The following is a 72,089-nucleotide window of genomic DNA, read 5'->3' on the forward strand; positions in this document are numbered from 1 at the left end:
CGCGAGAAAGAAAGGATTTTCATTCGTACTTCGGTGACTCCACGTTGTCACATAGCGAGGGATTCACTTGTAGTCCAGTGAAAAGAAAGTCCATTGGACTATAAACGAAAACTAACTGGCAATATTGCTAAATCGCTGTGCCATCAATCGGCGTCATCTCAAGTGAGGTGACGGCACCAGAAGTGAAGAAGAAAAATTTATCTTTGGATCGAGTACTATTTCTTTTGGATGTTTTATTTGTTATTTCCCGGCATTCGAAAAATGGTATTGAACCAAGTATAACACTCCATCCTAAATAAACGTTAGTTTTCGCACAATAAATTAAGATCAACATTACCACCTCAGAATAAAACTTTTTCTTCCACTTCTACTTTGATTTTTCAACTTAGTTTGTCCGTTTTTATAAGAAATCGTTGAAAAGGTGAAATAATTAAAAATTTTCCTACCGATTTGAAAGCTCTTGCTGAAAGTATCATCTCTAAACAAGCAGCACTTCTGCATTAGGTTTTTTACCGTCACTGCTAACCTCAATCAGATGAACACATTTTGACAGTTCAGCAATACTGTTTGTAAACTGTTTGAGCTTTGAACCGAGGCTCGGAGGGCTGTATGTCATATACCATTCGACTCAGCTCGACGAGCTGAGCAAATGTCTGTGTGTAAGTATGTATATTCCCACTCACTTTTCATGGCTCGGAGATGGCTGAACCGATTTTCACAAACTTAGATTCAAATGAAAGATCTCATGGTCTCATACAAAGTTTCTGAATTTCATTTGGATCCGACATCCGGTTCCAGCTTTTGGTTGCGGAAGTACCAACAATAGTAATTAAATGCAATAGGCTAACAGGTATTTTGGCCACTTCACATATTTTGGCCCACCTAACAAACTTTATGAATTCAATCGATGTTAAGTAACCCATGTGGTATCAATTTGAAGCTAATCACATTAAATCATCTATTGCTGAAGGGTTTTTCGAAGATATTACAACATTTGATGGATAGTTTTACAACGTGGGCCGAAATAAAATCAATCCTAAAGTGGGCCAAAATACCTCTGTTACTTTGAAATGTAGCTCACTTCACTTTCTCACATATGATAGAATAGATTTTCACTAACCTAAATTAAAATGTAGTATATCAATGTAGCAGTATTATGCAACAGAAATCTTCAAAACTATTTTCTAAACTTTTTTAAATTGTAGCATTTCGGGGAATTTCTGCTGTAATATACAGGAGAAAATGAAAATGAGAAAGGCGTCATTGCACCACTGGGTGGATTAAAACAGGTTTTTGTCGTGAATACGACTTACTTTACTATGGGGTGCCTTTTCAAAATTTACCCTCAGAGAGAGTGATAAGTTTTTGATCGTGAATATCTCTTGTTGTATCTAACGAATCAACATAATTTTTGCTACACGCCATCGGAAATATGATCACAATTTTATGATAAAATTATCAGTTGTGTGACATTATCCCAAATAATTCAAAATTAAACTTTTCCGAAATGTTTGGTATAAACCAGGAGATAATCCATAAGGCGCGTTTGCCTTGCTCGTATTTTTAAAGCTCATAGCTCAGTGATCTGTGAAAGGATTTATATAATCTAGCTACCAATAGAATCGAAATTTTTCAACTTAAACGTGTATAGCAAAAGCATTGAAGTCTTTCAATAGTACACTATTGAAAAACCTGTCTCATTTGACCCATGTCAACACCAGCCAATCAGAACGCGTTCTGAGGAAGAGAACAAAATATCTGCTGCTGTACAACATATCGTTCGAGAAAAATGTTCCGAACAGTGCTTAATATCGTAGTGAGTTCCACAATTTGGTTCTTCTGAAAGGCAGGAATGAATCCCTACAGCATATTGATAGTTTCTTTCAATAAATTATGCAAATCCGAAATGAAATAATCGACATTAAAATTCTGTATGCGGCTATTTTTATAGCCGTTAGGACCGCCCATTAGTGAAAAAGCTACAAACGAAATCACGTAAAAAGAAAGCTCCTAACCAAAATTGGATCAGTTTGGATTCTATCGCCACTGCGAGCAGATGTATTTTGTGTCGTTTGCAAAGCTAGTTTCGCTTCCGACAAGAGCGATTACGTCACAGCTGCCAGTCATTTGCATTGATGAAAAAACAACGGTGGAGAGCATCACACAAAATCAGCCGTTGTAATGGCTCTACAAGTTTTCTAAAGAGCTATTAGGATTTCTTGCTCGCAAATCGAAGGTAAATATCCTCAGTTTAGTGCAAATCTAGAACAGCTTGGTTAGATTTGTGCACTTTTCGCTGTGTGAAATTCACAGTAATCGAGATCAAGTGAAGCCTTCGTTGTTTTTGCGAAAAATGTTCCAGAGTTTAATGTCGTAGAGAATTACGCAATTTGACCTTTCTGAATGCTAGAAACGAATCCCTATAGCATATTGATAGTTTCGTTCAATAAATTAGGCCTATTGTATCATTGATCGACCCAGCGAATTAATGTTTTCTTTATTGGAAGATTATTGCCCTTATTCTGTATAACGTCGTATCGTTTTTTCCCTCGTATTTCATTTGTATTCCCCATAACGCTAGCAAAATCAAAGGTAGCTATGATTCGATTGAACCACATTCAATCGAAAAATCAATACGTCGTTATTCAGAATAAGGGCGTATAATCGGTTGTAAACGCTACACCTACACCAACCATATCAGTATCGCACCCACGTACAACAGTTCAGCCTGGAATTAGATGACGGAAGTTAGCGGCATCCATCGGAATTCGAATTCAATTCATCACTCGCCATCACAAACGCTTTCATAAAAGGTTCTTTTCAGAGCCACCATTATTTTATTATAAAGAACTATACTGGTTATTTAATAATATTTGTGTTTCAGAATGTTAAATGTAACTAATCTGTACTTTAGTTTAGGTACATCGTTTCAAATTCTGCATACAATTTCATATAATTGATCAACTAATTGATATTCGTAAATGTTAAGAAACATGTCAGTTGTTTTCGTATTCACGACATCCAGTTATGTCGTTATGACATTACCCACCCGCCTTATTTCACGCAAGGATTGCTTATGAAGTTCATTAGTGCGTCGTATAAAATCCATAACAAAATCACAAGCATTTCATAAACAATTTACATCATACAATAAAACTCACACAACATTTTTTATAATCTTTACTATGGTTTCGTATGAAATTCGAATCACAGTTTTCTGATAGTTATATGTATAACTATCCACTATTGGTCACACTGCATTGCAGCTAAGAAGCTCCTCGAACAGATTCCTAATATCTTTATTCTCAACTTTTTCAACGCGTTCAAAACTGTTTGTGCAATTGTATTTTCTCCTAGCTAAAACAGTTAGATCGGAAGTACTCAAATGTTCACGAAGAAAATCGACTACCTTCCGAATCGTTTCTAGTGACGATCCATCGACTTTCTCACACGCCATAATCAATGCTGCTAGGACGTTTTTCGTCATCAGAAAATATTTCGTAACCCGTGGATGCCATCGTTTTTCAATGCAACCGAGTACTGTTTCCAACAGTAGATCCCTTCGGTGCTCGATCACCAACCGGAGATAGCGGAGCCACCGGCCTTCGATGTACTCCTGGATCCGATCGGATTCATCTTCTTCCACCAGGTCCTGTTCGATACGGAACAGATGCACTGTCAGCTGATGGTAATCTTTTTCGATTGCTATACTGACGAAATCAGCTTCTTCCGGGGAGTATCTTCCGAATATTTTTTGAACAAAATCGTTGTCATGTTTTTTCTGCAGAACATTTAGTAGCTGAACGAGTTGATCCTCGCTGACGGTTGACAGGTCTATCGACGGATGTTTACAGTTCGGATTGAAATCGAACTGTACGGTCTGTTCCGACGAGGAACAAAGCAAGCAGTCGTAAATTGCCTCAAAAGTGTTGAACTGCCCCTTGTCGATGGTTGTGCGAAGGTACCTGCAAATCAGTTCGGACGGACGGGGCTTGAAGAAGAGATAGAACTGTTCGAGTTTTTCCGGGTGTAATTTGTAGCTTAGGTGAGACTTTCTTTTTCGATTGAAGTCGGACGTTTTGAGTTTTTGGGGAATTCCTACAGGCTTTGGATTGGTGTTCGTTCGGCCGATGTGATGGTCCAGAAACTGATCGAATCGATGATCCGTCGGTGTACTGAAATAAGCATTTAAAATGTTGTTGAAGATGTCCTGCTCGACGTAGTGAGTCAGAATATATTGGCAAAAAAAGTACTTCTGCAGTAACGGATGGATGAAGGCTATTCCCACAGTGTCGATACGCAACAGACCGTACTGATCGAGTTCAACACATTTGTTGTAGTCGAGCGACTGTTCCATCTCGATTCGGAAGGCCAATTCCGCGTGATCGTTTTCGAAGGTTGTCCGTAAAATCGTCAGAACTACTTCGTGTGCTTTACACGATAAATCGTAAAACTTGTTCGCATACCCAGCAAATTTTTTATCGACAAAAGCTTGCATGACGTCGGCAATGGTATGACTTTTGCGGGAGATGACGAACTCTTTGTAAATGGAGGCAATGATTTCTGCTTGTAGTGGAATTCCCAGTAGGTTATCTACATTACAGCCGTCGAATAGTAACCGGCAGACTTGGGCAATCTCGTCTCCGCTCGAAAGGCTGTCGGTGCAGTTTGGGTGGAGTAAGCTCGATTGTTTCTGCTCCGTGAGCGGTTTCAACTGAAGAACCATTGCTTCGAGGAAATATTCTTTCAGAAGACTCAAACGATGTGGTCTCGACGCTAGGACAATCAATTTAAAAGGAGCTGTTCTGCACCATTCTACCATTGCCTCGGCACTGCTTTCCTTCTGGTGACTGATCTCGTCGAAACCGTCCAAGAGCAGGATCAATCGTTTCTGCAGCATCATTTTCCTGAGCACAAATGTTTGGAACTGATTAAGTTGTTTTGCATCAATCAGTTTGATTAAGGTATTCAAATGGTCTTCACTGGTTTCACTGGAAAACAGATGCACTATCGTTTTGCTGTCGTGGTGGATTATTAAATGGTCACGGAATTGTTCCTGGAAATGGAGAGCAAGTTTCGAAAGAGTGACACTTTTTCCGATACCTGTTTCACCAATCAATATATTGACTGCTGCAAAGTCTATATCTGAAACTGTTTTAAAGCTACTTTTATCATTGTAAACCGTTCGCTCGATATAACCCTTAGGTAAACTTATCAACTGGTTTGAACCAATTGATTCGCGATCGTTTGAATTCCAATCGAGGAATGCTTCTGCGCTTAGTTCGGAGAAGTAACTCTCATCTAGTATTGTATTTAATGCAATTATGCGTTCTTGTATTAAAATCTTTTTCGATAACAAACGAGACTTGATTGCACCTGTGAGATTTGTAAAATTGAAGAAATCCGAGAACACATTGACTGAATTCGCGGCATTCCTCGGAATCACCGAAATGGTGGAGCACCCCATGTCCACTATTAGTTTAAGCTTACAGCTACTGATAGTCAAGTCTTTGTCGATCAATACTATGAAAGGTTTGCTTTCCATGAGCCCCGGCATTAGGGTCAACAGCTCATCGAAGTAAGTCGCAAATTGTCGGTCATTTAGGACCAGATAGTTGCGGAGTTTCAGTCGGTGAAGTGTCCGAACTATCCTTTCAACCGTTACTAACACACTGGCACTGGCAACAACTGTTAAAGTTGCAGTATTTTTTTCACGACCAAACCCACTCAACGTCGATTCCAGTCCTTCCAACGACACGGCCTCAAACTGAATATTATCATTCAGTTCGTACGAGTAACGTTTCCTCAGTTCCATCCATCGGAAAAAACGATCCACCGTCAAATCGGTGAGTTGTCTTCCCTTGACACAGAACAGCGATAGCTCGCTTTGAGTTTCAATGTCCACTTTTGTTTGCAGCAAATTCCGGAATCTGGTCACCGTTGGTGCGTGTGTATAAAACACAAGAAGCGAAAAAAATCGATCAATATCGTTCATGGTTGCTCGGAAATCACTTGTCCACGAAGCACGTTCCGGTGCGATCCGCGTCGGGGGTTCCAAACGTAGCTTCAGGTGAGCAGAAAACGGTTCCTCGTCAATTTTGTTCAAGCGAAAGTCGCGGAGATTTCGGTGCAGAAATTTTTGTTCAAGCACCTTTTCCAGATAATTGCGAAATTCTTGAACCTCTGCCGGCAGTTCTGACTTTGCCTCCAGAAAATCCTTCCGAAAGCGATTGTCTTCGAAAACATCTCTCAACAATACATCGTAAAAGTTTTGAGGAATCGTATCCGGACCAATGAGATTCTTTTCGAATAACAGACAGGATAATCGGTTCGCTAGCTCATACAGCGGATTGACATGCCGGAGGAGCTTTTGACCCAATGATGCATAGTTTTTTATTCTGTATCGTTCCACACCTATTTCAACGGCATCTAAAAAGATTGGTTGATCGCCATCCCATTCGTATGGTTCTAAAACAAAATCCGCCTTTTTGAATCCCGTGTGAATCCATACAATCAGTTCGGTTAATGTCGTACTCCAATCATCCTTTAACCGAAGGTATTCTTTAAAATAATGCCGTATGTAAAAATCTTCACCGGATACGGATGACGTGCCAAACAAACTATCATAACTCTTATACCGACGGGACTTCATATCAAACATGTAGATCCAACGTCTCTGTTGGTGGTATAAATCCAGGAAAACATCGTCGAATCTTTTCGATCTGACGATTCTTCGTCCGACCGTATACTTTTGGAAATGCTGACGACAATACCAAGTAAGATAATAGATCAGAATCTGCTGTAAATTGTGACTGGTCCAATTGTCGGTTCCGTTTCCTCGGTTATCCATGATAGCTGTAACGTGAGAGAACAAATTTAGTTGATGGTGTCATCACAGACTAACAGACATGACAGTATGAGTAAATTGTTATTTAAATATATTTTTCGTGATGCACTAGTTCCACCTATATTGTACTGCGCGAACTATTTACTATCTGTACACCCCTTGTGTTATGTAAAAGTTTTTTTACTAGTTGGTTTCTCCTCGTTTGTCAACACCGATCAGCTGCTTGCAGGGATGCCTGATTTCATCGAAATATTTGAAAATGAATCGTTACAATAAATGATTGGATTACGTTGATAATATATTTAACTTTTTCGCGATGTTGGAAGGTAACCATTTATTTGACTCAACGTTGTTCATCTAGACTATTTTTTATTGTGTTGGTAGTTTTCACCCGAAATTAAGTGGCGGCAGACCAGAAGCAAGTAAATATTGTAACAAAACGGGTTCGATTTTGTATTGCGTTGGAGGATAAGAAGTAGGCACAATTATGTATATAGTTTTGGCAATATGTATTAAATCTGTATCCTGCATGAAATTCGCATGGACGTATACAAATCAATACATTACAGGTAATTCTATATGAATGGCAACTCTGTTGGTAAATGAAAAAAATAAAAACAGTCTAGATGACAGACAGGATGTTTTTGATAGGGTAACGTGGCGCCATCATGACACATGTGAGTACTGTCCCAAATAAAGGAATATTCGAAATGACCGTTAAAATGATTGAAGAATCTAATTTGAGTGTCCTGTCTGTTAGTCTGTGGTGTCATTTCCACAGGAATAGCAAGCCACTGGTGACAGTTACTTTCAATTCTTAATACGATTTTCATTCAGAATGCTTTATCTACAAAAGCCATTGTTATTACCGAAAGTCCAGGATGAATTGAACAATGAAGATTGTTAAATTACGCAATTGAAAAATTTTTTGATTCACCGGCGGCCCTTACACGAGACAATATTATTGTCAGTCCAAAGTATTGTCAATACCGTCAATCCAATTGGCTTGGTAACTTGCGTCCGCGTTTTTCGAAAAAATCAAGCGTTTGGAGCTTTAAATATTGCAACTGAATATTGAAACATTGAGAGAAGCGGTCATTGTACATATTAAACTGTTTCCTCTCCAATGAAGTTTCCAGTACACGATCAAAAGTATTGTCAATAAAGACTGTCCCAGAAAGTATGGACGCAACCAAAAACCGCTGTCATTTCGCAATGGTTCAGAGTCTGTCAATTTTTTGGCTGCATCCTGTTGTTTATACTCTTCTCTAACCACTTGTGCAGTTGTTTATTCGTTTTCATTAGTTTGTGCGTGGACTTTCAGCAGAACAACGTCGAAAAATTGTGTACAAATGGTGCACAGAACGCGGACTGTCACTGAGGAAGATAGCAAAAAATGGAAGGAGTAAGTGAAAAAGCCGTGCGAAATGCAATCAGGAAGTTCGGTGAGGATAACACCTTTGAGGAAAAACCGAAAACGGGTCGAAAAAAAGGGTCCTGCTAACCCTCAGTTGGATAAACGTATACTGAAGGCGTTCGAGCAAATGAAGGAGGTTTCGGTTCGGGATGTTGCCAAAAAAGTGGGCACTTCGAAGTCAAATGTTCTTCGTGCTAAAGAACGTTTGAATCTTCGAACCTATAAGAAGCAGAAACAATCAAAACGTGGTCCGAAACAAGAAGCATCGATCAGGCCGAGGGTTCGAAAGCTGTACAATACGATTCTTGCTGGAAACTTGAACTGCATAATCATGGACGACGAAACCTATGTGAAACTCGATTACAAATCCTTGCCGGGACCACAATATTATACGGTGCGAGAAGGGCAAGTGTTAAACCAGTCCGAGACATCGATTGAAGTCGAAAAATTTGATAAGAAAGCTATGGTCTGGCAAGCAATTTGTAGCTTCAGTAAGATTTCGAAACCCTTCATCACCACTGCTTCAAATGAACAGCGAAATATACATCAAGGAATGTTTACAAAAACGACTTCTACCCATGATTCGAAGCCACAAGGATCCTGTTGCTTTCTGGCCAGATCTTGCTTCTTGCCACTACTTGAAATCAACGGTAGAATGGTATACTACCAAAAATGTTACTTTCGTCCCAAAAGACTTGAATCCACCAAATTGCCCACAACTTCGACCAATTGAAGAATTTTGGGCATTAACGAAGGCATATCTTAGGAAACATGTCTCGGAAGCCGAAACCATTCAACAGTTCGAAAAAGATTGGAAAAGTGTCAAAACTTGTCGCCCTTAGAAGTCTGTGCGGAATTTAATAAGGAACGTTCGCAAGAAGGTGCACCAGCTAGTCTACAGTGGCTAAGTAGAAAATGTTGAGAATAATATTCTGTTGTTGTAGTCTAATATTATCAGTATATCGAATAAAATTTGAATATCTAACACTTGTGAATTATTTACAGCGAAATCAAAGTGCGTCCATACTTTCTGGGACAGTCTTTATTTCAAATTATTTAAAGACCGAACCTAAGAATTTGAATGAGATTTATATTTTTTTTTGCTCAGCACAAGGTGATTAAAAAATCTGTAAAAAAAATGTAATACTGGACGTAAACGTAAACCGATACGTAAACAGGCAGTTGGTATTTATTCAACAGGGCGAGGTTAATAATTAATAAACAAAAATGCATTTTTCAAAATATTTTTCACGTTTATTTCAAATTAAAGACCGAGCCTAAAATTCTAAACTAAATTAGTATTTTTTTCTCAGCATAAAAAGATAAAAAAATTGTAAATATGGCAACACTGTAGCTGATACCTAAACATGCAGGTGGTATTTATTCAACAAGGCGAAGATTATGAGAAAGAGGACTCGGAAGGCAGAATAAGAAGCCAGTTGTCAAATCTTGTTTTAGACCATTACTGGATTGATAAGGGAAAGAAGCCGTTTGTAACAATTATTAAAACGCTATTTCAGCCTCGCGGAACGTTTTTTCGTCCGTGTAAATAATGAAAGTTCTAAACCTAAGACAAGACCTGACCAGAGATGACAGGTAAAATTTTCAAATATCTTCAGACAGGGTTGCAAAAGTCTGTATACCCGAAAAATAAATCTGCAATTGTCTTGAATTTTCTTAATAAAGTATGATACGCTAAACTGACTTGACGAGCAAAGAAAAAAGGCCGCAACAATTTCAAAAGTCTGTAAATTTTGACCGAAAGTCTGCGAAAAACTCGATTTTCAAAAGTCTACACAAAAAAATGTCTGCAGCGCTATGTCCGAAATCAGCAGATTTACAGACAAATCTGCAGATCTGGAATCTCTGGACCTGACAACTGGCTTCTTATTCTTCCTCTCGAGTCATTTTTCTCGTAATCTTCGGCTTGTTGAATAAATACCACCTGCATGTTTACCCACTTGTACGCGGCGGGCAGATTTCCCCCAGACGGCTGGCTATGTCTGCCATCCACTTTTGCCGGAATTCTGCCAGAATTCCGGCAAAAGTCTGGCAACAATGCAACAACCGTATCCGGCAGAGAATTTAGCCTAGCGGTTGTTAACGGTTCTGTTTCTGTCGGATTCTTGCCATACAAGATTGGCAGAACCGTTTTGAATCGGTTCTACATTTTTAGCGTCTTGGTTTTATTTTTTCAATAAAAGATACATATGAAAGGCAATAAGTTATTGCCCTTCATATATACTAATCATGGAAAATGTTATTGTCAATAACATTGCTTTCTCACTACCAAACATACCCATATTTCAATCTCATTTACCTCGTCTCAAGATTCGTTTTTTACGTACATGCGGGATTGACGAATATCAAATAAAGTCGAATAAAAAAGAAAAAAGAAAAAGGAGGGAAATAAACAAGACACGTACGGCGAGATAAAGAACCAATTTCGCCTGGACAATTTTGACAGCAGCCGGAATGCAGCCAGCCTTCTGACGGTTGCCAGAATTCTTCACAAGCGGGTAGGTATCAGCTACAGTGTTGCCATATTTACAATTTTTTTTATCTTTTTATGCTGAGAAAAAATATTAATTTAGTTTAGAATTTTAGGCTCGGTCTTTGATTTGAAATAAACGTGAAAAATGCTTTTTTGTTTATTAATGATTAACCTTTAAAACAGTTAATTGAGCATATTTCGGCTGTTGAATTGATTTTGCGTTGATTTTTTATCCTCCCCTGCCTTCAAACGAAAAGCTACCAATCGATTTATTGAATGTTTAAATTGGAAATTTGGGTTTCGAAGGAAGATTAATTATTCGCATAAGTCTCAGGCATAGGACTTTTCTCCGTCGGGAAAATGGAACTGTAAAAAAATCTAGTGATTATATTTCATTAACATGTTGAACACAAAATCGAACCCATTGTAGACGTTTTACCGGATCTTTTGGAAACCGGTAACAAGTTAAGTTTGGATAAAAATGTTTAGTGCGACCATGCTAATTTTATTTACACAGTGCTGCACTTTAGTTGATTTTGGGTACGTTTTGACCCAAAATTAAGTAGCGGGTGCCCGCTTGTGAGGAATTCTGGCAACCGTCAGAAGGCTGGCTGCATTCTGGCAGCTGTCAACATTGTCTAGGCGAAATTACGTCATTACCTCGCCACACGTGTCTTGTTTATTTCTCTCTTCCTTCTTTTTTTTTATTCGACTTCATTTGATATTCGTAAATCGTAAATGTTCATACAAAAAACGAGTCTTGAGACGAGGTAAATGAGATTGAAATATGGGTATGTTTGGTAGTGAGAAAAAAATGTTATTTGCAATAACATTTTATATAATAAGTATATATGAAGAGCAATAACTGATTGTCATTCATGTACTTTTTATTGAAAAAATAAAACCAAGACGCTAAAAATGTAGAACCGATTCAAAACGGGTCTGCCAATCTTGTATGGCGAGAATCCGACAGAAACAGAACCGATAATAACCGCTAGGCGAAATTTTCTGTCGGAAACGGTTGTTGCATTGTTGCCAGATTTTTTCCGGAATTCTGGCAGAACTCCGGCAAAAATGGCTGGCAGACATAGCCAGCCGTCTGGGGGGAAGTCTGCCCGCCGCGTACAAGTGGGTGGTAAGAGTGTGCGATATCTATTTTTACATGTAGATGGCGCTTTTGTTAGTGGTGCCATCGGCTAGTAGATGGTGCTTTCATGAACAGCAAAAAAAATATTGGTGTGAATTTTTAGTGATTAGTTTCTCTCAAGTCAGTGATTGTTTTTTTTTTCATAATCTATAAGGCATACTTAAGCTCTCAGATGCCGATTGCCGAGGGCAATCTAGTCAGTGATGCTCCATCTTACCCTGTTAGGTTATTCTTTCGATTGCAGTGTTATTTTCGATTGCAATTTCTTTTACATTGACTTCCGATGACAGTTTCGCGGCGTCGTAACACTGATTCACTCCAGAACGAGAAAAATCTTTCTTCCACGAACAAGAAATATATTTCGTCACACTATTGCGAACCCTCTAGCTTCTTGCGATGAACAACTATTGTATAATAATAATAATATTATTTTCGTAATTCATTGTAATTAGGTTTTTTATCGTGACGACACAAATGAACAAGTATTCATCATTGACAATTCAGCGGTACTGTTTACAAACAAGCTTAAACAAAAATCGAAGAGCACATCTAAAACGATCATCTTTACACTTTGCAACTAGTCACTTATTTAATAAATATCAAAAACAAACCGTATTCAATCGTGAACAAATGTTTTAAACCTTTATTTAGGCGATACGGACCGTAAATGGTCTGATCCAATTTGTCAATAAACAAACAAAAGAAATTTCTGTTTACAAACAGTACTGCTGAACTGTCAAAATGTGTTCATCCGATTGAGGTTAGCAGTGACGGTAAAAAACCTAAAGTACGATTCAGACCGTCCGGCTTCTTCCGTCACCGTCACTGGAACGTCAACGTCCGTCACCGTCATTCTAATTCACACGATCCGGTTTCCTATCCGCGTCCGTCATGTCATTTTCTTACACGCAGAATTTTAAGAACTTAGTTTCGCACAATTTTATTCCACTAATACAAAATCTGGGAGCTTTTGAAGCCAATCAATCTGTTGTTTTCCTACCTTTTAATCGAATAAATAACTTTCAAAATTAGCTAGAAAGAGGGAAAAACAAAACAAAGAGTTCCACTCACCAACGTAACGTACTTTGCAAATCTACTGATAAATTTAATTACCTATATGTGGTATATTTTGTTTAAGAGTGGGATCTTGACACCGAATACATGCATAACAAACGTCAGCTCAATACCGTAATCATATGAATCGTGCATGTGTGCGATAATCACAGTCCGTCAAATATTCTTTCGGAGAAATGTTGACGGAGCTTGCCGTTGACGGACGTTAACGTTCCGGATCTCTGCTGGATCGTGTGAATGCGCAAAGGGAAAACTCGTTTGACTAATTTTGACGGAGGCTGACGTTCCGGTGACGGTGACGGAAGAAGCCGGATCGTCTGAATCGTACATAATTCAGATTACGTTTCAGGAAACTTTTTTCAAATCGTCGTATCTGCACGCTAAAAATAAAAGTATCAATTTTGACTAATTTTTAATAATTTTCAGCAGGCGTTGTAACGTTGTGTTTCGCAACTGGAAGCGTATGTCCAAATTATCAGTTCGGAAGGAATCCTGAATTAAATCCGAGCGGGTGAAATTTTAATTTAAAATTCCATGTGAAATTTAGTATGAAATCCGAATCAATGCGGACTCCAGTGCAACGATCGATTGCGAATGAATTTCACCTCCAGCCGAAGTCGGAATTGAGTGAAGAAAAGCGAACAGAATGGTAAATTCGTTTTTTTTCTTCTTGGGTTTCTTCAGTGGGGCTAAGAATGCGATGAAATCGTCGCAGAATTTTCAAATAATGAGCGTCGGAACCACATATGCCAGATTGTAGATTTGGATGTAAATTTGCGATCATATTGCACCAACGAAGGACATCCGTTGCACGTTTTCTTTTTTAGAGGACCTGCACACAGCTGCGTGTGCACCTTATCCAAGTCGGTCTCGGGTCGGCCTAGTACGGAGAGATTTTGAATCGTATTTTAGTCGGTAGTTCCGTCGGTCGAACTTGAAGTATACGATTTCGTCGGGAGAGTGCAAATTTGCAGAACTCTCGATGAATTTTTCAAAGGGGCGTATAAGTAAGTCACAGATTCTCTTTGCTTGATTTCAGCTGTTTTTCAAAGAAGGGCGAATCTAACATTGACAGAAAATAGAGACACACATCGATGAATGTTACGACTCTGGTTTTTTCCTGTTTAAAATTATCGTATATTATCAGATCAATTTCAGATAAATAGATTAACTGTTGGTTTATCTATAGAAGGTATTCAATTTTGTTCACTTTTCCTCTATATCCACTGAATAAAGCAATATTCTGACCTTATGTTCAACGTTTGTAATCGAACCCCGCTATATTCATACATTCATCGAGTCTTTGGTATCTCTTCTCTCTTTTGCACTAGCGATACAAAATTACCATGACTCTTCTGACAGTTTTAACGTACGACCACAAATGCACATTTATCTGTATTTCAAATAAAGAAATAATAGAACGGTAGCGTATACCAGTTTAAAAATTTGACAGTAGAACTGTTCGAATAAATAAAACTAAAACGGCTTGCTGGGGATACGCTTGTTTCAGTTTCAGTTATATTATAGTCCACTCATTATAATCGTGCAGCTGCTAAATTTGCTCTAAGTGTTAGAAACAGCTCCTTTTGGTTACCATTCTTTTCCATGCATGCATATCGGTCACCTGATAAAACATGTGAATCGTACTTTAGTCGCATAACATGTTTGTATGTGTCGCCAAATATTCCAGAGTTTTTTTTAGAGACTATTGATGTCAATGATTTGCCACTAGTTTTACTGGAGAATTTTGGAAGTGTCTAACTACCTATTTTTGATGTAGAATTTCGTCTTTCTTTACTATGCTCACCTGGGTGCATTTTCAAAACTTCACAACACGAAAGTGTCACGGAATGAGAAGCAGAAACAATCAAAACGTGGTCCGAAACAAGAAGCATCGATCAGGCCGAGGGTTCGAAAGCTGTACAATACGATTCTTGCTGGAAACTTGAACTGCATAATCATGGACGACGAAACCTATGTGAAACTCGATTACAAATCCTTGCCGGGACCACAATATTATACGGTGCGAGAAGGGCAAGTGTTAAACCAGTCCGAGACATCGATTGAAGTCGAAAAATTTGATAAGAAAGCTATGGTCTGGCAAGCAATTTGTAGCTTCAGTAAGATTTCGAAACCCTTCATCACCACTGCTTCAAATGAACAGCGAAATATACATCAAGGAATGTTTACAAAAACGACTTCTACCCATGATTCGAAGCCACAAGGATCCTGTTGCTTTCTGGCCAGATCTTGCTTCTTGCCACTACTTGAAATCAACGGTAGAATGGTATACTACCAAAAATGTTACTTTCGTCCCAAAAGACTTGAATCCACCAAATTGCCCACAACTTCGACCAATTGAAGAATTTTGGGCATTAACGAAGGCATATCTTAGGAAACATGTCTCGGAAGCCGAAACCATTCAACAGTTCGAAAAAGATTGGAAAAGTGTCAAAACTTGTCGCCCTTAGAAGTCTGTGCGGAATTTAATAAGGAACGTTCGCAAGAAGGTGCACCAGCTAGTCTACAGTGGCTAAGTAGAAAATGTTGAGAATAATATTCTGTTGTTGTAGTCTAATATTATCAGTATATCGAATAAAATTTGAATATCTAACACTTGTGAATTATTTACAGCGAAATCAAAGTGCGTCCATACTTTCTGGGACAGTCTTTATTTCAAATTATTTAAAGACCGAACCTAAGAATTTGAATGAGATTTATATTTTTTTTTGCTCAGCACAAGGTGATTAAAAAATCTGTAAAAAAAATGTAATACTGGACCCGATACGTAAACAGGCAGTTGGTATTTATTCAACAGGGCGAGGTTAATAATTAATAAACAAAAATGCATTTTTCAAAATATTTTTCACGTTTATTTCAAATTAAAGACCGAGCCTAAAATTCTAAACTAAATTAGTATTTTTTTCTCAGCATAAAAAGATAAAAAAATTGTAAATATGGCAACACTGTAGCTGATACCTAAACATGCAGGTGGTATTTATTCAACAAGGCGAAGATTACGAGAAAGATGACTCGGAAGGCAGAATAAGAAGCCAGTTGTCAAATCTTGTTTTAGACCATTACTGGATTGATAAGGGAAAGAAGCCGTTTGTAACAATTATTAAAACGCTATTTCAGCCTCGCGGAACGTTTTTTCGTCCGTGTAAATAATGAAAGTTCTAAACCTAAGACAAGACCTGACCAGAGATGCCAGGTAAAATTTTCAAATATCTTCAGACAGGGTTGCAAAAGTCTGTATACCCGAAAAATAAATCTGCAATTGTCTTGAATTTTCTTAATAAAGTATGATACGCTAAACTGACTTGACGAGCAAAGAAAAAAGGCCGCAACAATTTCAAAAGTCTGTAAATTTTGACCGAAAGTCTGCGAAAAACTCGATTTTCAAAAGTCTACACAAAAAAATGTCTGCAGCGCTATGTCCGAAATCAGCAGATTTACAGACAAATCTGCAGATCTGGAATCTCTGGACCTGACAACTGGCTTCTTATTCTTCCTCTCGAGTCATTTTTCTCGTAATCTTCGGCTTGTTGAATAAATACCACCTGCATGTTTACCCACTTGTACGCGGCGGGCAGATTTCCCCCAGACGGCTGGCTATGTCTGCCATCCACTTTTGCCGGAATTCTGCCAGAATTCCGGCAAAAGTCTGGCAACAATGCAACAACCGTATCCGGCAGAGAATTTAGCCTAGCGGTTGTTAACGGTTCTGTTTCTGTCGGATTCTTGCCATACAAGATTGGCAGAACCGTTTTGAATCGGTTCTACATTTTTAGCGTCTTGGTTTTATTTTTTCAATAAAAGATACATATGAAAGGCAATAAGTTATTGCCCTTCATATATACTAATCATGGAAAATGTTATTGTCAATAACATTGCTTTCTCACTACCAAACATACCCATATTTCAATCTCATTTACCTCGTCTCAAGATTCGTTTTTTACGTACATGCGGGATTGACGAATATCAAATAAAGTCGAATAAAAAAGAAAAAAGAAAAAGGAGGGAAATAAACAAGACACGTACGGCGAGATAAAGAACCAATTTCGCCTGGACAATTTTGACAGCAGCCGGAATGCAGCCAGCCTTCTGACGGTTGCCAGAATTCTTCACAAGCGGGTAGGTATCAGCTACAGTGTTGCCATATTTACAATTTTTTTTATCTTTTTATGCTGAGAAAAAATATTAATTTAGTTTAGAATTTTAGGCTCGGTCTTTGATTTGAAATAAACGTGAAAAATGCTTTTTTGTTTATTAATGATTAACCTTTAAAACAGTTAATTGAGCATATTTCGGCTGTTGAATTGATTTTGCGTTGATTTTTTATCCTCCCCTGCCTTCAAACGAAAAGCTACCAATCGATTTATTGAATGTTTAAATTGGAAATTTGGGTTTCGAAGGAAGATTAATTATTCGCATAAGTCTCAGGCATAGGACTTTTCTCCGTCGGGAAAATGGAACTGTAAAAAAATCTAGTGATTATATTTCATTAACATGTTGAACACAAAATCGAACCCATTGTAGACGTTTTACCGGATCTTTTGGAAACCGGTAACAAGTTAAGTTTGGATAAAAATGTTTAGTGCGACCATGCTAATTTTATTTACACAGTGCTGCACTTTAGTTGATTTTGGGTACGTTTTGACCCAAAATTAAGTAGCGGGTGCCCGCTTGTGAGGAATTCTGGCAACCGTCAGAAGGCTGGCTGCATTCTGGCAGCTGTCAACATTGTCTAGGCGAAATTACGTCATTACCTCGCCACACGTGTCTTGTTTATTTCTCTCTTCCTTCTTTTTTTTTATTCGACTTCATTTGATATTCGTAAATCGTAAATGTTCATACAAAAAACGAGTCTTGAGACGAGGTAAATGAGATTGAAATATGGGTATGTTTGGTAGTGAGAAAAAAATGTTATTTGCAATAACATTTTATATAATAAGTATATATGAAGAGCAATAACTGATTGTCATTCATGTACTTTTTATTGAAAAAATAAAACCAAGACGCTAAAAATGTAGAACCGATTCAAAACGGGTCTGCCAATCTTGTATGGCGAGAATCCGACAGAAACAGAACCGATAATAACCGCTAGGCGAAATTTTCTGTCGGAAACGGTTGTTGCATTGTTGCCAGATTTTTTCCGGAATTCTGGCAGAACTCCGGCAAAAATGGCTGGCAGACATAGCCAGCCGTCTGGGGGGAAGTCTGCCCGCCGCGTACAAGTGGGTGGTAAGAGTGTGCGATATCTATTTTTACATGTAGATGGCGCTTTTGTTAGTGGTGCCATCGGCTAGTAGATGGTGCTTTCATGAACAGCAAAAAAAATATTGGTGTGAATTTTTAGTGATTAGTTTCTCTCAAGTCAGTGATTGTTTTTTTTTCATAATCTATAAGGCATACTTAAGCTCTCAGATGCCGATTGCCGAGGGCAATCTAGTCAGTGATGCTCCATCTTACCCTGTTAGGTTATTCTTTCGATTGCAGTGTTATTTTCGATTGCAATTTCTTTTACATTGACTTCCGATGACAGTTTCGCGGCGTCGTAACACTGATTCACTCCAGAACGAGAAAAATCTTTCTTCCACGAACAAGAAATATATTTCGTCACACTATTGCGAACCCTCTAGCTTCTTGCGATGAACAACTATTGTATAATAATAATAATATTATTTTCGTAATTCATTGTAATTAGGTTTTTTATCGTGACGACACAAATGAACAAGTATTCATCATTGACAATTTAGCGGTACTGTTTACAAACAAGCTTAAACAAAAATCGAAGAGCACATCTAAAACGATCATCTTTACACTTTGCAACTAGTCACTTATATAATAAATATCAAAAACAAACCGTATTCAATCGTGAACAAATGTTTTAAACCTTTATTTAGGCGATACGGACCGTAAATGGTCTGATCCAATTTGTCAATAAACAAACAAAAGAAATTTATGTTTACAAACAGTACTGCTGAACTGTCAAAATGTGTTCATCCGATTGAGGTTAGCAGTGACGGTAAAAAACCTAAAGTACGATTCAGACCGTCCGGCTTCTTCCGTCACCGTCACTGGAACGTCAACGTCCGTCACCGTCATTCTAATTCACACGATCCGGTTTCCTATCCGCGTCCGTCATGTCATTTTCTTACACGCAGAATTTTAAGAACTTAGTTTCGCACAATTTTATTCCACTAATACAAAATCTGGGAGCTTTTGAAGCCAATCAATCTGTTGTTTTCCTACCTTTTAATCGAATAAATAACTTTCAAAATTAGCTAGAAAGAGGGAAAAACAAAACAAAGAGTTCCACTCACCAACGTAACGTACTTTGCAAATCTACTGATAAATTTAATTACCTATATGTGGTATATTTTGTTTAAGAGTGGGATCTTGACACCGAATACATGCATAACAAACGTCAGCTCAATACCGTAATCATATGAATCGTGCATGTGTGCGATAATCACAGTCCGTCAAATATTCTTTCGGAGAAATGTTGACGGAGCTTGCCGTTGACGGACGTTAACGTTCCGGATCTCTGCTGGATCGTGTGAATGCGCAAAGGGAAAACTCGTTTGACTAATTTTGACGGAGGCTGACGTTCCGGTGACGGTGACGGAAGAAGCCGGATCGTCTGAATCGTACATAATTCAGATTACGTTTCAGGAAACTTTTTTCAAATCGTCGTATCTGCACGCTAAAAATAAAAGTATCAATTTTGACTAATTTTTAATAATTTTCAGCAGGCGTTGTAACGTTGTGTTTCGCAACTGGAAGCGTATGTCCAAATTATCAGTTCGGAAGGAATCCTGAATTAAATCCGAGCGGGTGAAATTTTAATTTAAAATTCCATGTGAAATTTAGTATGAAATCCGAATCAATGCGGACTCCAGTGCAACGATCGATTGCGAATGAATTTCACCTCCAGCCGAAGTCGGAATTGAGTGAAGAAAAGCGAACAGAATGGTAAATTCGTTTTTTTTCTTCTTGGGTTTCTTCAGTGGGGCTAAGAATGCGATGAAATCGTCGCAGAATTTTCAAATAATGAGCGTCGGAACCACATATGCCAGATTGTAGATTTGGATGTAAATTTGCGATCATATTGCACCAACGAAGGACATCCGTTGCACGTTTTCTTTTTTAGAGGACCTGCACACAGCTGCGTGTGCACCTTATCCAAGTCGGTCTCGGGTCGGCCTAGTACGGAGAGATTTTGAATCGTATTTTAGTCGGTAGTTCCGTCGGTCGAACTTGAAGTATACGATTTCGTCGGGAGAGTGCAAATTTGCAGAACTCTCGATGAATTTTTCAAAGGGGCGTATAAGTAAGTCACAGATTCTCTTTGCTTGATTTCAGCTGTTTTTCAAAGAAGGGCGAATCTAACATTGACAGAAAATAGAGACACACATCGATGAATGTTACGACTCTGGTTTTTTCCTGTTTAAAATTATCGTATATTATCAGATCAATTTCAGATAAATAGATTAACTGTTGGTTTATCTATAGAAGGTATTCAATTTTGTTCACTTTTCCTCTATATCCACTGAATAAAGCAATATTCTGACCTTATGTTCAACGTTTGTAATCGAACCCCGCTATATTCATACATTCATCGAGTCTTTGGTATCTCTTCTCTCTTTTGCACTAGCGATACAAAATTACCATGACTCTTCTGACAGTTTTAACGTACGACCACAAATGCACATTTATCTGTATTTCAAATAAAGAAATAATAGAACGGTAGCGTATACCAGTTTAAAAATTTGACAGTAGAACTGTTCGAATAAATAAAACTAAAACGGCTTGCTGGGGATACGCTTGTTTCAGTTTCAGTTATATTATAGTCCACTCATTATAATCGTGCAGCTGCTAAATTTGCTCTAAGTGTTAGAAACAGCTCCTTTTGGTTACCATTCTTTTCCATGCATGCATATCGGTCACCTGATAAAACATGTGAATCGTACTTTAGTCGCATAACATGTTTGTATGTGTCGCCAAATATTCCAGAGTTTTTTTTAGAGACTATTGATGTCAATGATTTGCCACTAGTTTTACTGGAGAATTTTGGAAGTGTCTAACTACCTATTTTTGATGTAGAATTTCGTCTTTCTTTACTATGCTCACCTGGGTGCATTTTCAAAACTTCACAACACGAAAGTGTCACGGAATGACTCTAGATTTGTTTTCTTAATAACTTGTTGCGGAACATTCATCGGTGTTTTTGTCCATTTGCTGTCAATGTTAGGTTCGCCCTTTCTTGAAAAACAGCTGAAATGTCACTTGGTTATACGGCCATTTGAAAAATTAATCGAGAATTGTCAAATTTTTCATTGGGTATAGTAATAAAAAGAAATATATTTTTTTCTGAATATTCTTAGAAAAGTTGAATGTTTTTAATTTTGTTTTAGTTTTGGTAAGTAGAGTTCTACAGATTCATGGTAGTTTTCATATACATTTTTCCACTCAGTATTTCAATGCCTGGCAAAGGAGAAAATGTTCCCGATGGATACTTTTACCAGCTGTACACATTGTTGTATTTCATTTGCCGGTTCAGACGAAATGCGGAATGTACTAAATATTGCATTGGGAATGCAATTAAAAAATACGGTGCGCTAGATGATGTAGTACTCAAGGTGGGACCTGATGGGAATCAACGTATCTACGCGTTGCAAGTCAAGCAAGCACAAACTGACAAGAAAATTGATATGAATGCCCTTACAGGGAAAGGAGAAAACAAATTTTTCGTTTTTAAGTACTTTCAATCATTTTTGGATATAAAGGAACATGTTCCTTTAGAAGAACTGAAGGAAATGATTATATGGACACATATGGATTTTGCGGAGAATGTGAAGCATTTAATAGGAAAATATTCACCTGGGAATTCGGATTTGTTGACACCAGAGGATTACGTTTTCTCTTACGACCGTTACAGGATTGTAGATTTTGAACAACTATCTTCGGATTATTTGAGAAAAACACACCCTTTCGAAGCACTGGTTGGTAAATTTGTTTCAGTTTTATTCCGGAAGGAACAATGGAATTCGAATGGAGCAGCCAAAGGCTGCTATCGAATTATGGCCAAAGAGGTTATCGTTTGTAATGGGCATAACTCTAAGTTTCGAGACGAGTTCATCAGAGGAGATGAACATTTGAGCCAGGTTACCCTTTTGTTTCGAGAGTACTTTGAAGGAGCTATGAAAAGACAGTTCCTGAAGGACAAACTGGGAGATTTCTCCATGGCTCAATTGAACAGTGAACCTTATAGGAAACACTTTGAATTGAAAGTGGATGAGAATTTTAGGGAGGGATCGAATAAGCAACCGATGTGGAAAATTGGGTACATACCTACAGAGCAAGACTTGAAGGATTTTTTCTCTCGTTTCGTGTTCTACCTAAATGTTCCAAAACTCTCAACGATGAAAGAATTTCTAGCAAGGGAGTTGCATGTATCGTTTGAACAATTTTGCAATATTGTCGAGAAGTACTCAATTCATAAATTTATGAATGAGCAACAAGTTGAAAGCATTATTAAATTGCTAGAGTTACGAGAGGATATGAATAAAAACATCTATTCAGGATTGAAATTTGTTGAACGAGACCTGTTGGAACTACAGAACCAAATTAGGAACACGAAAAGGTTTTTATATATCGAAGCTCCACAGGATGTAGAATGTACTGTATCGCGAATACGTTCGATCTTGGAAGGTGATATCGAAGCTGCTAGTAAACGGTTCGTTGTAATTGATTTGAGTAACAGTATGAAGGATTTGGATGGCTTACTGCCCATTATAAATGATACCGGTTTGTGTGAGCATGCCTTAAAATTTGTAATAATAATTTCTCCCAGCTTCATTACTTCTCAAGAAGTAGTAGAAAAATTGGTGCCATCCGAAGTGAAAGTAGTATTTGTAGCCAAACAGGAATTGCCACAACAATCGGATGAAACAGTAGAGAAAGTCAAAGACAAAGAGGCAAAGCTAAATGGAAATGAAAGATTTAAAGATGAATTCGATGTCGGATTGCTTACGCAGGCTAGCAAAAATGATATAAAACTCAGGGAAATATCGCTATTTGGAATGGCAACCATTAAGGTAGATTCACTTTTTTCAACCGACTTGTTTAGGAAAGAAAATTTTTGGCTAGTGCTGGGACTGTATCGAAATAGGAACAATGTAACGGTTGGAGAGCGTTTAACTTCGACTGATTTTTTTATACGCAGAGAAATGAAAGATAATCTAAACAACGCAGTAGATTTGGTCAATGAAAATGGCCCAAATCGTGTTGTGATATCCGATCAAACTGGAATGGGCAAAACCACAGAACTAATTAATCTAACGGTCCAGCTGAGAGAAAGGTATCCGCGACGTTTAGTAGTTTTTCTGGACTGTTTGTCTGCAGTTAATAGTTTTAAAACCAACTTCGTCGAGACCATAGGTGAAGTGGTTTGCGGATCTAACCTTTTGGGACGCCATATTGTTAAAGAGATGTTTCACCAGGAAAAAGTTATGATAGTTTTGGATGCATTGGATGAAGTTAGCGACGCAGACGACGAAAAACTGAAAAAACTATTGATAGGTGCTTCGCTCGTTGATGTTAGCAAATTGTGCATTTCTTCTAAACCTTACCGGGAAAAGTTCATTATCGATGTACTGACAGACTGTAAAATTTGCAAACTGGATCACTTTAGTCCGGAGAACCAACGCGAATATTTGAGAAAATTCTGGAGAGTCGAAGAAATTCAACAGAACGAAGAACGGGCCATTATAGAGCACAATGTTGAATCTATTATTAATAAGTTTAGGAACATTTTTAGGGACAATTTCCTCCTTGGGGTGCCACTGCAAACTGCAATGATTGCAGAAATTTACCAGGAAAATATTTGCGAAAGAGAATTCGTGGTGCCACAAGCGTATGAGATTGGAGGGGTAGTCGAAAGATTCGTTGATGAAAAGCTCAGACGATTTTGTTCGAAGACCTTCAAAAGTGCTAGTAAAGCACACGACACTGTTATGCATAATTTGACAGAGCCAGTGTTACGTAGTCATCTTAAATTAGCAGTAAATTTGTTCCGCCGGAGCTACCATATTAAGAGACGTACTTCGGATGATGCCATATCGAAAGAGATTGACAAACAACAGGTATACGGATTAGTACAACTACGGCCGTCAGAAGGATTCATACATCAAATCTATTTGGATTATTTCCTCACGCTGTATATGCTGACGTACTCGGTGAATGAGAAACTATTCAAACTTTTTATGAAGCGAATTTTTTGTAAGTCTCGGAAAGACTTAGCGATTCGATTTCTAGACTATCACATTGGATGCATAGCGCCGGATAAAGCACTCGAAAGTGACGAGCATGATTCGGGTCATCCCAGCGAACGAGAACAGTTTGAAGTTCCCTCAACGGTGAGAATTCATCCAGACAAAATCTGGGAGTTAAACTTCTTTCTTCGAACGTACTGCACCGGCAGCGAGATATTTACTTTCATTCGGAATAGCTTGAATGCATCCGTATTCAACGTATTCGAAGTGATGTACGATAGCTTACCAGAAAGTATGAAAACAAAGCTGGAGTTCTGCTTCGGAGCGCAACCGGAAAACTATTTCATAAATCTAAAACCATGCGGAGAAAATCACATTTTGCAATTGTTGACGATTTTGCGGAAGAAAAATCCGGATAATTTTGTTCGTCGGTACCTGGTCAATTTTGGCGACGAGGATGAAGATTTTCTCGCGATTGCCTGTCGGAAACCATTTATGGAAGTTCTGAAGATGTTTATTGAGTTAAAAGCAAATATTAACGAAGATGAATATCATTCTTTGAAAGACTATGTTTTCCGGCGTATCATCCGGTATTTGGAACTAGTTGTTCAACACAACAATAGCCAGCTGTTGAAGTTCGTCATTGACTGGGTGATGAAAACGAAGTCCAAGGAAGGTAGCAAAAGCATTTTAAATGAAAAAGATATACTATTGGAATTTGTTAAAAATGTTCAAGTAAAGGTAGAAACTAAAGACTTTTTAGAACACAACAGAATCGAAATGATTGAAAGCTTTCACAGTCTGTACAAATGGTCCTACGATGATAGCTACGTACTCAGCGATGGATGTATTGATAAAATCAGAAATATATCAAATAGAGGAATCCTGGATGCATTTAGCAAAACTTTCCTTACAGTATAACTGCCACAAATGTGCCTTAAAACTAGTTATAAAATATACCTCTATATATAATGGTAAGACATGCCATACAAAATAATATTTATAAAACTATTGAGAGATCTTGAAATATAAGTATTGTTATATAAAAAAATTGTTATATAAAAAAAATCACCCCGATTCTGCAATCCGACGGATTTGTGATACGAACGAATCTACACTTTCGTTCGAGTTCGAATTTTGCATTCTTTATACCGTTCGACTTGTATGATTCGATCGACTCTCGAACACTTGAAATTTCGAACACTAACCATCAAAGCTGTCAACACTACTCACACGTTCTTTTTCTTTTTATATTATTCATTTCTTAGTAAACGAAACCGTCACACTTTTTAGTAAACGAAATCGTCACACGTCAAACAAATTAGAACGATTTTAAAACGAACGTAAGTAATATGTACGCAAGTCGATCGAGAAATGTTCGAAAATTTAACAACTCGAACGAATGATATTCGAGTGCATACCCAACTCGAATAGAATGCAGAACGGAAACGTGTCGATCATTCAACGTTTGTTCAATTGTATTCGATTTTCATTTGCCCCGCAGCACAGTAAAAAACTTATTTTCAAAATATTTAGCCAGCCAGCTTTCCTCATGAATTGAGGGTTTAATTATATGTTAGATATTTACAGAAGATAGTATGATAGATTAGTTTACGATAACGTGCAATATGTATCATTTCGATAAATGTAATCTGTTGGTACAAAAATAAATAAATAAATAAATACAGAATAGGGGTGTATAGGAACTTTTATTTGAGCCTAAGTATGTGAAAATCGATCATATCATCTCTGAGAAAATTGAGTGAGTACAGTTTTAGAGTTTTGACCACTATTTCCGGTACTGCTGGAATCAAGAAGTTTCCTAAGTAACTAATATAGCCTACAAATTGAATCAGTTTTGAGCCAAGCCAATAAAATTTGTATCCTTTTTTGCATCGTCGCTCTAAATCCCGGTCTGTAATTTTAAACCCCCTTTTACCCTATGAAAGCACGATGAAATTCAACCTGTTGGACTATGAGATTTTTTATATTATGAGTGACATTATTTGACACATACTCACACACGAACATTGCTCAGTTCGATGAACTGTGTCGAATGATATAAAACCACTTAGCCCCCCTGGTCGAATGATATATAATACTTAGAACTTTTTCAAGTGATTGTAGAAACTTTCTATATGAGAAAGGTAATAAGTGTACTTTTATAGAAAAGCATCGTTATCATGATTTTGTAATAACACTAACAAGTAGAAGATCTACAAATTTACATATTTTCACCAGAAAAATATAGATTTAAATGTGGCAACCCTGCACGCTTTGCTAAATTGAACCAAATACGCTGCGAACGGATCAAAGCCGGTGCTATTTTAGTACCAGCACGTACCGACGCGTACAAGGTTTGCATCTTCATTTTGAATGACGATTTTAATGTTTTGGAGCTCATTGCCCTACAATTTGAGAACCGGAAGACAGATCTGGATGAAATTGCACATTATGTTTAAAGACAACGAGAGCTTTAATTAAATAATTCGTGAAAATCGGTTAAACCGACGACACGACTAGGCATTGTGAAGAAAAATCGGAATAAAAAGTGTTCTTGAGCGATTTACCACCATTTACCACAAATCTAGTGACTCCTTGAAAATGATAAAAATAATCTTCTTGCGCAACACTGTTCAAGTTGCTACGAACTAGTAACCAAGGAGCCCCATAATCACTTCCGGTGAAACTCTCAAAGGGTGAGCACGTTGCATCGTGTTAGTCCGGAGAAAATTCGAGTATTTCGCCAGAAAGAAAGGATTTTCAGCCGTACTTTGACGATTCGACGCAGCCACACAACGAGATTTTCGCTTGTAGTCAAGTTAGAATAAAGTCCATTGGACTATAAACGAAAATTTACTGGCAATATAGCCTTAGTTGCTGTGCCATAAATTCGGCGTCATCTCAAGTGAGGTGACGCCAACCAGAAAGAAGAAGAAGAAGAGCCACATAATAAACAAATAAATAAAACTGTAACTCTTTTCCCTAGTGATTTATTTATTTATTATTTATTTATTATCATTGTTATGTCCATCGGATATAAAAATCTAAATGGACGAGGATGGGAAAAAGCCCATTTGAGTAGCCAATGAAATGGGCGCAAAAACCATCATCTTTTGAAAAAATATGAATAACAATAATTACAGTACGAGAATAATAATAATCACAAATAACATAGATATGACAAATAACATCAAAACAAAGATTGTAAAATATATAGTCAAAGCTCAACAGATCTTTTAATTTTCCTTACAAAGCTACTAGATGATTCTCCAAACTCGAAATGATTTTCCACAGAAGTAAACGTTCGAATACATGCAGCTATCGGTTCATTATATCCAAATAGAGTTCTGTGAAAACTGTTCTGAAGCAGAGTTGAATTTCGCAGCGTTCTGCTTGGAATCCGAAAATTGACTTTGGAACGTAGCTCGGGAGCATCAATTTCTCCGTTTATCAATTTTGCAATGATCAATGCCTGTTGAATTTTTCGTCGGCGTAGCAACGTATCAATCCCTATAAGCTGACATCTTTCCGTATATGGTGGTAGATTTTCAGGGTCTCGCCATGGTAAGTGTCGCAGCGCCAGACGAACAAAGTGTTTTTGAACTCTTTCAATTCGTAAATTCCACGAAATTTGATAAGGCAACCAAACCACTGATGCATTTTCAAGAATTGGCCGGACAAGTGAACAGTACAACGCCTTCAGGCAATGAGGATCCTTGAAATCCTTAGCAATTTTCGAAATGAAACCCAATTGACGTAATGCCTTAATGATTATAAGTGATCGATGCAAATCAAACGATAGTTTTTCATCAAGCTGTACTCCTAAGTCGCTCACCTGATTAACTCTAGTCAGAACTGAGCCATCAATATTGTAGTCGAATGTTACAGGACTCATTGTTCGATGAAACGTAATCACCAGACATTTTGAAACATTAATGAGTAGTTGGTTTTTACTACACCAGTCAACGAAAAGCTGAAGTTGATGTTGTAGTCGACGACAATCCTCCAGAGTTCGAACAACTACACACTTAAATTTTTTAGCTGAGTCTCGGCAAAAAAATGCCGAGATTCGCACAGCCGAGTAATCAGCAATCATCTCGGCAAAAATAAAATTACTGAGCGTCTCGGCACCCTAAAATTTGACAAACGTCAAATATTGCCGAAATCGTCAGCATAAGATTTACTGTTTGCTCAGTGAAACGTTCACTGAATATTCGGCAATCCAATAAAACGAAAAAATGAAAAAATAAATTACCGAATCATCAGTAATTAAAAATCTAGTCAATTAAATTTGTTTGTAATTTCTCAACATTATAAACACGCCATTCAGGATCAAAAATTTATTTTATTAACACTTAAAGGAGGCTTACAAATTTGTTGCCAGTAGTGCTTAAAGCCTCTACCTGAAAACATGTAGCATAACAAAAAGCGGCGTTTCCAGATGCGACCACCTTGAGTCGAGCTGGAAATATGAAAATAAAAATATATATTGATTTTTGGCTTACAAAAATGTTCAATATTTAATGATGCATTTATGGTATTGTTTAAAAAATAAACTTACTTTGATCTATTGAATTATTCCATGCATTGGGTTATTTTTTCGCTTATCCCCCAAAGTTTTGTCTCGAGGACGCTTTGAGCCCCGTGTTGGGTGTTTTTCCCTTATAATCGCGAGTGCTCTGATGAAGTCGCTTTTTATAAAGCGAAACATGTCACAATATTTATTCAATATTTTTACTTGCAAGTGGTTCCACGCTTCTTCGAAGATTATTTATTTTTTCACTCGAGAATTTCATTAGAAAATAATCGCACAATGCGAAGCAAAAATGTAACGCGGCAATAAATGACAGCTGTCGTGCTGAATCTCGGCAACAGCTAGCGCATATTCCGAAATCTCGGCAAACGTCTCTGCTGATGTCGGCATATCTGTTGTTTACTGATAAATTCAGCAAGCAATTATGCCAAATTTCGGCAAAGTGAAGCATTTTACCGAAATATCAGTGAATGCATTTAACGAAGTTCAAAAACATGCGTATTGATTACTGAGCAATCAGCAAATTTACGTGTTGCTGATCAGTTTCGGCATTTTATTATGCCGAGCTCAAGAAATGGTTTTAAGTGTGTAAATACAATTTCAAGTCGTCCGCATAAATTAGTTTCAAACCATCTTCAAGAGCAAATGAAACATCGTTGAAAAATAAAGTAAACAGCAAGGGTCCCAAATTACTACCTTGTGGAACTCCTGAATGGTTCGTGAATTACGATGATGTGTTACTATCTAGTTTCACTCGTAAAACTCTACTAGAAAGGTATGAGCTAAACCAAGATATAAGCTGTGCAGAGAAGCCAAGACGAGATAATTTACTCAGAAGTATTTTGTGATTAATTTCGTCAAATGCAGCCTTCAAATCCGTGTAGATGACATCCATTTGTGCCTTATTTTCCATGCAAGCGATACATTTAGATGTGAACGTTAATAAATTTGTTGTAACGGATCTTCCTGATATGAATCCGTGTTGATCGAATGAGATGTAATTTTTTGCTAAACAAACCATCACAGGAGTAATTACAAATGTGTTCAAGTTGACCATGTCAGCAGGAACGCCAGCCGTAGCAATTTCTACCTCTCTCACAGACGTAGAGCTATTAGAAAAAACGCTTGAAAAATGTTTGGCAAACAACTCACACGATTATGAGGCTGACGTGGCAACAGTATTATCAAGAAAAACATTTATAGGTATTGATGAACCTTTCCGTTTAGAGTTTACAAATCGCCAAAAACTACGTGGATTACGCCGAAGATTAGTCTGCATTCGGAGCACATAAGATCTGTATAATCTAGCATTAGGCAATCTATATGCATTGACAGATCGATGAAAATTAGATACGTTGAGATAGGTTCTACGATGATGAAGCTTACGTTGACATGCATTGCGTTCACGTTTCAGACGGCGTAATTGTTTAGTGCTCCATGCAGAGGAAATCTGTGGTCTTGTAAGAGGAACGTTTAATTCAAGCCATCGGTTTATCTCGCGACAGAATCCTAACTTCACCGGTGGCAAACAATGTAGTCCAATCAACGTTTTCTAAATGATCAGTAAGGGCAGAGAAATCAATCAAACGATAGTTCAATGGGCGCAACGTACTGCGATTATCATCCCTCGTCTGTACATTATCCGTTATAACCAGGCTTCCCAGCAGTACTGCTTTTCAATGACATCCGCCACGAGATAGCATGAGCTGTCGGAGCGCAAAGTCGAAAGCCCAGTCTACAATATGTGTGCAAGCATATGCCGAACTGTAATGGCAACAGCGCTCGCATGGCTAAATGAATGCTGTCACTGAGACAGTTTCTACTCACCAGTTTGATGAGAGTATTCTATCCGGAGAGTAGTCAAACCGAACGGGCTGTTTGTATCCTGTTTCTTTATGTTTACTCTTTCGCATGAACTGTTACGGCGACAGCCTTTGAAAATCGAAGACATCCTTTGATTTTTAGGGAATTACTGTTACGAAGGGCTGTCGCGAGCCGGCTGTCTCATCAATGTCTCTTGAAGTAATAAACCGGCTGTTTCTGGAGACGAGCTGTGCGCTCATAGTGCGCTCGCACTATTTCGGCTGCCTCAATGAAATGGTACTAGTACATACGATTGCGTTGTTGGGATTACCTTTGCAGGAAATTTTAGGGTTTCATTACATTACCATTGTGAAATAAAGAAATTGTTTTAGATTTATATATACTGTCGGCGAAGGCAATGAATTTTAATAACTAACGAAAATTAAAAGATAAACACAGAGTTTTGTGTAACGGCTCATATATCTGAATTACTGAAGTATTCATCCTTAGTGCTTCCTTCTTATTCCTAAAGAAACAGATACACTAGCATTCATTGATAATACTCCGAAAATATCTTATGCACCCTTATTCTGAATAACGACGTTTTGATTTTTCTGTTTCTCCTAGGATAACTAAACAAATGAATTTTTTAGGGTCGGAAATGACAGCCACAATATTATTATTATTATTATTATTATTATTATTATTATTATTATTATTATTATTATTATTTGATGAGTTGGCTAGAGCTGGTGAAACGAATGATTTCGTTGGTCCTGAACCAGCTTTACCACTTTCAATTAGTTGGATAAAGCACAAGATTCGTTCTTGGGCTGCATCCAAACATGCCAGCTACTGGCGCAGCTTGCAAACTTGCGCTCAGACAAAAGCATTTCTACCAGATTTAAATCTGAAAATGTCAAAGTGTCTACTGCATTTTTCCAAGCATCATTGCAGTATTCTGGTCAGAGCTCTGACTGGACCTAGCAAACTCAATGATCACATGGCTACTATTCAACGTGCTGAGTATTATTATTATTATTATTATTATTATTATTATAATTACTATTATTATTATTATTATTATTATTATTATTATTATTATTATTATTATTATTATTATTATTATTATTATTATTATTATTATTATTATTATTATTATTATTATTATTATTATTATTATTATTATATTTATTTATTCCCGCTTTCAAACTTAATTGTGGTCGTTCGCCGGGGAATCACACCTACATTTTTCAATATATCATTTTTCTTTTTTTTTAACATAATTTCTTTTCAGAAAGAAAACTATTAAATATATGCAATGAACTTGGCTCTCAGAATGTTTCACTATTCATTTACAATATTTAAAGTTCCAAACGTTTGATTTTTTTAAATGCGGACACAAGCTACTTAGCCAATTAGAGTAGAAAATTTTCGACATTCTTAGACTTGTAACTGCGGAAGTCGGATCCGAATTAAATTCAATAGTAACCTATGCAGCCTTTTCATATCAGCCTGATTTGGGAAAATAGGTGCAGTCATGCCTGAGAAATTGAGTGACGTTGTTTGACACATACACACACGGAGGAATTGCTTAACTTATCTTAGTCGAATGTCAACTTTCACTAGTCGAATTTTCAAGTAATTTCAAAACCTTTTTTTATGACAAAATCAAAATCTATGTATAGACACTATGAAATTTTTATAATTCCTATGGCAGATATAAGATTCTTCAAAACCAAATTGAGCTTGAATTCATGTTTGGGTAGTTTTTGTTACTTACCATTTTTGGAAATATAAGTGTACTTTATAGGTAATCGTACTTATCCCCAAATTTCCCAACCAGAACCGGCAATGAAATTCAATACGATAAATCTATAGTGCATCGAAATGTGAGGGCGTGAGAGCCGACTGAAACAGAGAACCAAAAATGTGTACGAGAATTGTAGCAAGCGCATAGAAACTGGATGTGCTGTTTGAAATTTCAAGGCACCGCATCTTCTTCTGCGTGCCGCTCGTGATTGCAACATCTACATTTCCAAAATTGGATTGAGCGTAAAAGCACATAGAGGAAATGATTAAGATACTTCTCAAAGTTTACATGAAATTGTCCTTTTAACTGCAGCTATAAATTTGGGCCTCAGTTACTTTTATATCAAGTTTTGTGGTAAACAACGACATTAAGCTAAAGAATTCAAAATATACTGAACACAAGCTTCTACTTGATGAAAGATGCGCTTTAACCGAGTTTTAAATTTTACAATGTAAAGTGACAGTTTTGACGTGTGTAAAAGTCGCAAACTTCTGGTAGCTATGACCAAAATAATATAATTTTTAATATGCCGTTTCTAGAGATAAGATAATTCAATGCATAACAGGAAGAAAATGAATTCCAGATTATCAGCACATATGTATTTTGGAATATATTCCAGGTTCATAGAAACACTACACTATTCATATATAGAAGATAACTTAATATGTCTGGAAAGCTTACGACCATATTACTCAAGAAAGACATTATTAAATAACTTGGTGAACTAAAACTTTTTTCTAAATAAAACGAAATAAACTTTCGAATCTGTTACGGGCAACCATGCTGCATTCCACGCTTGGAAACATGTTTTTTGGAAGAACCGCAATTTTTCATTCAGTTTTTGCACTCAAAGCTTTGTTGTACGGTACCTGCAAATAAGTTTCTAAATGATTTTTGCATTGCTAATTCCGACTCCAAATTTTGCACTCAAGGTTTTTATTCGATTGGTGGTTCAATGTACATATAACGAACTTAACGAGCCAGATTTTGTATGTTTCAGTTCTGACTTGGAAAGATTCTTAGTGTCCGTAGTATTGCAACACTGACCATGCAATAGTCCCGTAGACTTACAAGTCGACCGCAAAGTTGAATGCTATTCAGAATCACGCTAACTAGTATCGAATACAGAATCTTTGATTTGAATATATCTTTTGCTACAAACATTCATTCACCGTTTACATCTAAAATCTGATTCAATTGACTTATACACTCTTGTATAAGAAACGATCGCGCCTTTGATATTCTGAAGGAAGAGATAAAGAGGATGGAAATAATGCTTCACGCACATCAGTACGCGTCTACACTATGAATGTTACAGCCCACAAACCGAACGTAAACTGCCTGAAACGAGCACGCCGAACTGTCTAAGCTCTTTAATTATGAATATAATTTCTTGAAAACAAACTTTTCTTTCTATAGAATTCCATTGATCGATCGATTCATAGAAGATCGACCAAAATATAAAAATTAACTATTCATTAAAACCAAAGTCCGTTCTTCAATCCGTTTCGTATATTATTAATTATCAATTATATTGTTATCAATGCCCTACCAACGGTGATTGCTATGCGCAATGATCAACCCGTGCGCAAAGCAATCACCAAAGGCAAAACTAAAACCCACATGCTTGCCTCGAATCTTCATAGCAAACCAAGAGCAACAAATTTGAACCGCACCGGCTACTGTCGCAGACCTGGTCAAGGGAGAGTAATATTTTGCTCTCGACAGAAACAACGCAGTGACTGATACCCGAAGTTTACTGACGCAACAGCGAGAACTTCATGCTTCTTCGGCTGTCGTGGACCATGACAAAATGTCTTGTGATGGAATGAACTGTCGAACGAAGTGAATGACGGCAACGTTGGCTGTACAGAACTATTTGTCTAAGGGCTGTCGTGATGAAACCTATCACAAGGCTGTCATGGAAGGAGTAGCATGACAGCCCTAATAATAATGTCGCGCGGCGGTACATTTGGGAAGCCTGGTTATAACACGAAGATAAATGCAAAGCGGTGGATGATGGGTGTCAACAGGAAGTAGCGGCAAAGGGCAACGATCGACTCTGATATTGCAATCGTATGGACAAAATACCAGATCAAGTGTGCGACCCAACAAATTGTACACTAGATTCGCCTGACCGAGGCCCAAAAATTCCATGCCATCAAGTAGTGTGGAACTGGATGGTGGCAATTGCAAACCATTGCAAATGATACCGCTTTCGCTCCTTGTCCAATGCATGCGTGGCTGGTTGAAGTCACCACATACTAAAACAGTATCGTCAACGAGTCCATTACTTAAAAGCTCGTTCACAGTTGCGATGTGGTCATTTATCACGTTCAAATCCTTACTCCGATCTGGAGGGATATAAATAGCACATACCGTTACTTTTTTATTCTCTATCCTCAATGAAACAGAGATCTGCTCTAAATATTGTCCATTGGTCGTCCTTATTAATCTGCATGTGTATCGCCGAGCCACTGCAACCAGAACGCCACCGAATCGAGTTTTGTCACTATTGCGAATAGAACGATCGCAGCGGAACACATTGTAGGCAGTTCCAAAGAGCGGAAACGATGTGATGCAATCATCTATTCCAGTTTCGGTTAAAATAATTATGTCGAAATCACAATCTGTGGCCGCCAGAAACAAATCGTCGATTTTCGTTCTCAATCCTCTCACGTTTTGATAATATATTGAGATGTTACTTTCAAGGTCAGGCAGCTGCTGTAAACAACAGTGATTGAATACGGAAGAATCAAATAAGTCCAAATACTCGCCTCTGATGGGAGCTCCCGAGCTCCCACCGTCCTCAAAACAACGCGTTTCATTCATGCAGATATTGTCCGGAATAGTTACTCTAGCATTGTTGCTGGTTGCTCTCGGGACTAAATGTTCAGTTTTTACATTACGTTTTTTGGAACATCAACAAACGGTCTAAATACTAGACCGGTAGGCCAGCACGCAGGATCAAGAGCTTGCTGCTCAAGTGCAGGATCAAGACCTATTTTAAACGAGATATAGGTCATGTTGGCAATGTCCACACCCTTTAATACCAGTCTAATAACATCGAACGGATCAGACAAATTTAGACAACGGGCAACAATCTTTTTCACATCGTTCACATTCATTTAAGTATTAACGGTTGAAAGCCTGACAGATACAACCAAAATTTAGGCGGGGGTCAAAACATCTGCAGGACAGAATATATATTTGTAAATGATTATCTAGTGTTTTCTTAGAATTCATTGTATTGACTAAATGTTATCTTCGAAATTATCTTGAGTGCCATCTAAATCTTGCTGAATTACTCTGCGAGGGACGCTTCAAAAAGGCAATATGTATTGAATTAGTTTTACATGACATAATGCAAATTAAAGATGCAGTAAACTCAATGGATCTCCGAGATCTCGTGAGCCTTTTTGCACCTTTTACCCGGTAAAACATGTGTGTACAAAAAATTACTCTCCGAGGACTCCAACTGATCGCGGATGAGATCAAGACTTTGTTGCCTATGCGAATTCTAAAGATAATGATTTCGAAACTCCTACAATCTACTAGTAAAACAGTCCGGCCTTAGTTCAACAACCCTACAAAGAGATGCCCATGTTTGCAACGCTTGGCGATACGCTAGATCCGAGGAATTAGAATGAATTTTACAATTTTGTTTTATTTTGTGCGAAAAATTCTAATCAACGTGCATCTCCATAACGTGCTGTCTCTTGTATTTGAAAAGATAGTAATATATTATTATTTGATCTATCGTTTCAAGAAGAGTTTTGGAGTTTATGACACTGTAAGTAGTTTGAAAATGACCTTCTCGATCGTATTAAGCATTTTTATTTTTTCCGAATTACAGAATTATCCTGCACCAAGGTGTGGTTCAACAGTTCTAGGCCAAAGCATAAATTTGGAGAATGAATGTAAATTCCTTCAAGTTTGGGTCGAGGGTTGAACTATTTGGAACAAATTCAGAAGTGGCGAATATACAATGATTTGGCGATCAATTGAAAAATTTTGCTTTGGAAAATCATTGCAAAGAAACAAATATGAATTTTGTGTAGAAGTGTATTGTGTCTGCATATGAAAAAATATTAGTTATATATTTTTTCCGGTACATGTTCTTGTTAACCATTTTTTATTTGTGGTCGTTATCTTCATTTAATTATATTTCTATTACAATTAATGTTTATGTCTTTTTTCTTGCAAAAAAACTTCACATATTCTACAGTATGCTACAATTTTGGCACATAGGTCAACATGCACATTCCTGAAGTATTTTGCAGAAAAAGATTTTAGGCAGTCACAGGTATATAGACTTCAATCACAGGCAAAATTTCGAGGTAGTTTATAGTTGCATTCTCGATAACACCGATGTGTTCTGTGACTGCGATGAAACTTCTTCAGTTCTTTGAAAGAAAAGTCACAAATAAAATTCAAATTCAACATTCTCTTAAAAAATAATGTTAATACCTGGGGACCTGCTGCACTCAGTGATTCCGTTTTATATTGAACTATCAGTTCAGCGTTCAACCTTTCCATTCTTTGTTTCAGTCATGTTTCCATTTATTCGGCGCGGTAGGATATTGTCAATATTACCTGTATAGTAAATAAACCATTTATATATGTTTTTCAATACTTAATTTTTCTTTTGAAACTTACCAGATTCACGTCAGCGTTAATCTAATTGAATTAACCAATCCACTGCTGTGATACGTGATAATGCTGGAGAACTTGTAACTTACCACGAAATCAGGTCCTTCAACTAGAGGAAGTTAGTTTTTTTTACGTTGCTCAAGTCTTCAATATCCAGTAACCAAGGTAGGCTACTGTTATTCAAAATCAATAATTCATCAACAATTGTTGCCAATTTATATATTTTTTCGGGCGATTTCGTTTTGACATTACCAGTTACTGAGGGGTAGTTAGATTTACGATACAGTTTCGATACACGAGTGGCAGGTCGTGTTGTCGGTTAAACTGTTGCTGAGAAATCGAAGTGAGTTCCGTTTTGGAGTTTTTCTTTACTATTATCGGTGCTTTCGGAAGCGGAAACCATGGACTACGAGTCTCGAAGTTGTTTTATATATTCACTAACTAACAAGGTCGGTTGAGAAATTTCCGATAAAATTGTGTGCGCATTTTTTTATAAAGTTGCACATATTTCTTTGTAAATCCGGAATCAGAAGTCGGATCCGGATAAAATGTTCTACAAATGTTTAGGAAACTATAAACCTTATTAAAGACCCTCATAACTATAAACCTTATTAAAGACCCTCATAACGGCATTCCTTCTAATAGCTAGAACTTTTTTGAAGCAATTATCAGCTCAATGGCCAATTCTCTCAGAGTTTGTATCATTTGATGGATAAGTTACCATCCGCCGCAAATGATTCAATCACTGTCCTGCAGTGGAATTGTCGAAGCATCAGGCCAAAACTTGATTTATTTAAAGTTTTATTGCATAGTCAAAAATATGATGAAATTACTTTGTACGAAACGCTTACATCAAACGTAACGGGTGGCAACTAAAATGTTGGAATTTTTTTGAGTCCTGTATGCTTAGCAACAAACGAGCTCAGAGAAAAATAAGAGTGTGTATGTGTTAGCTCTCTCTCTCTCTCTCTCTCTCTCTCTCTCTCTCTCTCTCTCTCTCTCTCTCTCTCTCTCTCTCTCTCTCTCTCTCTCTCTCTCTCTCTCCTCTTTCTGCTAGTATTTTCTGTTTTGTTTATGCTTGCTCAGTTTTGTTCAAAATGCCGTCGAAACAAGAAGTATTTCGCGAGCGCGTTGTACAGTTATACAAACTGCACAGAAATCTCGGCAAAAAGTATACGGTACAACATTTTAAAAGCGAAAATGTTGCGGCTTCGACTCTTTATCATATCCTAAAATCCCCAACAACTGCTCGTAAGGAAGGTAGTGGAAGACCAGCCAAAATTATGGACGCAAAAGGACTTCGTTCTCTTTCTCGTGCCTTCAACAACAACAAAAAAATTCAACCGTTCTCACCAGTACAGTTGAAAAGAGTCGTAATAAAGTGCCGAAAGAAGACACGAGCCCCGGGAATATACTGACGCACAGATTTCAACACTGAAGTCCCAATGCCGCTGGTTGATTAAAAATTATTCCGGAAAAAGTTTTGTTTTGGACGACGAAAGCTATTTTCCTCTTTCGAAGACGCAGATTCCCGGAAACGATCGATACTATTCAACGGATAGTTGCATTGCACTTTCGAACAAAAATATAAGTTTTAACATAAGTTTGAACAGAAGGTGATGCTGTACATTGTCATTTCCGAGAAAGGCATTTCTATGCCATGGTTCAAGCCTTCTGGGTCGGCAATCAATACCAGAACGAATATTTGTAGAAAGTTTTGATCCCGTCTTTTCAAAAACATCATGCTGATGGACAATACGTGTTTTGGCCGTCATCGCATTGCGCCAAAAAACACAATCGTTTCGGAATACCCATTTGATCCCATATGTACCCAAAAACCACAACCCGATAAATCTACCTCAGTGTCGCCCAATCGAAGATTTCTTCGGGGTTTTGAGCTCCTTAGTGTACAAAAATAACTGGAGAGCCATGAATTGCTAACAGTTGATTGATAGAATTAAGAGATGCATTCGCAAAGTTGACATGAAGGCCGTACAACGCTCCTGTTCCGACATCAAACGGAAGCTTCGCCGAACATCCGATTACGGACCGTTTTCAAATGTTCACTAATTTTTTTAAACAATGGACAATGTATGTTTAATTTCAATCAATCAGATCATCTTCAAGTATGTTTGTCTTTTTTTGACAGCTTGAGAAAGAAAATCCAAAATTTTAGTTGCCACCCGTTAGCCTTAAATTTAAATGATTTTTACATTATACATCTCGATAGAGATAGAGTTATTCCGTTTAAAGATTAAACATTCCTTCGACTTCTAGTATAGAAGTTGTTGCTTGTCAAATAAACATTAAAGGAAAGGACATTTGCATTGCTTCGGTTTATATTCCTCCAAGAGCACAAGTTGGAAAACGACAGCTTAATGAAATTGTCGAAGCCCTTCCTGCTCTACGTTTGATTTTATTAGATTTCAATTCGCATGGAATGATGTGGGGTTCCATTTACAATGATAGCAGATCATCTTTAATATATAATATTTGCGACAATTTCAACATGACAGTATTGAATATGGGTAGCATGACACGAATTCCAAGACCTCCTGTACGTCCAAGTGCATTAGATTTATCTCTTTGCTCGACTTCAATTCGACTAGATTGCACCTGGAAAGTATTTCCTGATTTACACGGTAGCGATCATTTACCAATCATCATATCAATCAGGCATTAGGCATTGCGTATTCAGTTAATATTCCATATGATTTGACAAAAAATGTTGACTGGAATAAATACCAAAGTAGTATCTCAAGTATCTTGAACTCAATGGGAGATCTCCCCACACTTGAAGAATATGACTTCCTCGTTTGTTCAATTCTGGAGGCCGCAGAACAAGCCCAAGCCAAACAATTTCTTGGTCCGACGACTAACAGAAGGCCCCCAAACCCTTGGTGCTCAGATGCTAAACACGCTGAACAAAATGCTTGCAAGACGTTTTTAAAACGAGGAGAAGGAACTCACCAGAATTTTGAAAAATTTTTGGTTTTAGAATCCAAGTACAAGAACATACTTCGGGCCAAGAAATGTAGCTATTGGACACATTTTGTCGAAGGTTTGTCAAGAGAAACCTTAATGAGCACTCTTTGGAACATGGCCAGACGAATGAGGAATCGTAACGTAGGAAATGAGAATTATTCGTGAGTCTTCTCCAAATAATGGTTCTTTTGATAGCCCCTTTTCAATGATGGAATTTTCCATAGCACTCATGTCTTGTAACAATAACGCTCCTGGGTTGGACAGAATTAAATTCAACTTGGTGAAGAATCTGCCCGACCTCGCAAAAAAACGTTTGTTGGAATTATTCAACAAGTTTCTTGAGCAAAACATTGTTCTACCTGACTGGAGGCAAGTAAAGGTTATCGCCATTCAAAAGCCGGGGAAACCAGCTTCCAATCACAACTCATATAAACCCATTGCAATGTTGTCCTGCATCATAGAATTGTTCGAAAAAATTATTCTTCGACGTCTCGACACTTGGGTCGAAACGAACGGTTTGTTGTCAGATACTCAGTTTGGCTTCCGTAGAAATAAAGGGACGAATGATAGCCTTGCATTACTTTCGTCTGACATCCAAATTGCCTTCGCTCAAAAACAACAAATGGCATCTGTATTTTTAGACATTAAAGGAGAATTTATTCAGTTTCCATTGATGTTCTTTCAGACAAGCTCCATCAACATGCACTTCCAGCAATTATAAACAATTATTTGCATAACCTGTTGTAACATTCAGAATTAGCTACATGGGTCTCCCGCAAGGCTCATGCCTCAGTCCGCTCCTCTATAATTTTTACGTGAATGACATTGACAGCTGTCTAGTAACCCCATGTACACTAAGACAATTGGCAGATGATGGCGTGGTTTCAGTTACTGGTGCAACAGCCCTAATAGCTATCGATCTGCAAAAACCATTGCAAGATACCTTAGATATCTTGTCCGTGTGGGCTGTTCATCTGGGTATCGAATTCTCTGCGGAGAAAACAGAGCTGGTCGTCTTTTCAAGAAAGCATGATCCTGCGAAACTCCAGCTCCATATGATGGGAAGAATGATCCAACAGGTTTTGACTTTCAAATACCTTGGGGTGTGGTTTGATTCCAAATGCCCGTGGGGAGGACACATTAGGTTTCTGATAACAAAATGCCAACAACAGTAAATTTTCTTCGAACAATAACAGGATCTTGGTGGGGTGCTCATACGATACTTACAGTGATGGAATATGCATGCGTTTGCTTTCGTTCAGCTGCAAATTTTCATATTATCAAATTAGAGCGAATTCAATATCGTTGTTTACGAATTGCTTTAGGCTGCATGCACTAGAGACATACAATGAGTCTTGAAGTTCTGGTGCAGGGGTGCGAAAATTTGACATTTTTTTTTAACTGTTGCCAAGCATAAGACAGTCACTGCCAACGATATGCGCAGCAGCTACGTTCAACAGTAGCCAACTCGCAATGACACGAGAGCTTGGCGCAATCATGAGAGCCACGACACACGACAGCAATATTGAGAGCAGTTAATTTTGTCGCACTCTCTCACAGCAGTCAAAGCCACAGCGTTCGCTTTGTGGTAGTGTAGGTACATACTGGATAAGTAGCTACTTTGTTCATTTTTGGTCACGGGTTTCGAGAATGTCACGAGCTCAAAATGTCATGACATTTTCATAACGGGACTGTTATATCCGCTGTGATTGATCTGTGGCGATAAATTTAATGCGAACGGCGGTGTTTTTATTACCGGTTCAATTTCAGTTTTGAAAAAATTCAATTACAAAGCTTGTTTATGCAGATGTTTCAAAAATATTACAATTATTTACACAAATTTCATACACGAAGTATCAGGAGCGCCAAATGCCCGTGGCAGCAGAGACAATAAGTTTTGCGCTCCTATTACTTCTACAATTCTGGTTCTTGCTAAACGGGCATCAATTGTTTGATCAAAAAAGTGCATCCAAATTCTGGAAGTCAAAGCATTTACTTTGCTTTTCTCACTGAACCGCTTCCTTCCAACGGGAGTACAGAGAAACAAAACACGTAAGGATACACAAAAAACCGTCTGCATTGAGAAGCAAGACTTTCTTGTGCATGTCCCCCTACACCTCATTAGAATCGACATAATACGAATTTCAACAGTTAAGTCTTGTTGGCGACTTTCTGTCGAAAGTTGTTGAATTTGGAAGGAGCAACTGTGTGTTGTGGCTAGCCATTCTCAGATTGAAAAGAGAAGAACAGCTATCGATGAGAGCAAACGGCGACATTCACGAGAAAAAATGTCATGAGACCTATGACATTTTTCATCTCCTGCAGTCGTGGCGAAGTACAATCGGCGACTGCTGTCATTTGCGTAGTTTGAATGTCTGCTGTTTCGTGTCATTCTCCAGTACCGTTTGCAACCCTATTCTGGTGGGAGTTCTTCCCTTGAAAGAACGTTTTTGGGAGCTTTCAACGCGTCTGCTAATAAGATGTAAGATACTGAATCCCCTGGTTATTATAACTTCGAAAAGCTAGTTGAGATTCAATCTCAAACAAGATTCATGACAGTATATTTCAACCATATGTCACAGGAAATCGTCCCTTCAAAATATATTCCTATCCGTGACAGCCTCCTAAATGTCCCTGACTCAACTCTATTTTTCGACACATCCATGCAGCGCGAAGTGCGTGGAATCCCGGAACACCTACGCTCGATGAAAATTCCAAAAAATATTTACAAGTAAGTTCAGGCATATTGACTCTGATAAAATATTTTACACGGACCGCTACTGGGTTTGGTATATTCAACAATAATGTTTCGGTCTCATTTAAGCTTCAAGAACCTGCATCTGTTTATATAGCAGAGTTAGCAGCAGTTCATTATAGTTTGAGTGTAATCGTCACATTATCTTCAAACCATTATTTTCTTTTCACAGATAGTCTGAGTGCAATTGAAGCCATTCGCTCAAATGCTTTCCTTGGGCAAAATAAAACAATACCTGAACGACATATTGAATAATAATTATCAAATCACAATAGTTTCTGTCCCGGCTCATTGCTCCATTCCAGGCAATAAAAGAGCCGATATTTTAGCCAAACGTGGTGCTATTGAGGGTGAAATTTATGAGAGACCGATTGCTTTCAACGAATTCTATAGCGCGTCCCGCCAAAGAACACTTGCCAGCTGGCATGCTTCTTGGGATAAAGATGAACTGGAACTGGTGGATCAATTATTTCTAAAATATCGACAAATGCATGGTTCAGGGGGCTCGATGTGAGTAGGGATTTCATTCGTGTGATGTCTAGACTCATGTCCAATCACTACACGTTAGATGCACATCTCCTTCGAATTGGACTTTCCGAGAATACTCATTGTGTTTGTGGCGAAGATAATCGCGATCATGTCGTTTGGACATGCGTAGAGTATCGTGATGTCAGATCTCAACTAATAAATTCTTTGCGTACCCAAGGTAGACTATCCAATGTCCCAGTTCGCGACATTCTTGCTTGTCGTGACCTTCCTTACATGAAACTTCATTATCATTTTATTAGGTCCATTGAACTTACAATTTAAGTATTATTTTATGTTAGACTGTTTTCTCTTCCATGAGTTCAACCAATAGCCAACTATATGATATTGAATAAAAGTGATGAACTGATACAAACAAACCTGAAATAGTTATAAGATCATGTACAAAATAAATGTATTTTATTTAATGTAATTTATAATAGCAACTCGCTTGATAAAAACAGTGTTTAGATTAACTAATGAATACCAGCATACTAATATGATTTTCGAAATGTATTAGAAACGAAGAAAAACTTATGTTATATTGCCTATGAAATAAACGTATTTATGGAAAAAAAAGTTGACGATTGCTGAGATTCTCAGTAATCAGAAAATTTTGCCGAGACGACTCTCGATGGTGAAAATGAAGTGATTTGATTTGAAAGTGTGGGTCTCACGTGAGGCTCATGCTATAATCTTTTCATTACATGATTTTTACGTGAATGACATTGAGTTCGGTATGAACTGCTATGTATTGATCGGTCGAAGATGAATCGAAACTGTTGATTGCAATAAACACAAAACGGTTATTTTATACTAAGAAATCTCCAAATTTTCAAACCCAATAAAGAGTAGTATTTAAAGATGGATCCATAACATTTGAATAAATAGTATTCAAACCAACCTCAGCTGTTGATAATGAACCTTGTTTCCATCGTATCGGATATAAACGGCCGTGTGATAAAATGGTCCTGATTGTATATATAAAGTCAGGCTATCTATGCTTTCGTAATTTCGGTCTCCACAAGAGGTGAAAGGGTGTCCTGATGTCGGTTTATGGTTGGACTCTGTGGGTGATCCATCAACCTAAGTGGATATACCCCATTTTAGTCTGCAGTACCGAGCGTGGTCCATCTTTTTCTTTCGTGTCCTACGATGGCACCCGTAATGAGAGAGCCAGGCGATGCGATGGTAGTGGTTGAATTATTCATACCTCCATCCCGCAGATTTCCATTTGAGATTAAATTGTGATGAAGATAAAATATTTAAATTCACCTAAATGTGTGCTGAATAGTATAGGTATGCGAAGCGAAAAGAAAGAAAAAAAAAAAACGATTCACTTGTCGCACACAGTTTCGGTTCTACCTCAGTGTGGCCGGCGGTAGTAATATCCCTTGGGGCTGTCAAGCAGAAGCAAGATTGTCCCAAGAATCAGTTGCAGGACTACCGGAGTCATTAAAGGAGAAAGGAGAACTTTCATCCTTCTTTCGCCCTGGTTTTACCTAGAAAGCTGGCTATCGACGGTCAATTTTTGTTTTTCCACAAAAAGTAGAAAATATCGACACAAAGTCAATTGCACAAATGCAACCAATCAAAGCTGAGCGCAGTGAAAACTGTTATCGTTGCATAATGAAAAAGCTCTCCACCCAATCGAGCAAACTTCAAAGAAAATCAAACTTACTCAGCTCATTTGCCCGTTCGGCAGTTTTTTTTTTGCAGCACGTTACACTTTCCTTGTGAACACATTTTCAGAGTGAACATTAAAAGAGTGGCTGAGGGCTTTACTCCCTTGCTTCTCCGGGTATTAATTTTTAAAAAGTGTCTCGCTTTCATCGCGAAAATCTCTTTCATTCTAGCCAGTAACGTGGTGACAGCAGCTTTTCCCGTGAAAAAAAAAAATTGTAAACCATGGAATTTTTCCGCTTTGTTGTGGGAAGGTTGATAAAAGCAATATTCGGTAACTTCACTCGGCTCTGGAAGGATGGCGATGGCGGCGAACCGAGCGGTGGCGATGATTGACTATATAAAAGAGGATAAATTGCTGAAATTGATGGAAAAAACGAGAGCAAGGCTAGCAAGAATTTTGTGAATCGATATCCAACGGAACAGTCATTAGGAATTCTGAAATAACAGGAATATGGTGCGGAGCTCAATTCGTCCGTGTCCCCTACCGCTAATTTGACATTTGACGAAACTCGCGCCAAATCGTATGATTCGAAAATTTGACTGATTTTGTGAAAATTGATTTTTTTGTAAGATTTGTCACTCCTTTCGAAAGAAAAAATTTGGTTAGAAAAAATTGGCTCTCTTCAAAAGACAGTCTAGATAAACTTTGGAAAATCAAAGTATACAAAGTGGCTTTTAGTTTCTTCAAAATCTGAAAGGGTGCAGCCAATTTCTAATACGAATTGGAGGAAAATTCGTCTAATCGATTGATTGAAAGTCGATTCAGAAAAAAAACGTCAGATTTGATTTGGATGAAATTTTGGTCGAAGATAAAAACTAATATTTCCTATTGAATTTCATCCCGATCCGACTTCCGGTTCCGGAGATATCGGATGATAATTATCAAAAAAATATAAAAAATATGCACTCACTTTTTCCAGAGATGGCTGAACCGATTTTCACAAACTAAGATTCAAATAAAAGGTATTATGGTCCCATAGCCTGCTATTGAATTTCATTTCAATCCGACTTCTGTTACGTTTGCTTTTGTACATACACTCTACTGGTGGCTGCTTTTCAGCACCGAACCACCAGTTCAGGGTCGTTTACCTTGTTGGTCTCCTGGAGAATCTTCACTTCACTATTTTTGGGCGGACTTTCTTTCCTACCTGTGGCCACTGAGTAAATCGTTTTGGCGGAAACAAGTAAAATAAAACAAAATGGACGACACATCTTGTATAAAGAAGAAGGACCGTACAATTTTTAATTCTAAACACTATATTTTATAAAATAAACACAAAAGAATATACTTTTTACTACTTGCGCAAGTTTATTTGGTGAACGTCTTAGCTTCGACGCTCCGTTGCGGTCGTGCTGATCGTTGGTCGACTTTGGTGATCTCGGCGGGCGATGACGGGCGGGACGGCGCTGACTTCGGGGCGATGGGACCGTGATGTGACCAGGGTATCCAGACGATGCAGCAACTCGGCTTATTGTAACGGAGGCCTGCGTTTCACAAACAACCCGGAGAGTGGTACACGTGCACTTAAATTATCACGAGTGTCTAACGCGAAGTCGAGTGGGATTTTTAACTTGATCGGTCTTTCCCGCCAAACCCTGCCAATACGTGGGTAGTGGCGTCGTAATTGGCGTCTTTGGTTTTGCCAACACTGACCGTCTATTGCACTCGCGGCGTACGAATCTAGGAAACGGCAACCACACTGATCCCAACTCGACTCACCGAACAGAAAATAACGTTCGTGTGGATCTTCTGAACGGTTTAAGAACCCTTTGGATCAACTTTATGGATGGCTTTTGAAACGCACTGTCACTTCTTGCCTGTGACTCGCTGCTGTGATCTTCACTCTTCCGGGTCTGAAAAATACTAGTCCTTGCTTAAGGGTTTTCCCTTAATTTCCATCCCAATCCCATCGCTGTCCATTTTCCATCCCAATCCCACCGCCGCCTTCAAAGCATGCCACCCTCCGCTCATCGTCGCCAGGCACCACCAAGTCGACCAACGATCATCACGGCCGCAACGGAGAGTTGAGCTAAGACGTTCGTCAATAAAGTGTGAGGTCTTTCTTTTATATACAAGCTGTGTCGTCCATTTTGTTTAGTTTTTTGTGTAACTTGTTTCCGCCGAAAAACGATTCGCTCAGTGACCACAGGTGGGAAGAAAGTCCGCCCAATAAAATAGTGAAGTGAAGATTCTCCAGGAGACCAACAAGGGAAACGACCCTGAACTGGTGGTCCGGTGCCGAAAAGCAGCCACCAGTAGTGTGATACAAAACAATACGTAACAATTGGCGCCCAACGCAAAATAAAAAAAAAGTGCTTTGATTCCTAGACCAGAAGCAAACCACTTTTTTATCGTGTCTCCCGGAGAAAATTCAATTCACTACGTTCATTTCATTATTCGCGTAGTCATCAGATCGATATTGTATTCGGAAATTGTACCTGGGATTAATTGTGAATGTTGTTTTTGCGAATTGTAGCGAGGGTGGAAAAATCGTCCATCGGCCACGCCGTCAAATACTATGGTTTGAGCGGGAACATTGATCGTTTGTTTCGTTTATATTTTCCTACCTGAAAGAACTCAATACATACAGACTAAATTTGACGTTTAATTTTGCAGCGGTTCCAAAATTTTAATTCGTTTTTCGTGTTCTGTGTAATTTTACGTGTTTTATTAAGATGGCCAGTACATACCTCACATTTAACAAAACAAGTGAAATGCTACTAGTTATTTGTTTTACAAAGAATGTGCAGTTTTTAGCCAAGGATGAGTTTCGACTGACTCTATATTCGGTCAGTCTCTCCTTTGGCATATATCGTACACGAAAGCGAAAATGGAAGACAGAAAAACTATGTTTGTTCCGAAGGATTACTGCATTCAAAAATTGTTGGATTCAAACATGGATATTTTACTCTATCCTAGCTGACAAAAGCTGAACAGAAATTTTGTTCACTATTATCTTTACCTTTTTTGTGATAATTCGAAATGATAGAAAATTAAAATAAAACCTTCACAATCGAATTCTGATTGCTATCTTTTGTTCAGTTTAGTAAATTTTTTGTATCTATTAGCATAAACAGCGACTCAAACCAAATCACTGAAAATATGCATATTAAAATATGTAGGAGTTTCTCAGAAGTAATTAGAAACACAATTTGCATAGAACATTTTTTTTTGTATTTATTTGTTTCCTTACATACAGAGTTAAGTCAGAAGGGCTCTAGCCGAAGTAATTCAATGGTAGCAATCAGACCAGTTTCTACCAGGGAACGGAAGAATTCTCCACTTTCTTCCGGGGCCGATGGATCTGATTCTACTAAATTGATTCCGGCTGAAGAAGTCTACAAAAAAAATAGTCAGATAGTTTACTGGATTCTACTTACCATTTTAATCATCAGTAGTATAAATATTCTTCAAAACACCGTCTTTGAAGATATTAAGTTCTTCATATCTGCTATCCATCCTTTTCCAAAAAAATAAATAAACAGGCAACACGGTCTCCAAATTCTGAAAATAAAAACAAAACAGCATAATTAAACAAAATACACATATAAAATTGCAAGTACTAAAATTCAAATATACAATTCATGACACCAACCATAATAAAACGACAAAATATTGTAACCGTCATCTGTCTACATACTGTCATCGTCGTCATCATCGTCATCATCGCAGCATAAAATGCGGGGTGGCATGCTTGGAAGGTGGCGGTGGGTATGCGATGGAAACCGGACAACCAGCCTATAAAACCCGCGGGAAAACCATTGCGGGGTCTCGAGTATATTACCAGCCCGGAAGAGTGAAGATCGTAGCAGCGGGTCACAAACCAATGTGACAGTGCGTTAAAAAAAAAAGTTAGTGGATGTCGATCTAAATGGATCAATCCGCTTCAGAATTCCTTCATCGATAAGTTCAAAGTGGATCCAAAGGGATCAATAATTAGTATCGATAAGTTTGCTGCTAGTGAATATAGTGTACGGTACCACTTTCCGGGTTGTGTACAAAATGCAGGCCTACGTTCCCCCCGCTCATCGTCCGCCAGGCACCACCAAGTCGACCAACGATCATCACGGCCGCAACGGAGAGTTGAGCTAAGACGTTCGTCAATAAACTTGCGCAAGTAACAAAAGTGACAATCTTTCTGTTTCATTGAGTCTCTTTCCTTAGAATATAGTGTTTAAAAATACATTTGTGAGGTCTTTCTTTTATATACAAGCTGTGTCGTCCATTTTGTTTAGTTTTTTGTGTAACTTGTTTCCGCCGAAAAACGATTCGCTCAGTTACTACAGTTGGGAAGAAAGTCCGCCCAATAAAATAGTGAAGTGGAATTTCTCCGGTGACCAAGAAGATAAACGACCCTGAACTGGTGGTCCGGTGCCGAAAAGCAGCCACCAGTAGTGTGTATACAAAACATTACGTAACACTTCTGGTTTGTGAAAATTTTGAGAAAAAGTTTTCACTCAATTATCTCTGAAATAGCTCTGCCGATTTTCGCAAACTAAGATTCAAATGAAAGCTCTTATAGTTTCCTAAAAAATTGTGAAACATTTTATCCGGAGCCGACTTCCGGTTGCGGAAAATTACCAATTTCATCAGTATTTTTTCACGAACGATGGTCAAAAACAGGTAAAAATCCCATAAAACTGTCTGATATTTTTTTTCTAGTTTGCAGAGCTTGTTAGTTTGTGGGCAAAAAACTTAATTTGGCACTACTGGTCCCCCCCTTTTCCAGTTCCGGAGGCAGCAAAAGTGGTGATGAAAAACTCCAAAAATAAAATTCACTTCGATTTGTCAGCGATGCTTGAACCGATTTTCACAAATCTTAATTTGAATTAAAGCTCATATTATCTTTGAAGCTACTGTGAAATTTCATCTGGATCCAACTTCCGGTTCCGTAGTTACAGGGCTATGAGTGTCGAAGCTTTCAAATTGGCATATAGAATGACAATACAATACCGTGTAACGTGGAAGAAGAAAACACAAAACGAACGATGCGTGCTTTGTTCTATTTCGTTTCTAGTTCGCTATAGAGAAAACGAAACGGTTACGGATGTCTGCTACTAGTGTGTGATATTAGTTAAAGACGGTGTCAATGAATTGAAGTTTATTTGAAAAAAAAATGCTATTTTCACAGCCAGTAGTAGTTATGATGTAATGAGTAATATGAAAAAGGCATCATTACACCACTAGGTGGATTAAAACAGGTTTTTATAGCTAATGGGCTAGTGGGTAATATCAGAGTCACAACCGGATTGACGTGAATATCAACACCGGCGAACGACAAATACAGGTTATATTTGGACTGAATGAAATAAATTACTGCATTCGGTTGTGTCTTGTACAACCCTGTAATTGCATACTTGAAGGCTAAACTAGTTATGAAATTTATTGAACATATTTGTTAATAGCTTCGAACCTACGTATTTTGAAGTGAAAGTCGGTACCTTCAACGCAAGGCCATGGCATCCGATTGATAGTGTGTGGAAATACAGCCATTATATTACACCAAAACCTCCATTTACAAACTAAACAGAGGTTCATAAAAAGAGGTAGTGACATTCCATGAAAACTTTTACAATATGGGTATTTTCGGAAAAGATTTGACGAGTAGGTACCATAAAACGATGTTTGTGATCGTTCCGAATCCAAGATAGCCACTTCCGCTCTATTGATATTCCTTGAAAATACTCACAAATTGAATATTTTCGGAGCAGATTTGGTGTGTAGGTCCAAAAAAAAGGTATTTGTGGTCGCCCTGAAATCCTATTCTTTCTGAAAATACTCATATTGTAAAAGTTTTCAAGGAATATCAAGAAACCAGTAGTCGCCAGCTTGAATTTCAGAATCACCTCGAACATCGTTTTCCGGCATCTACTCATAAATCCCGTTCTGAAAATACCCATATTGTTAGGGGTTTTAAGCAATATAAATAAACCGGAAGCCGCCATCTTGGATTTTGAAACGAACTCAAACATCAATTTCTTGCACTTACTCTTCACATCCGTTCCGAAAATAGCCATAGTTCGTAAACGTAGGATTGAGTGTATAAGCCCTACACCACACTGATATGAGAACGCTTTCATCGCTGTTTCGAACTGTTTAATATATTGTCTCTTTCTTGCCGGATAGATGTTTGTTTTTTTGTTCAACGTTTCGCTTTTCATGGTAATGAATAATTGAATTGCAAAATGTGGTCTGCGTTTCTAGAAACTAAAACTCTAGAAACAAAATCAATCATTTCTCGACAGATATTAAATTTACTTCGACAAGTAAATTTCTAATCCTTCGTGGAATTTCAATGGGATGGTTCTTTTTTTTCTATGGAAATTCAATGTTTGCTTACAATAACATATTATTTGGTAGAGTTGCTCTTGGGTACTGAAAATTATTACGGCTTTTGAAAAGAAATTAGTTTAATTTTTTTAGCAGAAAAATATGCAATTTTTATGGTAAGTGGAAATTACAAACCGTGGTTCGACAATATAATTAGAGAAGATATCTCAAATATTCATGGATCTAACATGGAGTAAGATCCGTTCCCAAAATAAAACACATTTTGTAAAGACTCAACAGAATATCTGCTAACCAGATTCCTTTTTCGTCTAACCCATTTCGAAAGAGGCCTTTGCGTGAATGTTTTTAAATCTCAATTTACTTAAATTTACAACTTACTTAAATTTAAAACTCCTCTGTCTAGCGAGCGTCTCGGTCACACCCAGAGCCAGTGAAGGGATTGATGTATCGGGACATCGTAGGTGATATGAGACAAAAAAGCAAATCATCAGTGAGCAGCGAAGAAAACGTGTGAAGATTGCTAGTTTCTTAAAATGTACCTTATTCTTATATTAAAAATTAAACTTATTGTTTCAACCTGAACTGAATTCTTAGGATTGGTAAATAATGTGCTTGAAGTGATATTAAAAATATTTAATAAGCGAATTATTGTATTTAATATTTAGGATCGATTGATTGGTATTGTTGAGGTGGATTTGGATTTTCGAATGGCAAGCCAAACTCCTGATAGCAGACGAAATTTATTTGTGGGCAGCTTCAAGCTGGAATTCAGTTTAACTTTATTTTAATTCATATTTATATTTTACATGCGACCTACAAATTTTGGTGCACAAACGGGAATTCGGAAGTGGGTCGGCCAGTGTGCTAAATGTTGATCGTAGCCTAATATACAATGCTATAATTAGCCTTGCTGGGTTCAAATGAATATTTTGTTACTTACAGTATTTAAACCGTTTCAAATAATGGTTTGAATAAACTACTCGGCTTCAAATTAAATGCATATTGCTCTCAATGAAAAATTTTGTAAACGAACTGCACTTTTCCTCCTGATGACATTTGACGACGGTTGAGGATCTATAGTTGACAGTTGACGCGCCACCTACGATGAACGATGAGGCGCCGCGTAGCGTTATGTTGAATCGACGAGGGACCTAGTCGTAACAGGTATTGTGTTGAGGTTAGCAACAATTGTCGAAATATTGTTGATACCGTGACAGGAAATATTCTATACTTTACTATACTATGGTTTAAACTTTTAATATAATTCCAACGTTCAATAGTTTACACAGCGGATATAACGAAATGCTGTAAATGACATTTAACGTAAGTTGAAATATTATATGAACTGAGCTCTTAAAATTATACGTTACACAATGGCAGGAAAAATTAAACAATATACCAGAAAATAAATCCGTTAAATTTTTGGAAATCCTTATTCCGAATTATCGTAACAACAACCAAAAGCATGTACAAATTTATCATGTCATTGAATTAACTTACAACTTTTAATATGTGAATATCGGATGAATTCAATTAAATTTAGAAGAGCGTTTTAAGTATGTATGTTTGAATGAAGAAATCGAACAAGGACTTAACATTACTAAACTCGTTTATGAAACATGTATCTTGCGAGAATCCAACAAACAGTTGTATCGAAAAATCGAGTTTAGTTTTGAGTGAATTTCGCTGTGAACGACGAACGATTTGTTTATTTGTTACGGGGTTTGATCTACACTGAGTTCCTGAACGACAGTCGGCCCAAAAGTAATTTCATGAATTCAGGTCGAAATGAAAGGTATCACAATTTTATATGATACTCGTGTACTTCATGCGGATACCAACTTCACAAGGTGATATAGGCTTTTATGATTTCATTCAAGACTCAATTTTTTTTAAATGCATTAGTAATACTTATTAAAATCTGAGTAACAAGAGAAACGATTTATCACACCTCTAGGTGGGTTTTCGTCAATTCCGATCATTTTTAGCCTAGACCTCCTTGTTAAAAACATCAGAACTTTTAACTAAAATATACTAAGAAGTGACAGAAAATGCTTACAGCGGCATTTTCATACATTCATACATTTCTCACTGTCTGAATATCATTCTAAATTTATTAATTATTTTACTATTTCCAGGAATCCTAACAACATTTCACAATCCATTATGATAGCTAAATAAGCAATGATAACTGATTAAACTATTGTGATTATACTAGTTTGCTCTTACCTTATGATCGGAAAATCCTTCTAAAGGCATGGCTTCGACAAGCTAGAGAAGCGTTGGAATGACTATATTACTATTGATGAATAAAATCAATGTTTGGCCAAAAGAAAAGTGTTTTTATTGGTCACAAAACTTATTGAGTGATGTGTTATGTTCAATTTTGCATAGATTGAGCCATTGACTGTGTACAAATTTCCGCAAATCGTATTCTTGTCAAAATACAGCCGTGAATGGATCAAGATTAATGTACGTTCCGGCCGTCAAGACGGTGACGTTGTTTGTGAATGCCTCCATCAGAATGCATTCAACTAATTTTGACGGTGACGGAAGTTGACTGTGATGGAAGGTGACGGAACGTCTGAATCGTACTTAATTGTTATTATTGTACGCAGGCTACGTCATTTTGTCACAGTTTTGGTTTTCATGAGCTTATTTTTTTGGCCTGCATACAACTAACGGCAGTTTAAGAATCAATAAGTTTAGTCTTGGTAAAACAATTAGAAAATTTTCATCGAAAAATTATTTTAAAATCAATTATAACTTGTTATGTCGCGATCCCCATTGTCATTTTATTTTTATAGCCTGGAACAGAATCGGAATAGGTAAATTACACCCTAAATTTAATTGTCACAACATGGAGTGATATTCGTCGACCGAGAGGTCGTAAGAAAATTGGCCCAATCAAGTTAGCTCTCCGATTGTCTGCAATCTAGTGAACAACTTCATAGTAATGATTTGTATATGAAGAAAAAGTTTAACATAGTAATGATGTAGGAAATCAATTACAATTCGGTGCCACCAGTCAATCATAATTACTGAAACGTCATCTAACAGTGAGTTGTTGGTTTTCATAATTTTTAGAATCTTTCCAACAGATTTTTCATCCTGTTGCTAGCTTGTGTTGTTGCATTGGTTCCGGAGCTTGGCTAAGTTCCCACTGCAGTTTGTCGAGTCGTAATCTGTTTGATTGTATTATACCAGGTTCATTTATCGTCCGGTTTGCTCCAGTTGTACAGCGAAAATATCTCGGAAGTGATATACTATCCAACATTCCCGGTTAAGCTTGATATGTTCGCTGCCATACAGCGTGCGAATCACTTCGCTACAATTGCTCGTGGAGGAGACCAACGGAGCATAGTCATAAATCAATGCCCCACATCTCTGCACTTTTATGGTGTGTAGTTTTCCGCCACCTCCCCCCCCCCCTGTGCGCGGGCTAACGGACTCGGATAGCGTGGGTGTGTTTTTGTATGTACCTCCATACACTACACTGCCTTTGTTATTATGTCATTACACTTGTATGCATCTTCCCCGATAAAAGAATGTGTGAAGAATGGCACCATAAATCATAGCGCTAAGCTCGCGTTGGATAAAAAAAAATTGGAACCGTCGTCACTGCGACCGGATGGTGATGGCAGTGAGGTCAACTCTGCCAGAATTTCGGTTGAAAGAAGAAGAAAGGATTTTTAACTCACCTTCACAGGATTGTTCAAATCTATCTTTGTTCTGTTTATCTATAGGGTTTCAATTGTAAATTCCCGAAATAAAAAAAATGTCTCCAAAATTTGAAGGATGCTTTGTCGAAAGATATATACGGCGTTGCATCGAAAGCGTTCATTTAAAGTAGATTATTTAACAGTTTTTTTACAAGAATGTAACCACATGGATTAAAGTGTATAGGTAGGTAGAAGGTATTTCAATACAGGTTTTTTACAAGCTATTTTCCCAAAGAGCATACTGATCTTGGTATTGGCTTTTAAGTTCCAACAGAGAAGTTTTGTCAATCATAGAAACCATAGCAATAATTTGGCCAAACAAGTAAACCTAGACAGGATTTTTATTTGATTTCAACGAAATTTCATATACCCCTCCATTACTTTTAGTTTTGCGATGCCAGATCCGCCCAAAACATAGTGCTTCTGGAGGCATTTTTCTTTATATATTTGGCCGTTGATGGTGCCGGTCGTCATGTACAGTTTGCTGAATTTGCCGCACCTACAGATCGCCTGCTTTACCAAGTATTCATCGGTAAATTTGTAGAACTTCTTATTTCGAAACTGACAACAAAAACATTCATTAGAATTATCCGGAGTTTATTTATTTTTGAAATATTTCTTTCCGTGTGTATCATTTGAAGGCAAAAATTGTCCTGATTTAATGGCACTATTCCAAAAATATCAAACCCGACGACAATTTCTAGGCTACCAAATGAAAATTGTATTCAATTTTACATTGCGATATATTTCGAAGAGCACCGTCATTTACCAATATTACACACTAGTAGCAGACATCCGTAACCGTTTCGATTTCTTCATAGCGTGTACGAAATTGAACAAAGCACGCATTGCTTGTTTTGTGTTTCTTTTTCTTTCGGTGATGTACATATTGTCTTTCTTTAAAGCGATTTGAAAAATTTTGACATTCATCGCCCTGTAACTGCGGAACCGGAAGTCGGATCCGGATGAAATGTCACAGTAGTTTTGAACACAAAGCTCTAATTCGAATCCAGATTTGTAAAAATCGGTTCAAGCATCGCTGAAAAAACGAAGAAAGTTTTATTTTTGGAATTTTCCTACACTACTGTCGGTGCTTCCGGAACAGGAAAAAGGCGAACCAGTAGTTCCGAATTAAGTTTTTATGCCCACAAACTAACACAAGCAAACTGTACCAAGCGGAAATGGTTGAATAATATACAACCCAAATATGAAAATACAGTCTTTTTTGTCGACCAAAAGAGATAATTCTGCGATAATTTTCGTGCGAAGTTTCTTACAATTCTTTAACCACATTGTTAGATTATTTTACGTTTGTAATTTTGTAATTTTTTGAAGCTTAAATATGCATGGCTTTCGCATTCATTTCATGGGATGAAAAACAGTTCGTGCTCTCATTGTATCCGACACAATCGAAAATTTCTTATGGTCGAGACGACATAAACAAAGACAATACAGTGTATAAAACAATAGAGTATACGAAATGGCAAATACGATGTAACAAAGCCTGAAATTTGGCTAACAAAACCAAATTCAATTTGTATTGATTTTAAGCGCTGCAAAATTAGATCAACAGCAAATGAAATTCAAGTATTACTTAAAGAACGAATGCATCTAGACGCTAATAATGTAACTGAGATTCAATTCAACAAGGCGTCTAACTGTGTGCACATTATGTTTCAACATGGAAGTGATGCAATTGCATTCGCTTTAATTAACAACAAGCTGCTTAGCGTTGAGTGTGACAATATTAAATTCAAATCCCTGTGTACATCGTAGACAATGCCATAGAAGTACGCGTGTATGACCTTCCCCCTCAGGCCAGCGATTAGTTAGTTCGGGAAAATATGTCGCAGTACGGTGAAATTCTTTCCATCGAATGGAAAGTATGGCGGATTTTTTTCCCCGGTATCCGGAATGGCATGCGAGTGGAACGTATGCAACTACGCAAGGCGATTCCATCTCTCATCATTTGTGGTCGATCCGTGTAAAACGCTGATTACATATGAAAATCAGCTGGTTTCATGTCAGTTATGTGAACAATTTGCACACTACGGCAATCCTTGCCCTGAAACTGCGAAAATGACATCTTTAATGAAAAACAACGACAACCCTGTTTAGCAATGGTAACTAGTGAACCCGGTACCTTTGTTTCAAAAATGCTTTCAGCTTCAAGTCAACCATCAACTGCAATCAAAATACAACAAGGCGCTATTACCTACGAGCCCAAGGCTACAATCTACAAGGAAAACGAAAAGAAAACTGAAACCACGCACAACACCGACGATAAAGCAATGAATGATGAGATGAGCCACCTACTAAATGAAAATGGAAGCTCCTGTCTTCCTAGAAAAAAAAGGTAACAACGAGATCCAATAGCAAAAAAATAATTGTACGCGAAAAGTCCTGAATAAATGAGGAAAAGACCTTTAACTGACAGTTGGGTAAAATAATATCAATTTCCGTGTTGGTCTCTATTTCTCAAATATCAAACGATGTTTGAAATAATAAATATTCTATATTATTGAGATTGTTATGTTCGATTCAGACGGTCCGCTTTCTTCCGTCACCGACACCGGAACGTCAACGCCCGTCAAAATTAGTTTAGTACTTTCACAGTTGTTCCGACCGTTACGACGTTCCGTGACGGTGATGGTATGTGTGAATGTCTCCATAAGAATACATGTAACAAATTTTGACGGTGACGGAACATCTGAATCGTACATTAATCTATAAACATTACAAACGGACTTTGGCTTCAACAAAGTGTTTAAATTGGCAGCACTGTCCAGCAGTAATTTTTGCTCCTAGTTTGCACTTACGAGCAGAAGATTCAATCAAATGAACGAAGGTTACTGTAATTTCAGAACACTGATTTCTCTCTGTTGCAAATCAATAAATGAATCTTTCCTATTAGGAACTTTCCCAACCTATTTGTGTTCAATATTTCAACATTAAAACGAATATTTGGCTCGAACAGCATATTTTTCGAATAGCCAACGAATTGCAATTACGTCAACAGCAGCTGACACGAACAAAAAAATGACCATATTTCAAGTTACTTCTCCCGTCTCGTCGGCCAAACCCGACCGACAAACCGACGGAAAGGACGAGATTCTAGAGATAAAAATTACATTCCATTTTTCTTACCGATCCCATCCAGTAGAAGCGGTAATTATGCAATATGCAGGCCGAGGCGCGAGTGCAACATCTTGTAGGAAAGGAACGATCGTTCAAAGCAGGACAGTTCCCATTTGTAAGAAAAAGTCGTCAGCCATTCAATTAACAGCCTTTTTTTCCTCGTTCTGGAGCCGGCTGTTATCAAAGAACCGTTCGCTGGCAAGTGCCTGAGAATACTCACCATTCTTCACCGTAGTGTGGAGACTCTTCAACAATTTTTCCGTAATTAAAGTATGATTGTTCAAGTGGTGACTCTCAGCAGTATTTGTGTGTAAATTTAGAAAAAAAACTGCAATTCAGATGCAACCTATGTTATTAGTACGAAATGAAATATTTATGATTATCAGCATGAGTATCTCCGTGAAGGCTTGCAATTACGCACTCCTGCATAAATGCACCCTAACGGAATAGTCAGAAATTCTCCGCATCCTGGGAAATTCTCATCCCATAGGGTGACCAAGCGAAACTTTTTCTTTTCTCATGTTACAAGAAAGGTTTTACACCGATTTGTGGTTTTCATTGTATGTTGTTCGAGAGGAGATGGATAGATGGTGTTTATCACCATACACAAATCGCTTGCCAAATAAAGAACTACAATTATGACGAACCCTGGCATTATCTTTTGTCGTGAATACGACTTACTTTACTATGGGGCGCCTTTTCAAAATTTACCCTTTGAGAGAGTGATAAGTTTTTGATCGTGAATATCTCCTGTTGTATCTAATGAATCAACATAATTCTTGCTACATGCCATCGGAAATATAATCGCAATTTTATGATAAAATTTTCAGTTGTGTGACATAATCTCAAATAGTTAAAAATTAAACCGTACACCGCTGCCAGTAGCAGGTATAAAATGAAATGTGATGTGAGAATTGCAGCTACTCTGAACGTGCGAGACACCGTCATCACGATGGCACCGAAAACCAGTGGAAAGGCAGCCAAAAAGTCCAGCAAGGCCCATTCAAAGCACTTTTCAGACAATTCAAAGTACTTTTCAGTGCTAAAGATCATCATAAAGAACTAGTTGAATTTTGTCGCTTTCCTACCATTTTCTGAATAACTGTTGCCGAAACACGAAACACACGAGAACCATCCCAGATCTAAATGCAGATCTTGTTGATTGTGACAATTCAAGGCACTTTTTAGTGCTCCAGATTATCATTAAGAGTTAATTAAACCTTCAACAGTTCATACCAAAAGATTCATCAAGATGGAAATTAAAATAATTTGTACCGTCACTAACACATTCAATTACGCACGGCAATGCGAAAGCGAAAGTGATGATGCTGAACACATCTTTATACTAGTATGGGGTTGTGTGAAAATATGCCATGCGAAACAGGGTTGCCATATATACAGATTAATTTGTATTATTATTATTATTATTATTATTATTATTATTATTATTATTATTATTATTATTATTATTATTATTATTATTATTATTATTATTGTTATTATTATTATCATTATTATTATTATTAAAATTACTCTTACATACCGAAGATCGTCGATACATTTTAGACTAGACCATTGCAATTGTCTCGTACTGAAATTTCGAGAAGAACCAGATATCTTCGAACTTCATAGCTTCAATAAAAATAAACTACAAACTTGTCGTACCTAGCCCTATATTAGCAAATTAAAAAGGAATTGTTTTAATATTCAATTGGAATATATAGTTGTAGAATAGTAGCTGTTTAATGTAACTAATCTGTACTTTAATGTAGGTGCATCGTTTCAAACTCTATTAGTGAAAAGGGGGAAAGCTTGCCCAATTCATACAATCAATCAACTAACTGATGTTCGGAAAGTGATAGGAGCGTGTCAGGTTTTTCGTATTCACGACACCCAGTTATATCTCTGATATTACCCACCCGCCTTTTTTCCGAGTTTTGTCTATTTTTTTTGCTATTTCCAATGTAAAAAACTCTAACAAATCAATTGCATATAGTTTTTATGATCAGTGCCGTAGTGAGCGTTTCTGGCACCCGAGGCGAACTCAAAATTATTCGCCCCCACCATTTTTTTAACCAACACTATGAAGGCGAGCTGACCAATCCCAAGCCATTTTAAATTTTGTTGAATTCTTGTTTCAGTCTTGAGTGTTACATCATAAATCTCGCGTTGAAATTTTAAACTCCAAAAAAGGCTACTGAAAAGTATTCTAAGACCATATTCTAGCCAATTATTCGGTTTATAAAGCATACAGAATCAGTATAAACCTGTGTTAAATCTATTTCGAAATGGTTTAAAAATTCAAGAAAGTTCAGAAACCTACTCTACGAACAACATTAAATTTTTTCGGGTGGATTTCATAGTAAAAATTTTATTTACGACTCTGAGCATTTTTTTGAATTTATAAAAAATATGCGATTTCATTTTTCTCGTAAATGTATAGATAAAACTAGGAATTATAACTAATCGCTGAAACTGAAGTAAAGGCTTATTTTTACAAAAGTATGAATGATTTCTTAAAAAAAGTACCGTTAGTCTGCTTATGTTACGCGTAAACCATGTCGGAACAAAAGACTTTTTGTACGTGCGCTTGTACGGACAAGTTGATTCCAGTTGAATGTATAATGTCACCCTCGATCAAAATCATCCTTCACTTGATTATTGAGATGGTTCAGTACCTCGAATACAAAGAATCAGCAGAACGTCGCAGATTATTGCCTCTCGAACGGCGCATAAAAATTCACTGGAGGCCCATTTGATGATGAGCACATAATCAATTTTCACGGCGTTAGCGAGCTGCACAAAGTGTAAGTCAGTTCAATACTAATTTTAATTGTGTGAAGAGGCTGCTTAAATAGTCACTATACGAAATGCAAAGTGATCTTATGTACACGAAATTGCCTTCTGTGTTAGGGTAAGTTATTAGAACAGCTTGGTAAACAGGGAAATTGTTCGTTATTAATTGAAATTTCGATAACCCATAATCACAAATATATAGTTTTATCTACTCGAAGCGATGCGACTGCCGTAGACTAGTATCGATCATTTTTGACGTAGTCCTACGTCAAAAATGGGCGATACTAGTTCAGTGAATAGTAGTACGGAAATTTACGCACATACACGTTTTAATAAATTTGAAGTTTCGGAAATGGCAATTCCACTCAAAGAGCACATTTTCGATGGAAGGGAACCATTCTAAATGAGCAAATCAATCACAAAAGTTTTTTTATTTAAAAAAAATCTAATTGTTAAAATGCTCTTTTAGTGGTTTACTCTCTTAGTATTTCTGAGTTCTGTATTATAAATGTCTGTAAACTAATTGTACAAAAAAATCACCGATTCGATCATGGTTTCAGAATTAAGAATCAGAACTTATTGGCTTAAGTGGCACGTTTCCCTAGTTATTTGGATATTCGTGCCTTGCCGTGCCTACCCGTCATTTTCCTGATGGAAAGGTAAAGATAAAGGGAACAAGGAAAAGAAATGTGAAGTGGGTGAGGTGGAAAACAGTACAAAACAAAAAGAAATAATTTGTTTTGCTTTCCCGAAAGGATTTGCAGGTGCCAAAATGCACATTTAATGTAATCTCCAACTCCCAAGAGTATTTAGAAATTTTACAAAAACGACCCTATTCTGCATTCCCGCAAGATTGCAGAACAATTCTCAATGTGTATGAACAGAAATAGATTCGGCACACAAAAATATCATTTGGAGTCAATGCAGAAAGGATTCAGTCACTCCAACGATGAACCCCTCTGACTACAGCTCCTTACCACATTGGGTGTGAAACGATACAATATCCATCAAGTTAACATCTCCCTACACAGATTGAACCATGCATGGAACTCAAAAAACCTGGGCACGTAGTTACGTCAATGTGGACCAGTTACATATCAGATGCTATGAAGTACCGCAATCGCATTCATACAAATCTCTACCTTCAAAGCTGTATTAACAAAGTGCTTTAAAACTGTAGTAACAAAAATAAATTCGCTTACCACAGATTCTCTGCTGAAATGTCGATTGTACTTCACACAGAATCACGTAGATTTCTGCTTGGAACACGATACAGTATCTACCAAGTGAATGAGACTGCTATAGTCTCATTTAACGACAGTAGACACCAGCAGAAGCACGATAATCCAATAGAGAACTGTCACGAAAGATAATTGTTACGGTCGTCGGCGGTTCTGTTTTCTAAATGGCTGTAGTAATCTTAAACTTAATCTTTTTTAAAAAGTTTTCCCAGAGCAATTCGTGAAAAATTAATTTTCAATAAACCAATCGTGCTACAATTCCATCAACGTGTCTGTACGTGTGTATGTAACATTCCTGTGCACTCACATTTCTCGGATATTGTTTTTCATGAACTTAGATCGAAATGGAAGGTCTTGTGGTACTATGTAAAATAACTTGTTATTTAGATCCTTTAAGTTGAAATTTCGATTTTATATGCATTTTTTTTCACAAAAATGACCATCTTTGAAAATTAATCTTAAATTTCATTAGTTTTCACATCAGTTGTACTAGTCTCCAGTTTCCGGTTGCGGAAGTTCCGGAAAACAGTGGTCAAAGACCTCAAATTTCTCAGAGACTAGTAGACCGATTTACACAAAATTAAATTTAAATGAAAGATCTTACAGTGTTTTAAGAGCGATCTAAACTTTATCTGGATGCAAAACCCGTAAAACTCTTCGGGACTGCGCTAAAATCTAATTTGTTATTTATTGACCAATCGAATAGATTTTTGCTACATCGGCTCCCAATGCCCCGTTCGGGAAATACCGAAAATAGTGGTCCTCACGAAGATTTCTCAGAGATGGCTTAGCCAATTTTCATGAACTTTATGGTATAATGGCCTGGAACAAAACTTCCGAATTTCATTTGTATCCTACTCAATGTTCCGAAATCATAACGTGCTAGTTGATATCTAAATAAGTTTTTTGTTTTTCTTTCAAGAGCCAAAGAGATGTATTTTGAAAAATACTGCAGTATTACGTGTGTATGAGTGACATGAGAAAAGTATCATTACACCTCTAGGGAGATTTAATCAGATTTTTCGTAGTGCAGTTCGCAAAGTACTGATTTTAAAGATGTGTTTGTGTAGCATCATAAATACTGTGTGACGTTTCCCAATAGATGTGTAAATGCTCGTGTATTGAGAAAATCCAAGTTTTACGCGCTCCAAGTTGGCGGAATTACTAAATGTGTTCAAATCAACGGTCACCTATGTAATAAAAGTGCTTGAAAATCGTTTGTCGACAGCCAGTAACTCCAATCCGTGAAGATAACCGTAAAAAAAACGTTTTAAGATAAAGACTATCCCACAAAATATGGACGCAACCGAAAACCGCTGCCATTTCGCAATGCTTCAGAATCTGTCAATTTTTATGGTTGCGTCCTGTTGTTTACACTTTTCTCTAACCACTTGTGCAGTTGTTTATTCGTTTTCATTAGTTTGTTTCGAAATACGTGGACTTTCAGCAGAACAACGTCGAAAAATTGTTTACAAATGGTGCACAAAACGCGGACAGTCACTGAGCAAGATAGCAAAAATGGAAGGAGTAAGTGAGGAGTAAGCCGTGCGTAATGCAATCAGGAAGCTCGGAAGTTCTTTGAGGAAAAACCGAAAACGGGTCGAAAAAAAGATCCTGCTAACCCTTAGTTGGATAAACGTATACTGAAGGCGTTCGAGTAAACGAAGGAGGCTTCAGTTCGGGATGTGGCCAATTAAGTGGACACTTCGAAGTCAAATGTTCTTCGTGCTAAAGAACGTTTGAATCTTCGAACCTGTAAGAAGCAGAAACAGCCAAAACATAGTCCGAAACAAAAAGCATCGATCAGGTCGAGGGTTCGAAAGCTTACAATGCGGTTCTTGCTGGAAATTTGAACTGCATAATCATGGACGACGAAACCTACGTAAAACTCGATTACAAATCCTTGCCGAAACCACAATATAATACGGTGCGAGAAGGGCAAGTGTTAAACCAGTCCGAGACATCGATTGAAGTCGAAAAATTTGGTAAGAAGGCTATGGTCTAACAAGCAATATGTAGCTGCGGTAAGATTTCGAAACCCTTCATCACCACTGCTTCAATGAACAGCGAAATATACATCAAGGAATGTTTACAAAAACGACTTCTACCCATAATTCGAAGCCACCTGTTGTCTTCTGGCCAGATCTTGCTTCTTGCCACTACTCGAAATCAACGGTAGAATGGTATACTACCAAAAATGTCAGCTTCGTCCCAAAACACATGAATCCACCAAATTGCCCACAACTTCGACCAATTGAGGAATTTTGGGCATTAACGAAGGCACATCTTAGGAAACATGTCTCGGCAGCCGGAACCATTCAACAGTTCGAAAAAGATTGGAAAAAGTGTCAAAACTTGTCGCCAAGAAGTCTGTACAGAATTTAATGAGGAACGTTCGCAAGTAGCAAATGTTGAGAATAATGTTCTGTTGCTATAGTCTAATATTATCAGTATATCGAATAAAAGTTGAATATCTAACACTTGTGAATTATTTACAGTGAAATCAAAGTGCGTCCATAATTTCTGGGACAGTCTTTATCTATTGAGCAGTCTAAAACAATAAATACTTAAAAAAACAGTCGAACACTTTTTACACTAAAAAAATTAAACCCTATACACCGAAAAAAAAGTCAAACAAAATTGGAAAATTTACCGAAAATAGCAATTTGAGAGTAAAAGCGTGCTTTCAAAAATTTTCTAAATAATTTTATTTTTATCCTGTTATTGAAACCTACACATTGACGTTAATGTAATTTGTGTCTTAAAAAGACGTAACTAATATATGAAACAATTACAATTCAATTACATTCAAGAATTCAAGTGCTTGAAGAAAAATAGTTAGCTAATCTCTAGAAAATCATTTTTCGTACCAAACATCTCTTCTGGTGTTCGGTAGTTATGTTTGCGATTACAATCTGTAAAACACTATTTTTAATAAACGATACCCAAATTTTTCCCAGCTATTTATTAACGATTTATTATCGGCAAATCCTTTCTGTTGAAACAGTAAGGCCAAATTCCACAGAATTAGTGTAATGTCAAGACTTTGTCTTAAATCCTATGAAAAAGTGGGTAGTAAAGATGGGAAAATTTTGATATTTATAGAGAAAACAATTGATTGACTGTGCAAAAGTTAAATAATACTGATTTCTCGCGGTAAGTTTCTTTGGGTGCATATTTTCAAAAAGCCTTTTACAGCTTTTTATTTCAGCTCTCCAATAAAATGATTGATGATTTCTTATTCTACTGAAATTGAAACGCTAACGACGACAACCGACAACAAGTTTATCAATGACACAAGACATGTCAAAAACAGTGTTGCCAAAAAATACCAGCAAAAAAGTCACCCTTTATATGAGAATTATTTTGTAAATTCCGCCGAACGTCGGTATTAAATGATGAACAAGTTAGTAGAATTATGACAGATCGAAGTTCAGCTCAGCTCTATCGATCACTCAACAAATGAAACTTCTCCGAAACTGATAACTGAAGGTTCAGCTGTTTAGAAGTCAGTAAAACTTTACCGACATACGTAAAAATAATTTAATGTGTACAAGCCTGACCATTTCGAATTTTCGAAATGGGTTCACAAAGTTAAATTTTGTACATTATGCGTCGAAAGTTTCACTAATTGTTTCTTTGACTTGTGAAAAATTCATTCTATTTCATTACTTTTATTCGGCATAGTTGGAAGTGCTATTATGGAACTGGGATTTATGTTTCATGCCTTCAAAAATAAATTACGACATCGAACCTTTATTGACTGTTCCACTTGCGTGTCTTCGCAGTTGAATTTACGGGAACGAGTCATTTCGCCGAAAGCCATTTCACCGAATGGGCCATTTCACCGAAAGGGACATTTCACCGAAAGGGTCATTTTTTACGTCGGAAGCGGCGTCCTCTTGCATACAAACCTGTAACCGCCTTGTTTACTCGGTCTACTCAAACCTGGGTTTCTTTGCTTCAGTTAGGTCCGAATGAGCGGTAGCGGTACGAACAAAACGATGTAAGAGTTAAAATAATTGTTTTTTTTTGTTTTTATTTTATCAATTCCAATCACGATAATAAGACTAATGTAGAAATGGCTTTCGGCGAAATGACTTTAGACGAAGTGACCCTTTCGACGAAATGGTTTTCGGCGAAATGACTCTTTTGGCGAAATAGCATTTGGTGAAACGGCCATCGGCGAAATGGCTTTCGGCGAAATGATTCTGATTCGAATTTACATTTGAAATTTCTAAACGATGGAAACCACAACTGCTGGTCACCCTGTCCAACCATCCTGAGATGATCCGCGGAGCACCCTTGAGATGCGATTGCCGACTAACAGTCCTGCCTTGAAACGGTTCTATAATGAGGTTGTTCCAGCTTAATGGGTTCATTCGAGGGGCACACTTTTACTGGCTGCCGAACAATTGCTGCTTCATGGAAGAGCAATCTATTCCTGAAGACGTTTTTAATTTTTCTCCCTCCTGGCGAAGTTTTGATTGGAGCTCGATGAAGTTTTAGAAGTGATGTACTGCGACGTCGATGTGATTTCTCAAGCTTCCATTTAATCGTTGCTGCTTCGGTCGATTTAGTCTTTCTCTTCAACATTCGTGTCGAAAACACGGTAATCCAAAAGAATAACAATTTATACTGCAAAGTATAACAGAAGTAAGGCCACCAGATTTTTTTCATAATTCGAAATTCAATGTTCAACCGACGTAATTCAACCGCATGAAAAAATCTTCCTAACTTTCTTTTGGCAACTGAAATAACAATACCTGCCATTTTTCGAAAAGTTTATTTCGTCACCGGCGAGGGCCACCGCGGAAAGTAAGCGCCGTTCCACCGTGCATACTAAAATGTCCGTAAAATGGTAAAATTATGACCGAAAACATTCAGTGGGAAACCGAGAGCGAAAGAGAAATGCGACGAGTGAAACTTTCCATCAGATATCCAAGTTAATGCACAAAGGCAGTGTGCAATAATCCGCCAAGAAGCGGGAGGAAACCTCGGCCAACAAAATACTTTCTGATAAGCTGCCTTTCGGACTACCTTCCAGAGCTCATTTATTCGACATCGTAAACTATATGAGCTAGCAGCACTGGACGGTCGGTCATCCGGAAAGTAAAGTTTGTGGGGTTCATTCATGTTTCGGGGAGGAAGAAACCGAAGGTTCTCCTATGTTTCGATCTACTCGTCTGATGCTGATTCTCCCGGCATACCACCGCAGCCGTCGCTTCAATTGGCCGTTCGGATGATGATTAAAGGCAAATCGCGTTATTGACTTCTGCTGTCCGTTCTGCTGCTCTCCAGGGAAAAGTTTCCGTTTTTACCCGATTGGGGCTCTCCGATAGAGTGGATGTCGCGGATGGACGCACTGCTGCTGTTTCGGGTTTTTTTATCCTATACTTTTTCTGAACCCAAATCTGCTGCGTTGGTTTGCGCGACGGGGGAGAAAAAAAAAGTTATGCAATAAGAAAGTTTAATAAATGTCCAAAGTTTCACATTTGACTGAAATATATTGAATATATATACTTAAACGAGAGATTTGCGTGACGGGGCGAATTGATTTCCTATGATGATATCAGGTTGAGTAAAACGCTTTTAACTTGCATGGAGCTCTTAATATTCAATCTGGATCTACTTAGGAAAAATTGTACAATCGTTTATTTGACACGGCTCAGATCCTAACGATTCTAATATCGAATGTTGAGCTAGCTTAGCTAGCTTTAAAGGTAATGGGATTCTTTAGTGCACACTTGCATATGATTTGTTTTTGTGCGCGTTCGGAAAGATCAATTTTGAAACATAAACTGCTAATGCACTCTTGAGTCGAAGACGAAACGTAAATATATGACACTAGTCATGTGAACTTTGCTTAAATCTCAAAGCAGGTTAATGAGATCGTTCAAAGCTCTGCTATCATCACCGATAATAATCATCGGTGATTATCGTTTACATTAGTGATTCCCAAATTGGTCCGTGGGCACTAGCACAATTTTAGAAAATAGATTTTACACACAAATTTACTCTTCTAGTGTTCGGTAATTATTTTCGCGATTACAATCTGTAAAATATTATTTCAACTAAACGATACGTAAAGTTTACCCAGCTTTCGGTCATCTATTAAAGAACTATTCATTATCGGCGAATCCTATGAAAAAGTGGGAATTTCGATATTTATAGAGAAATCACTGTGGTGCAAATTGATCTCTGAGCAAAAGTTAAATAATACTGATTCCCGGTTAAGCTTGTATCTGATTGGTAGGGTATTACGAGTGAAGTTGGATAACTGCACATCATTTCAATTTACGAACAATTCCCCAAGGAAGTAATTTGGGACCATTACTTTTCGCACTGTTTTTCAAAGATTTTATTACGCTAAATTATCGCTAAATCCAGAATCAAGAAAATCGATTCAGTTCGCTTTCACATCTCATCCAAGTCAGTCGATTAAACACAAAATTGCTTACGTTCGAGACGAAAGAAACCAAGTATAGTATTGTGTAGTGAACAATAGAACGATCTCAAAATGAGTGAACCAAACGAACAAAAGCTACCGCCGACACGAAAGAATACAATTGTTGTTGACTTCCGGCAGTGCAAAATTCGACCTTCAATTCGAGAACTTGGAGGTTTGCTTAAGGAGCAAATGCATCTTGACATTAAACGTGTGCATTTACTTCAATGCAATAAGACGAATAATGTCGTTTACATCCAGTTTTATAAAGAGTTGGATGCAATTCAATTCACAAAACACAATAACAATGTGCACTATGTGGAGCACGAGAACATTAGGTACAACATTCCAGTATATATAGAAGATAGTGCTATAGAGGTGCGTGTGCATGATCTTCCCTCAAGCTTCACCGATTCATATATTCGCAAAACTATGTCCCAATACGGAGAGATTCTCTCTATGGAAAAAGAAAAGTGGAAGAATTTTTTTCCCGGTATTCTAAATGGCGTACGTTTGTTACACATGCGCTTGAAGAGGCCTATACCTTCTTATGTGATTTTTGGTCAAGATACAAGAATTCCGTGCAAATCACTTGTTACCTATGACAATCAGATGCCCACATGTCAATATTGTCAAAAAGCTGTTCACTACGGTAAGCCATGTGATAAACTGGACAAGGAGACAACCACACCAAAGGACAACGGTTGTTCCTTCACACCAATCCTAAGCAACCCTAGTACACCTATGACAGTCACCAACAACAGTTAAGCATCCCCTTCAACGAAACCATCCAACGTATCCCCTATAGAACAAAGTACACCAGCTGCAGTTAACAACTTACCACCCAACCAACCAGCAACTGCAACCAATGTACAACAAAGGGCATCTCCAGCTAGCAACGAAATCAACAACAATACCACCGATGCGGCAATGGATGACGAGACGAGCCACGAACAAAGTGCCCCTCAATCTTCGTAGGAGGGAAATGGAAGCTCCTCTCCCCCTAGAAAAAGTGTGACAACGAGATCCAACTCAAAAAAAAAAAAATTATTCAAAAAATCGGCTCAATCGGCCACGTAAAGCTTGTACGCAAATAGGCATGAATAAAAATATCTTTTAAATAAAAAAAAAGAAAATCGATTAGTTGCAAATATGATGTGAACAGCGAATCGTTCAATTCGTATGGGATTTATAAGGAAGAAAATAAGCAGATGAAAACTTAAAGGATGTAACGATCGAAATTTGGTCCAACACGAGTGAGTGTAAGTGGTTCAAATATTTTAAATGTCTACATTTCACGTTATTTCACACATAATCCAGAAAAAAATTCACTCATGCTTCTGTTTTAGCAAGTACGAATATATACAGGCCTCTCATTTGACTCCTTCCATCATGTTTCGTACCCTATCAGCCCCCTCATCAGGGAACTCTATGAAATGCATCTCACTGACGACAATCTGTTGCCACGTTCTTGAGTTTGTGCTTGACGATGTCCCATTAATATATTTCTGTTTGGTGGAGCTATGGCATCTTTAGAGGGTTCATATCCCAGAGCACTTGCAACTGTTTGAGAAAAGGAAAAAGAAATTTTTGGTAGAAGATTCTGATTGTGATTATTTAAGTTAAGTCGTTGTAGGAGAGTTAAGTCGTTGTAGGAGATGACTCGCCACATGAGATATTCCTTTGCAAAATTCGACAGCTCGATGTGTTTAAAAGTCTCTCTTCCAGTATTATTTTTGTTCAGGAAGCTGTTTGAAAACTGGTATCACCCTGTATTCTGCAATCCAACTTTATTAGCTGTACGACTTTACTTTATTAGCTATGAATGACTGACTTGATTTCCGTAATGCATGAGCCTGGCATGTATCCAGGGGGGGGGGGGGTGATCAAAGGGAACTATTTATACATTCAGTACACCACTACTTCCGGTACTTCAGGAACCGTAATCTGAGAACCGGTATAGCAAAAACCACTTAGTTTGGCCATTAACTAATAGAACCTACATGTTAGAAAAGTTTAATTTTTACAAAGCCGGAGGTCGGATCCATATAAATTTTCATAACAATCTATGGAATGATAAAATCTTTCACTTGAATCTAAGTTTGTGAAAACCGGTCGAACAGTCTTCGAGAAATCGAAGTAAAGTAATTTCCATTCTGGGATTATTTCCGGAATCGGGAACAGAAAAGAGTTTTCTGGCCACCATCTTACAAGATCTGCTAAATAGAAGATTCTACCAACCAGTTTTAAATAACCTGCATCTTTTTGTAATCGATTTTTTGTTCTTATCAATAACTGCAACTTCAAACCCGGAAGTCAGATCTAAACGAATTACAGGATTTTCTATTGGATCTTAAGCCCTTTCATTTGATATTAAGTTTGTGAAGCCATCTTCGAGAAAAGTTAGTGCACATATTTTTACTTTTAAACACAAATAACACTGTAATTCCAGAATCGGAAGTCGTGCAAGATAACATTTTGAAATGTCATACCTGATCAATGTCGGTTGGTTACTGCCTGTAGTCTGTAAATTCGTGACAAAAAGTCTGCAGACTTCAAGTTTTCTATGGAGAAGGAGGCACGGAATTGGTTTAGCGAACAAAACAAAAGAACGTTGCAATTTCAAAAGTCTGTAAATTTTTACGAACGTTTACGAAAAACTTGATTTTTAAAAGTCTACAAAAAATATTGCAACTAAAACATGTCTACAGCGTATTGTAGAAATCTGCTGATTTAGAAACAAATCTGCCGGTCTGGCATCGCTGATCCAGACCCTGAAGTTAACTCGATAAAATTAAATCATGTTGGTTTATAAGGCACTTCATTTGAATATAAAGTCGATCTCCTCCTTTTGTCACACATAGAACTTCTTGCTTCAATCTCTTCTTGCCCAATCCAAAATATGTGAGTTTTTACTTAAATTGCTGATTACTTGCACTCACTCTTAAAAAAAAGCAAAAGATACTAAAGAGACACCTAGAACGAGACACATAAAAATCATAAGTTAGATGCGTTATTTCTTATTTGTGGGCCCCTCCCGAAACGAAATCCTGGGATGCCAATACAATCTCGACATTTTCGACATTTTGCCGACATCCGGCTTTCGATTTCCTTCAGATCTAGACTTACTGCATGTCGACGAATAGTTTTATTACACCCGTAACAGGTAATTTGGCCACATTCATCAATTTCGGTTACGGTTTTATTCTAGGAATATATCTTCATCCGTAACAAAATAGTCCTTTCCAAGACTCTAAAGCCACTAACGGTCCTTTCTGGACTCCTAAAGTAAGGTATAGACCTTATATGGATAACTGTCTTAAACCGTCGCACTAATTCCTAGAACACAAACGCAATCTTCTGGAAGCGAATGGTAATTTTTCACCTTTTAGGGAATATCAAATCTTAAACGGTCAAACGGTATCACATCTGTT

The 72,089-nt window shown here is 37.6% G+C and overlaps 2 protein-coding genes across 2 annotated transcripts; one reads left to right on the forward strand and one right to left on the reverse strand.

The window, feature by feature from the left end:
* Window positions 1–2,802: 2,802 nt before the first annotated feature.
* Window positions 2,803–13,302, reverse strand: LOC131430121 (uncharacterized). The gene is made up of 2 exons (XM_058594836.1): window positions 12,123–13,302; window positions 2,803–6,855 (listed from the first exon to the last, which is right to left on the reverse strand). Exon 2 carries the CDS (start codon window positions 6,848–6,850, stop codon window positions 3,251–3,253), a length of 3,600 nt encoding a protein of 1,199 aa, XP_058450819.1. The 5' UTR covers window positions 6,851–6,855; window positions 12,123–13,302; the 3' UTR covers window positions 2,803–3,250.
* Window positions 13,303–21,313: 8,011 nt separating this feature from the next.
* Window positions 21,314–25,880, forward strand: LOC131430738 (uncharacterized). The gene is made up of 2 exons (XM_058595932.1): window positions 21,314–21,407; window positions 21,462–25,880. Exon 2 carries the CDS (start codon window positions 21,469–21,471, stop codon window positions 25,180–25,182), a length of 3,714 nt encoding a protein of 1,237 aa, XP_058451915.1. The 5' UTR covers window positions 21,314–21,407; window positions 21,462–21,468; the 3' UTR covers window positions 25,183–25,880.
* The last annotated feature ends 46,209 nt before the right edge of the window (window positions 25,881–72,089 follow it).

Source organism: Malaya genurostris, chromosome 2 (assembly GCF_030247185.1).
Source record: "Malaya genurostris strain Urasoe2022 chromosome 2, Malgen_1.1, whole genome shotgun sequence".
NCBI lineage: Eukaryota > Metazoa > Arthropoda > Insecta > Diptera > Culicidae > Malaya > Malaya genurostris.

What these genes read in the sequence shown, in the direction of transcription:
- LOC131430121 (XM_058594836.1), bottom strand. Translation starts at nt 6,850, where the DNA reads ATGGATAACCGAGGAAACGGAACCGACAATTGGACCAGTCACAATTTA.
- LOC131430738 (XM_058595932.1), top strand. Translation starts at nt 21,469, where the DNA reads ATGCCTGGCAAAGGAGAAAATGTTCCCGATGGATACTTTTACCAGCTG.